This window comes from Cyprinodon tularosa, unplaced genomic scaffold (genome assembly GCF_016077235.1).
Source record: "Cyprinodon tularosa strain WSP-4 unplaced genomic scaffold, ASM1607723v1 ctg384, whole genome shotgun sequence".
Lineage (NCBI taxonomy): Eukaryota > Metazoa > Chordata > Actinopteri > Cyprinodontiformes > Cyprinodontidae > Cyprinodon > Cyprinodon tularosa.
Window position 1 is genome coordinate 502,934 of NW_024039101.1, and position 71,553 is coordinate 574,486.

Here is a 71,553-nt window from a genome sequence, read left to right on the forward strand (position 1 = left end):
GCCTCGGCACTGAGCCTGGTTCTGCTGGAGGTTTCTTTTTGTTAAAAGGGAGTATCCTCTGTCCCTAGAAACATGCTTAGTGTGATTGCTGAATAGCCAATGAGTCGATGCAATCAACTGGTTTTCCGTAGATAGAAAACTTTGAATAAATTTATATATATATATATATATATATATATATATATATATATATATATATATATATATATATATATATATATATATATATATATATATATATATATATATGCATATATTTTTTTTTTGCCTTCAACATGTATTTTGTGCAAAATATCTTTAAAAGAAACAAAACTAAGGTTGGGTTGAAGCGCATTTATTCTCCCAATCAATGGGCTTTATTACGTTTACAGCTTTCTTTCACAGTCAGAGTTCAACATTTTTTTGTTCACTGTCTGGCTGTGCAGCTGTGTCTATCGCCTTCAAGATGAAGTCAGTGATCCTTTTTAGTTGTGTTAAATTCAACAAAACTTCCACACAGAGAAACCGTTTTTTGGCACATTCACAGACACCAACAACAACACTTTGCAAATGCCATCATCAGTGAGTCTCTGTGAGCGGGGCTATGTGGGGTCCAGCCCATCTGTCAAGAAATCTTCTTTGTGTCACAGAGTAGAGCTCTATAGTCAAGAAAATAAATTCTGCAGGATGAACTTAGGTCCAATTGTTATTTGGCAGATGATACTGACTTCTCACAATGTTTGCACTTTATGCACTAAATAATGATCAAGAGATTATGGATTAACTGATAAACATTGTCATTCTAACTGTATAATATATTCGAACAGTTTTAGAATAGTTGTGGAGGAATAAAAGATTTAGAAATAAAGAACAAGTGATTTATCTATTTTTTCTTTTTTACATTTTAACCATGTGATTACTTTTCTGTTATGTGCAGATCTTAAGTTCAAACTATGACAAGTTAAAACACCCAGAATCAGTTTCAAACATTTAAAGCAAAGACGGACAAATGTCAGGAAGCGGGTACAGTACCAGCAGTACCTGAGCTCAAGTTTCTTAAGGAGACTGTTTGTTATTAAAGGTGCATGTACATTTCATCTAAGCTCTATTCTTCTCTGTGGAGCTTGTTTGTCTCTTCCACTACCTCAGCTGCTTGAGATGCTGCATTCATAGCTTTTGTCCTCAACCTCCGCCTCGGCCGGTGCTCCGAAAACCAGTTAGAGACCGACATGACGAGACGCAGGAGACTTAGGCTGATGCAATGCACTTCAGAGGTAATGGGGATGTCAGAAAAAAGAGCACGTTCCCGGCAAATGAGGGCGGTGCTGCACTCAAAATCTTTGACGACATTAAGGATCTCCTGTCGCTCTGCCTGCCGTGTCATGCCTCGAACATTCAGCACAGTAGAGACATGCTTCTTCCTGTGGGGTGGAAAGAATCATGGAGGAAGTTAGTGTAAGCGGTCACTGTTTGGTGTCGTAAATGGCGAGTAAAGGTGAGTAACGATCACAACCTGCTGACTCAAGGCATGCCTTCTGGGAAGGAACACAAGCTAAGAGGAAATGCGCCAAGTTTGGCTTGGACCCATCAAATCATGCTCAGATGTTTTCATACTGGTATTGTCGCATTTATTTTGGCCTTTCATATGATGCTTTTAAAACAATTGGTTCTTCTCAGGTATTTCCACCATAAACAAGAAAAAAAAACATGATTTGGACTCATGTGCTTTTCAGCACAATCCACAAGCTTTATTACTATCATGCCCTTTCTATTTTAGATGAAATGGATTAGTAAATCGAGGAGCAGCCCAGGAACTATCATGGATTAAGTCTGCTGTCAAGTCTTGATCACCAGAGTTCCTGTCCCCAGAGACCTGTTTATGTGCTAATAGATTTGGTCAGCAAGAAAGATGCTTCTGCTCCCCAAATCCACACCTCCAAGATCAGTTTGAGTTTTACATCTGCCCCAAATAAACCAGCCAAATTCCTACAGGTGAAAAGTTATATGATCAGAGAACATAATGATTAAGGAAATTGCTTGCATGGCCAGGAACCACATTTGAACGTGTCAAAGTCAGCACTGAAAGTTCATGAACTTTTCACTAGACCATATAGATGACCTCTAAATAATTCACTCCATAAGGACATACACTTTCCTGATCATTTTGCCCTTTGGACTATTGGACAATTTTCCAATTATTCTGGAGATGCGGCTTAACAGGGACTCTATGAAAAAAGAAAAACTTTACTATATTTAGTCCCATATCCTCAGTCATTTTTTTACTTTTTGTAAATGTTTTAACATTGTCTGCTCCTCCAGAATATTGTATATTGTTTGTAATTAATCTAGAACTAGTTCTAGCTAAATTTCAGATTCATAAATGAATTTCACAATTTTTTCGCAAAAAATCTCTGTTTAAAATATTTTTATTTGATTTGCTAAATTATGCTTAAACCATATGAAACTCATCCAACCACAAAGCTGTAAAGACTCGTGATTGACAGTTGCCTTTTGTATCTCTGATTCTTTTCTATATATTCTGTATCATTGAACCCCAGCAGGCCTCAGCAGATGGCCGCTCAAACTGAGCCTGGTTCTGCTGTAGGTTTCTTCCTGTTCAAAGGAAGTTTTTCCTCTCTACTGTCGCTACAAGCATGTTTTGTGTGAAGGATTGCCTTTGAGTCAATGAGTCGATGGAATCAACTGGTTTTCCCTAGATTTTTAATCAATTTAAATTGTCCCTGTAAAGTGCCTTGAGATGGCCCGTGTTGTGAATTGGCGCTATATAAATAACCTAAATTGCCACTTCGGCATTATCTCATTACCTTTTTGTTTCTTGACATGTTGACTCAATAAAAAAAAAAAAAATTCTCAACCTGTCAAGCATGGGGTTGGTCCAGATTATTAGGCAGAGTGGACATAGTGATAAAGAATTAGTAGGACAAACCATGGATTCATCCTCAGGTCAGACAGAGTGTCCCCCAGCAAACAAGGACCCAATTCATAATGTGTTCCCTTCTGACTGTAAGACATTCAGAGTGGCCTGGACCACAGCTTTTTTATGAACCATTCATTGTTGTGTCAGATGATTGGAGACAAGTGCAAGAAAAAGAACAAGAGGAACAAAATAAAATGATATTATACAGTAGCAGCCATTCAAAATGGCCCTTCCCAATCAAATGCCAGTCGAATGACAGCCCACTTCCCAGCAACTCCCAGCGAAATCCCCTCCAACTTCCAGCCACTGGTCGTCTCCTGGACATGCATATTTTCTTACTCTAACTCCATCCTTTCACTGAATTACAGGGTCTGACCAGGAGGAAACACTTCTCTTTAGATTTTAATGTCCACAAATCATGACAGAAAGAATATTTTAGCACAAAGATTGATGTTTAACAAGGAATTGTAGTGGACCAGCCAAGGACCCATCAAGGAAAGTGGGGACATTTTGAATGGCTACACTGTACTACTGATGTTCTGGCTTTTTCTGCTATGGTGGTGATAAACAAACTGGGCCGTTACGCTTAGAGTGAGTTATCAGACATTCACGTCTAAAGTGCCACATCTTATCCTCTTCCTCACCCCGTTCTTTTAATCCTAATTCTGGCACCGGTCTGTCTCCTGTAGGGTGGCAGAAACAGGAAGTATTCTGCAGCAGCTTCCTGTCCATTACATGGAGGCTTGTGCGTCACATGCTGATAAAGGTTGTTCAAGATCACCTGAGTCTTAATCTGTGCAAATAGCAGGGACTCTCCAGTCTCCTCCCAACCCCCCAGGGGGCTCTCTGTCTCATTTATTTTTAACACAATCTCCAAGAGTAGCTCATGTGAATGGGAAAATGTTTCCACATTGCTTTCCCTTGTTTTGATTCATTGCAACAACACAAAAAGAAGGAAGAAGGAAGAGAAAAACACACTGTTGTAGTTTGAATGTGTAGCAGTTAATGGAAGATGCTGCAGACATGTCTGGTATCATTAATGCTTCCTGGCTGCATTATCAAAAATCAAATATTATTGACATGTGACCTCACCGTATATCAGGAAACTCCTTCACTAGAACAGCAACCTCCATCTGGATGGATGGAGTGTCTTCGAGGAGGATGATGTCGGCTAGGTGGCAGATGATACTGTCCAACCAGGAGGCACCTGACTCCTAAAGCACATATAAAAAAAAAAACAATAAAATAATCAGGTCACTATTTGGATGAAATCAGTATGCTCTCAAATGGCTTCTTCCACTAAAATATTTCCTCTTCTGAAGAAGCATGCACAGTATTCCACAGAGACTGCTGTTAGAGGAAACTCAGATAAATGCCTCCTAAGGCCAGAGGCCAAACATTGTATTTATTTTATTTTACTGGTTACTAGCACATCTCCATCTTAACACATCTGCATTTTCCCAGTTTTTGTTCTTCCACTAATTCTCAGGAAAACAGATATGAATTCCTTGCTTCGACATACACTAAAAATAACAGAATCTCTTTAGAGAGCCCTTAAAAAGTCATCCTCTCCCCCTGCCCAAACCAAGCCAGTTTCCACAGAGGCCCCATCCTGCTCCTTGGCCAGAAAGGCCATCAAGGCCAAAGGCACATCAAAGTCAGCCAGCAGAAAGGAACAGGAAGTTCCTTCCAAACACAGCCACTTCCTCTTGTCAGCCGAGGTGATGGACACTTACTTGAACTCCCATCTAAAAAGGCAAATGCCACAACGTCAAGCCCAGTTGTTGCACACGTAAGCCTAGCCATCCATCTCCATCTTCGTGAGGGCAGCCATTTTTCATGACTGCCAACACCGAGACATGTTTTTCCTCTGTAAACAGTGTCTGACTTTTTACTGACCTGTAAAACTCAAAGGTCGGTCTCTATCTTCCTCACCAGAGTCAGAAACCAGAAACCTAATATGATTAAGGCAATGATTTTGACAATGCTTCTTTAGAGGCATTGTCGAAAGCATTTAAAAAATACATAAAAATAGATACATTTATAGGGAAATTTAGAAAAATATATATTTTTTTAATTCAATTCGATTTACTGTTCAATTCAATTCAATTCAGTTTATTTATATAGCGCCAAATTCACAACACATGTCATCTCAAGGCACTTTACAGTTCACCAGATCATCCAGTCAAATTGATACAAAGTTTTCTATCTAAGGAAAACCAGTTGATTGCATTGACTCATTGACTCAAATACAATCCCCCACACTAAGCATGCTTGTAGCGACAGTGGAGAGGAAAAACTCCCTTTTAACAGGAAGAAACCTCAAGCAGAACCAGGCTCAGTGTGAGCGGCCATCTGCCGAGGCCGACTGGGGTTCAAGGAGACAGAAGCAGAGATACAAAAAGCAGCTGTAAAAGGCGGCCCTGTCCAGGAAACACACAGCCAGGCAGACGAGCTCCAAGGCAGCTCCCATGCCAGAGGACGAAGAGAGCACATCCACTCAGTCACGGTCAGAGAAACAGGACCACACTGGAAAACAGGCCGATCTCCAACATCTATTAACAAGGGTGTTGATAGAAGCAGCACAGCTGATGTTTTTTTCCAGGATGACGTCACAGCCAAACAGGAACAGACGAGGCAAAGCTACTCTGAGGAAAAGCAGAGAGAGCAGAAGGTTAGAGATTGAACTAACAGATTCTGCAGAATAGGAGAACAGAGAGAGAATGAAGCAGAATGATGAAATGGGGGTCCCTATGTCCTCCAAAAGTCTAAGCCTATAGCAGCATAACTATAGAAATAGCTCAGGATAACCTGAGCCACCCTAACTATAAGCTTTATCAAAAATGAAAGTTTTAAGCCTAGCCTTAAAAGTAGACAGGGTGTCTGCCTCACGGACTAAAACTGGTAGTTGGTTCCACAGGAGAGGAGCCTGATAACTAAAAGATCTGCCTCCCATTCTACTTTTAGAAATTCTAGGAACCACTAGTAAACCTGCAGATTGAGAGCGAAGTGCTCTGTTAGGAACATAAGGAACAATCAGATCTCTGATATAAGATGGAGCTTGGCCATTTAAGGCTTTATATGTGAGAAGGAGGATTTTAAATTCTATTCTTGATTTAACAGGAAGCCAATGAAGAGAAGCCAGGATAGGAGAGATATGATCTCTCTTTTTCATTTTCATTAGAACTCTGGCTGCAGCATTTTGGATCAGCTGAAGGCTTTTAACTACAGTTTGTGGACTTCCTGATAGTAAAGAATTACAATAGTCCAGCCTTGAAGTAACAAATGCATGGACTAGTTTCTCAGCATCACCCCTGGACAGGATATTTCTAATTTTTGCAATGTTCCTCAGATGAAAGAAGGAAATTCTAGAAACCTCTTTGATATGGGATTTAAATGACAGGTCCTGATCAAAAATAACACCAAGATTTTTTACTTTATTATCTGAAATCAGTTTAATCCCATCCAAATGAAGTGACTGGCTAATCAGTTTCTTTTTCAGAGACTCTGGTCCAAAGACTATAACTTCTGTTTTGTCTGCATTCAGAAGCAGAAAATTAAGAGTCATCCAGGTTTTTATGTCTTCAAGACATGCCTGTAATCTATGTAATGGGTTAGCTTCATCTGGATTTATAGACAGATATAGCTGGGTATCATCAGCATAACAGTGGAAATTAATCCCATGCTGTCTAATAATTCTACCAATTGGGAGCATGTATAAAGTAAAGAGAATAGGTCCTAGCACTGATCCCTGTGGTACTCCACAGGTAACCTTTGAGCGTGTTGAAGATCTATCATTAACATGAACAAACTGAATTCGATCAGATAGATAAGATTTAAACCAGTCTAGTGCTGTTCCTTTAATAATAATAATTCCAACAAAATATTCAAGTCTTTCTAAAAGAATATTATGGTCAACTGTATCAAATGCAGCACTAAGATCCAACAGGACGAGCACAGATACAAGTCCATTATCTGAGGCCATGAGAATATCATTAGTGACTTTCACCAGAGCTGTTTCAGTGCTATGATGAGCTCTAAAGCCAGACTGAAACTCTTCAAAAAGTTCATTATGGTGGAAGTGATCGCAAACTTGTTTGGCAACTACTTTCTCAAGAATTTTGGATAAGAAAGGAAGATTGGATATAGGTCTATAATTGACCAAGTCATCTGGGTCAAGAGACGGTTTCTTAAGCAGAGGTTTAATTACAGCAATCTTAAAAGCTTTAGGTACATATCCCTGAAACAGAGATAGATTAATCACATCTAAAATGGAGGAGGAGATCAAAGGGAATACCTCCTTAAATAACCTGGTTGGAACTGGATCTAACATACAAGTTGAAGGCTTAGATGAAGACAATAATTTTGCTAATTCAGAGAGTTCAACTGGATCAAAGCAGTCTAAACCCGGTTCAGATTCCATGACTACCTCAGGTACAATCGCGGATAGAGGAGTGCTTATGATCTTATTTTTAATAAGATCAATCTTATTTATAAAGAATCCCATAAAATCATTGCTGCTAAGAGCAGGTGGAATGGACGGTTCAACAGAGCTATGGCTCTGGGTGAGTTTGGCAACTGTATTAAAAAGAAATCTAGGATTATTCTTATTCTCCTCTATTAATGAGGAGAAGTATGCTGCTCTTGCTTTACAAAGGGTCCTCTTATACAGCAGTAAACCATTTTTCCAGACTAGGAAGGACTCTCGCAGGCCTGTGGAGCGATATTTTCTCTCCAGTTTCCTAGCATTTTGCTTCAAAGTACGCAGCTCTGCATTAAACCAAGGAGCAAGCTTTCTATTTTTAACGGTTTTCATTTTCAAAGGAGCTGCGTTGTCTAAGGCAATAGGCAGAGAACTAGCAACCCCCTCAACAAAATCATCAACCTGTGAAGGGGAATAAGCTAAGCTTTTGCACTCTGCAGCACTGCTCAGTGACACAGAGCAGAGAGAAAGTGAAGCAGATTCTTTAAAATTTATAACTGCACTATCTGATAAAGATCTACTAAAATTGAACCTTCTTTTGGGGGAGGAGAACTCTGTTAAAGTAATCCTGAAGGTTATTAGAAAGTGGTCAGAGAGGACAGGGTTGTGAGGAAATACTGTTATTTCTTCACATTCTATGCCGTATGTCAGCACAAGATCCAAAGTATGAAGATGAGAATGCGTGGGACTATTCACATTTTGAACAAAGCCAATAGTGTCTAAGATAGCATTAAAGGCTGCTCTTAAGCTATCGCCTTCAATGTCAGCATGGATGTTAAAATCTCCCACTATGATGACCCTGTCAGTATTTAATACCAAATCAGAAAGGAACTCTGAAAACTCATCTAAAAATTCAGAGTAAGGACCTGGTGGACGATACAAAGTTACAAAAAGAAGAGGTTTTCTTGCCTTGAAATTTGGATCAGGGAAATTAAGGGTTAAATGTTCAAAAGAGTTGTAGGAATTAATTGTTTTGGGAGTAATCAGTAAGTCAGACTCGAAGATTGTTGCTACTCCTCCTCCTCGCCCAGAACTTCTGGGGATGTGAAAATTTAAATAGCTGAAGGAGTTGCCTCATTTATGCTCACATAATCCTCTTGCTGCAGCCAGGTTTCTGTAAGGCAAAACAAGTCAATGTGATTATCACAAATCAAGTCATTAACTAGTAGACTTTTAGAGGAAAGCGATCTTATGTTAAACAGACCGCATTTAATTGTTTTAACTTTTTCCCCAATTGGAGTTATTTTGATTTTAATTAGATTATCATGATTTACTCCTTTGGGAATCTTTGCTAATTTATTAGATTTTGGTCGTGGGCAAGACACTGTCTGGATGGAGTAAAGAGTGGGTAACAGTAGAGAAGCTGCAGAGATGTGTGTTAAACTACAACTCTGCTTCCTGGTCTGCACCCTGGGTGGTCAGGGTTTTGGAGGACTAATAAATGTGGCCAGATTCCTAGAAAGAAGAGCTGCACCATCCAAAGTGGGATGGATGCCGTCTCTCCGAATCAGACCAGGCTTTCCCCAAAAGGATTGCCAATTATTAATGTAGCCCACGTTGTTTTCAGGGCACCACCTAGACAACCAGCGATTGAATGACGACATGCGGCTAAACATGTCATCACTGGTCAGATCAGGGAGGGGACCAGAGAAAATTACGGAGTCCGACATTTTTTTTGCAAACTTACACACCGAAGCAACACTAATTTTAGTGACCTCCGATCGGCGTAACCGGTTGTCATTACCACCAGCGTGAATAATAATCTTACTGTATTTAACCTTATCCTTAGCCAGTAGTTTCAGGTAGGATTTGATGTCGCCCGTTCTGGCCCCCGGCAAACATTTGACTATGGTCCCTGGTGTCTCTAATGCCACGTTTCTGACTATGGAGCTGCCAATCACCAGAGTGGGCTTCTCAGTGGGTGTGTCACTGAGTGGGGAAAACCGGTTAGAAACGTGAACGGGTTGGTGGTGACCAGTGGGCAGAGATCCACGACTACGCTTTCTGCGTACAGTTACCCAATCGCCTGGCTGCTCAGGCACTTTTGGAGGACAGCTACGTGGGGGGCCTACTTCAACAGCCTGAAGCCTGGATTCTAACTCTGACACCCTCGCCTCCAAAGCTACAAAAATACTACACTTATTACACATCCCATTATCACTAAAGGAGGCAGAGGAATAACTGAACATCTGACACAGAGAGCAGGAGAGAGGAGAGGAAGAAGGAAGAGTTGGAAAAGAGTCAAGGGAGGGAGAGAGAGAAGCCATAGCAATGCTAAGCTAGCGCTAGCCTAGGCTAGCTACTTCTTGCTATCAGAAATAAAACCGTGTGAAACTGACAAGTGCTCAGTAGAAAAGTGCAGCAGAAGGTGCTATGTTTTAAAGTAGTCAGTTAGAGTTACTTAGATACAGAGATATCACAGAGAAAATAACTTAACTTCAGATGGAGATCCTCTGAACAGCTGCACACTCAGTTGCACACTCAGTTAATCCAAACAGGAAGTGCTGTTAATCCACCGCTACTCCTCCGCACGTTAAAGTTAATGATACCAAATTCCAAACTTAAACTATAAAATGTGTGTTACCCCTAAAGGTTGTTTTTGGGACCAAAAATATGCTAACTTTATTTGAAAGACATTTTTACAGAAACTATTTTTTTGAAGTTTTTTATGTTTGCTAATGATATGAATTTTTTTGTGTTTTGAAAAGAAAAAAGACAAACTGAAGCAGTTAGTAGTTAAAGATAACCTGTGTGAAAACAATGCGGGTTTGACTGTAACAACTTATTCTTAAATTAAGATACATATATACAATATTATTTGTTAACCAGATTTACAGTAAATTTGAAGTTCCAAATAAATGAACTGATATTGAGAATGTTTAGCCCCAGTCGGCCTCAGCAGATGGCTGCTCACACTGAGCCTGGTTCTGCTGGAGGTTTCTTCCTCTTAAAAGGGAGTTTTTCCTCTCCACTATCGCTACAAGCATGCTTAGTGTGAGGGATTGCCTTCGAGTCAATGAGTCGATGCAATCAACTGTTTTTCCTTAGATAGAAAACTTTGAATCAGTTTGACTGTATGATCTGGTTGAATTGTCGATGTAAAGTGCCTTGAGTTGATGTTTTGTGAATTGTCCCAATACAAATAAACTTAATTGAATTAAACCACACCTGACTCTCTGCTACATTTCCAACAGTTTGCTTGCTGCTATATGTCAAATGCCAACGACTCAAACATCGTACAAGTAAGAACCTCCTCTTTGGAAATAGGATGACAATCGTGTTTCTCTCTGCTTAGAGTATAGACCCTTTATTTGAGGCAACCGATATTGAGAGAATTGAATTGAATTAAGGAGCCTGAATTTCTAGGTGTACATTTTTGACATATATTCTGTATTGGTAAGGTTACAAAAACAAGCCATAACCAAAATCATATAGTTACTGATGTGAAATGATGGGATATGTTTATGATGATTTAAATCTATGTGTTTCTTTGCTGAGGTTAAAAAGATCCTTGAAAAATCCAATTATAAAAGCTCCAGTTAAATGTATTGTGTAATCTGTGTTGCTCTAGTTAACAAAGAAATTATTTTTTGCAAAAATAAGTTTTGCAAATTTGTGTTGAATTCAGTTTTTGTTGTAGATTTATCAAAATAAATGTATCCAGTTGGTCAAGTAAAATGTTGACTTTGAGCCAGTTATGGATGCTTTATCGTGCTAAAGTGTTTCTTCTAAGTCTAAAGATGTTTTGTGCTTGCTCAATTAACTTACCAAATCCCTAAAGAGCCCTTTCAGATGTTTTGCCTCATCTTGTAGACGAAAAGCCACCCTTTTTCTCATTTTGGAGGAGGTGCAAATGATTCGTCCTTGCATGATGGCTCGAACATACTCTACCAGGACCCGTCTGTGGACTTCACCCACCAATGTCTGCAATTCAAGAAAAGTAACATGTTCTTCAACCATTTCTATTTAAAGCTTTTGTTCCCAGTTAAAGCTAAAGTCTGGCAAGGCTTGTTACCTGATATGGAGGAGGGTCCATTCTTTTGAACTTTTTGAAGTGATGTTTAATGCTGGCTTCAATGGCTTCAAAGGCCTCAGTGTTGTTCAGCCATTTCCTCTTCATCAGTTTGTCGAAGAAGGGCTGTAAACAACAGGTCAGAAACCTTAACATCAGGTGCAGCGTAGTGCATGATTTCAGCCATCTCAAATAGATAGTCAGGTTAAAAAAAAGCTCACCCTCAATTAGTTCTAGGGTTTTATTTATTATGATAATGTGAAAAATGTAATGTGTAAACAACAGACGGACTCTAAGCACACAAAGACAAAAACTGTATTAACCGAACATCGGCAAATTAACATTTAGAAAAGCAGGAGTCTCCTCAGACCAGAGTTACCGGATCAGAGTTAACCCCGAAAACAGAGGAACCAGCTTTTTATCTCATAAAAATTCTGCCTCTCATTCTGGGAAGCCCTTTAAGTCTGTCCTGAAATAATGTCCTATTTCTCATGTTTGGAACCCAAAGAGGGAAAACTTTATTCTTATTCTTTTCAATGGTGAAAAGAGTATGATTTTCCTCAGCATAAAATAAGAACATTCAGTTATTTGAAGAGAAGTGATGGTGCTGACCCTTATGTGCTCAAACAGTCTGTCCGTCAGAACCCGCACTGACTGGCTGATGATTCTGTCCAGGGAAGAGTTGGCTCTCTGAGCTGACTCTTCACTACCCTGTGGGTCACACTGCCTGCAACGCTCCACAAAGGTCCTGCAGGTGTAAACAAAAAACAGCAAGTAAAACATTCAATTTATTGACTGGAATCCTTAGCATTAGGATTCAGGTAAGGAACATCACTCTGGTTGCAATGTACCTCAGGGGAGGGCAGCAGTTAACCAGAGCTATGGTCCTGGACACGTATCCGTCCCCTCGGTCTCCAAACTCTGCCTGCGTATCATGAAACATTTCCACCTTCCTACGAAAGCTGGACATATGAAAGGTTCATGAGAAATTTTCTTATGCAAATTCGGTGTCTTGAGTGCTTTTTTTTGCAGCAATGATTGGCTATGACAGACCTTATATTAAACATCCAAGCATTTTAACTAATCTCTGAAGCTGCTTTCCACCTAGCTTACTGACTCTCACCAGCTGTACTCTAAAGATGCCATCCTACCTGCAGAATAACTTTATCCTAGAAAAAGTTTCTCAACTTGCCAGAGAATCAACAGAGACACACTGACCACTCTGTTGCTTTGCAGTCAGAAAGGCAACAAACTGTGAGGGACTGTATATTTTAAAATATTTCTATTAGAATCCCCATAATGATATAAGCTGCATCTGCTCTTTTGCTAGAATGGACCGCACAGCCAGCATTCACTGTTTATCTGCCTTTTTAAGGTTTACTGTTTTTAAAGTCCGGTCATATTCAGAATTCAATGTTCTGAAAGTACTTTCAATATGAAATCATTATATACTGTTCAGAAATTATAAGTGTTTTTAATTAAGAGTCATTTCATTTGAATGTGCTTTACTGGAGACATCCATGTTTGTCAAAGAACACTACTGCCACCTACCAGTTTGTGATGTCAAGGTACGGTATCGGCTGTTGATCAAGTCCCAGTGCTGTATCTGGTGTTTGTCACAACGCGCTAAATCATCTTGAAAACTTCTTCTAAATGTTGGCTACATATTACGTGTTTTTTCTCTGGCCAGAGGTTTGATGGCAAATCCTCCCTCTTCAAGTTGGCCATCCAACAACGAACCTGTCCATGGAGGATCAGGAATCAGAAAGGTGGAACAATTTTCTTTTTTTCACTTTTACCCGATGTATTATAACATCCAACTGCCATGCACGTGGGCATTGTCACTTTAACTATGGCTCTCATGTATTTCCATGGTATAATCCTCTGGAAATCTTCAATAATTGTTATTGATTGCATGTGTGTCTAATAGTTTTTATTGATTTAACTTGTAAAGCAGGGAGAATGGGGCTAGGCTTACCGCACCATGACCTCACTGCCGGAAGATGTCAGAAGTGAGGTGTTACTATATTTGGGCAAAAATAGCCGGTCCCTGCCTCAGTGATCATGAAAATTTTTTTTTATTTTTTTTATTGTGATTAACGCTAAATTCATTAAAGTCCGCTGAACTGCTGCTAGTTTTACTCACATACCTGGAAGATGTCTAGTGCTACTACCACAGACGATCTCTCTAGAAATGGAATTGAATGATTTAGATTAGCTCGCGAATGAATACAAGGGGTAGAGCGTAGCCGCCTGTGGCCTGGGCTGCCTGTCACAACTCCAGTCCGCCGCGCGGATGACATCATACTAATACTAATAATCAATATAACCGCGAATGTCTGGGATACAGTGATTCGCCTACATGTTCTGAATGCTGGCGTACCATAAATAATAAATTATGAACAGTTTAGTTTGTGCCTTCAACTCGTTGCCCATAGGAAGACGTTACTTGGATATAACCTAACGGAATATCTTCAGAACGGCTCCAAATGACACAAAAACTGATATGGGTGAGAAGAACATGATGTAATAAAGTAAAATCAAGGGGACAATGTAAAAAAAAAAAAACAATGTTCCCCTTTAAATCACTGTGAAGGTATTAGTTTTTGGTATAGATAATTATCCACTGATTATTTGTTGCTGACCGGACTTTTCCTTTTACTCATTAGACCTTCTGATAGAAAGTGTCCAGAAACACCAAACAAGAACTACTATTTGGATATGTTCTGACCTAGTCTTATTGTAATTATTGTTAAGCTTTCGGAATCTTACTCAAATCCATGAGCTAGCTTTATTTTACTACTTGTCAATTCAAAGGAAACAATTATAACTTGATGCCTTAGATACCCTGAACAGTGGTAGGTGCCATGATGTAAAGCTGGCTTTTACCTAACTTGTAAGCAGTGATAATGTAATGCCTGCTTGGTTTTAATGCCAACATCCTAACATGTTTTTTGAAATCCTACTGTGTTGTTTTATGTGAATCATTGTTCTGTTAATCATGTTTCCCAGATTATATTCAGTCCTATCATTAAAAGACATCCTGTATTAATCTTATCCTTCCCAACATCAACTCACCTGAAGAGAAAGTCAGCCAGCCCAATTAGACAACAGCGAGCAACTCTTGCACCCAGAAACTGGCTCACAGATGTGGATCTATCCAAGTCTACTTTCAGCCTCTGAAAACCAGTCAGAATTGAAGTTCTTAAACATAGCATTACCAGACGTTTAGGCTAATGTTACCTGGAAGCTTCTCTGTACCTGGATCACTGAGCGTGATAGGTTAGACTGATACTCCTCTATATGTAGCGTCTGGGCCCATCGCCTCTCCTCCTCATCCAGAACCTGGATCAGTTCTGTTGTTACCTTATCCTGAAATAGAAAATGATCTATAAAAAATCTACTTGAGATCCATTTTAATTTGCATAAAAATCTTTCTCAAACTCCTCTAATTACCTGGACTATATGAATGCAGTCTTCCTCCAGCCTGTCCACTGTCTGTTGGGGAAGAATAGGCTCCAGTGCAGTGTAGAGTATGGGTGTACTGGTGCCAATGGTTCCCAGAATGTCCCTTCAAATAAATACTCAATATTAAATTATCTCTAATATAAGCAAACTGAAGCATCCTTTGAAATCGGCATTCACCAACCTGTTGTAGATATTGTAAAACCAGTCCAAAAGTGAGTAGACATCTGTAATCTGCAGCGGCCTGCTTGTGATGGTCTGAAGACGTTTGGCAACAGCTTGGTGGTAGCTTTCTACATATACCTGAAAGGCTGCAAACTCTTCTGGGTATATGGATACAGCATTCCTCCTAGCCGCATCTAGATCGTCCACCATACGGCTCCTCAAACGCTCCAGATAAGAGGCCAGTTGGCCTGCCTGAGTATCTACCTGGTGAGGCAGGCTCCAGTCTGCGGCTTCTGCCACTGCCTGCCTCCACTTCATCTTCAGCCTTCGAGGGCGCTGGCTGTTTTGAATGTGGGGGCTCACTCGCTCTGTCCTGGTCTCCTCTCTCATAGTCCAAGCTGCATCGGCATGCTCCTCCTGTTGTATCACCAGCACCACGAGACCAAGGTTAGGGCCAGCACTGGGCTGGCGCAGCGACTCTCTTACCACGTCCCACATCTCCCTCTGCAAGGCTTCATACAAGAGCTCAACATCCTTAGCCTTCCTTTTGCTTGAGTCTAGAGTTGCATTAGAGCTAAGTGCCTCATCAAATGATGAAGAAGATAGAAGATGGCCAATAGGAGGGGTGCTGCCACTTAAGGTAGACGTAGGACTGGATGCAGTTGTGGCTGGCAGCAATGATAGGAGCTCACACTCTCTCTCCAGTTCTAGGATATGCGTGTCAGCCAAGAGAAGGTCTCTGTGGTTGACCAACTGTAGAATCTCTAGAACTGTGGAAACACAAGAAATATGTAATATGCACCATTACTAGTGCAATAACGAGACTCGAGGGTGTAGAAACAGAAGGGAAAAGGCGTTCTGTTGTTGCTGTGCCCACATTCTGCTTTCTGTCTCTACATTCCTTTTCTCTATAAAAGTTGTCTGTGGAATAAGAAAAAGGTGGCTCCTCTAAACTTTTACAAGAATCTGGGAAGGGAGAACATGCTGTCATTTCCTGATCTGACAGCCAACTGATGAGGGACTCTGGGGTGGTTTCAGACTAATCAGATCATGTCTTAGACAGGAAACAGGAAGAGCGGACCTGATCCTGTTTCCTTGATTCTTACCTGACAGGGGTTCTCTGGTTTTGACCAAAGGTTCCTCCTCCACCTCCTCATCCTCAGCCTCTTGTGAAGCTTGATCGGACATTGATTCTCTCTTCAGCTTGCCAAGGCTGATCCTGAGACAAGAAGGTCGCCTGGATCCCTCTGCATAACTCTCTGTGCTCAGGTCCCCACAGGGCAGGCTTTCCCTGCGCTCTTCTTTACGCCGTCCTGTGAAGCTGCAGAGCATCCACAAAAACAATACCAGAGTGTAACGTAAAACCTCCAATGGATTGTTACATTAGATTTCAGGTACATTTTAAGACCGCATTTGCTTTTACAGTTGGTAACTCCATTACACAGTCACACACACAGATAGAGGCAGAGAAGAGCCTGTCTCCCTAAAATAGTCTTTTTCATGGAGACACAGCAAGATGAGCCAACAAGTTAGAGAAAAGCAAAAAAGGTTTTGTACATGGTGTTCAACTCCACGACGCCTTGGAGCTGAACATCAGGTGTAAATGCTCCTCTACTGCCATCAAGCCAAACCTTTTAATTCATCGTCTCCCAGGTGCCTTAGATCATTTATATCTTACATTTTAGGATTCAAAGTTAGACTTTTTTTGGAAAGAATGATTAACATATGACTGCACCAACATCATAAGGCCCTTTGTTTTAAAGTGACATAACAATAACTGAAAATTGAAACGGTTAAAAGGGTCCACCCCTTTGGAATGAGGCTGGTTTGGCTTCTATTATTAGCCTACAGTACCCTATACCTCTCTATTTCTCTGAAAGGGGGTTGTTAATGCGAACTGTTGGCCTGGCCGAAAAGGCGTTTAGGAAAAAAGAGTTAATCCCTTCACGCTATCATCGCAACCCCAATCTCTCTACATGGGAACAGAAGACACCACTTTTTTCAGCCAGCCCAACAATTTGCCTGTTGTCCATGAGAAAACTAGGCTTTGTTGGGTTACCGTATAAAGCAACTCCACGCTATTTTTAAAATTTTAATTGAAAAAGCTTCCTGGATGGGAAGTGAAATGTCTTCAAACTTGGAAATAAAGTCCAGTTTTTTTGTTTTTTTTTTCTTACTTTTTTGGAATGACTATGACACTGATGACTGAGAATCATCACCAGCAACATTAACTGAAAATTGAGCTCAGCTGAGCAGCCATTTCTCACCGAAGTAGGGTCATAATCCCCTCTGAGCCTCTCCGCAGCCCTTTTCTCCTCTCCTTCTCTGTTGGGAGTGTGTTGGAGTCTCCAGGGTGGTAGTGGGGAAAGCTGTTCCCCCACACATTTCGCCCTGATATGCGAAGACCCTTCCCTAATTTTCCAAGGGTTTTGAGCGGTGAGACTCCACAGATCCGTTCCAGAGTACCCTTGAGTGGCCTCCCTTTGAGGTTCCCTGCTCCATGCTTTTCTGCGTTCAGTTCATTCTCTTCCTCTTCTCCATCATGAGAGGACCTCAGGTGGAGGTTCCCCCCGACCTCCCCCATGAAGAGGCCTTTGTCTCCTTCATTCTTCTCGTCCTCGTCCAAGTCCACATCCTCAAAGGGGTTAAGGTTCTTTTTCAGTTCATTCAGCTCCTTCAGCTCATGGAGATCATTCAGGTCCCTCAAGTCCAAGTCAAGCCGGGGCATGATAAACTCTCCCTTCACTCGGGGGAACTCATGGCAACTCTTGGATCTGCCAGGGAGCTTTTTAAGAATAGGCATGGCTTTTGAGCTTTGAACGAACTGCAAAACAAGAACATTTCAGGTAAAGTAACCATACTCAGGAATGCAAAATCTTTGTCAAAACTGAATTTCAAGAAATTTTTTACTTTTTATTTATTTATTTGTTTAAATTTGAATAGTATAGAGTAATTTCCAACAAGATTTGCTGATCTGCCATTGAATTTTTATTGACATATTTTAACAAGGACACATTTTCTACAACAAAAGGATGCTTATGTAATGTCGTCACAGACTAAATGTGAAACATTGATGTAAATTATCAAGATCTTATTAGACAAATGGCTCTCACATATTTGTGTTGGACAGCCTGCAGCTTCAGTAGAATCTGAACGATTCTTGAGAGACACCTATGAAGAGCCTGCTTATGCATTGGTTTAAAAATAAATATTGAAATATTTTTTTATAAAGAAAGTAAAATAATCATGTTAAGTAAAAACTTAATACATTTTTCCAATTGTCCAGTGACTCATAATGACGGCTTAAAATAGTTATAAAAGCATTCCCGGTGACTACTTTCTACTTCCTCCTGAGACTGGCTGAGAAGTCTGCAGGACCATCATGGACACAAACAACTATGCACGCTCTTCCTCATACTCTGTGCCATTTCAGGATTCTTTGGAATGCCCAAGGAAGCAGGAGCAGCAGAGGAAATCCACCAAGGCTCTGGGAAAACATGTAAACTTGGATAAAAATAATTTTAATCATAGATAAATCCCCATTATTTAAGGTCTTCCCTGAAATCACAGTAGTCAAAGCAGTCAAAGCTTGAAGATAAATACTTTTTTCTCTCTGATAAGAGGAAATCCACCAAGGCTCTGGGAAAACATGTAAACTTGGATAAAAATAATTTTAATCATAGATAAATCCCCATTATTTAAGGTCTTCCCTGAAATCACAGTAGTCAAAGCAGTCAAAGCTTGAAGATAAATACTTTTTTCTCTCTGATAATGGCTCAAATGTCGTTCAGTTTCAGGTCGCAGTGTTTAGGACTGCTGTCTTGCAGCAAAAAGGTTCCTGGTTCAATTCCGGGCCCGGGGTCTTTCTGCATGGAGCTTGTGTGTTCTCCCGTGCATTTGTGGGTTTTCTGCAAGTACTCAGGCTTGCTCTCACAGTCCAAAAACATGACTGTTAGGTTCATTGGCTTCTCTAAATTCTCCTTAGGTGTGAGTGTGTATGTGAATGGTTGTTTGTCCTGTTTGCCTCTGTGTTGCCCTGCGATGTTTGCTCTTGATTGTTGTATTTTTTGTGCATGAATGTTTTCTATTTGATTATGCTTGTTTTGTTGTGAAAAATAAATCACATTGTTTTTTAAAGGCCATGTTACATGACGTGATGTGTTTAATGATCATTTAAAAATAAATTAAATGACAATAACACGGCTCTATACTTTCTCACACAAATCTTTTGTTTAACCAAACAAAAAAGTAGCAGCAAATTTTCTTATCTTCCTTATACTTTTTCTTCAGTTGAGATCTAATGTTTCTAATATGTTATTTTAATCAAAGCTATTCCCTGTTTATAGTTATGTTGTTTTACTCATAATAAAGCTTAAACTAACAGGTTGGCAAAGAAACTGCACTAAATTGACGGAGCGTCATTCGGGACCATAATGCCCACAGCATTAGATAGATAGATAGATAGATAGATTGATAGATAGATAGATAGATAGATAGATAGATAGATAGATAGATAGATAGATAGATAGATAGATAGATAGATAGATAGATAGATAGATAGATAGATAGATAGAAGTTATTCTTTACTCAATTAGATTTGACTTGGTTTACTTGGTCTAAAATAAGTAAATCAGGTGAATCTGCTTAGTTTTTTTTTTAATCAATTTATTTAATAAAGTTTAAGGTTTACACATGCAAAATAAAGTTATTAAAGGCATTAAAACCAGAATTTGCTATTGACCATGACTGGTTTGATTTTTTTTTTCTCTTTCTGTTTGCAGCATTGAGCAAAAGTCAGAACGTTTCCAGTTCCAGACATTCACTCTGCAGCCCTTTCATGGTAGTAAAATAATGTTAAGAGGAGCAAATACAACAAACCTACCTCAGATCTTTATTGAGTGAAACAACTGTAGAAATTAAAGATTCCATGAAGGGAGCAGAACCTTTTCCGTTATAAAAAGATGAAGAAGGAGAGAAACTGTCCATGACAAGTACAAACAGCAGCCTTCAAAAGCAGTTAAAAGGATTGAAAGACTGGAAAGGATTCACTGGGATCTGAGGTTTCAAATATTTAAAGCTTGACCTCAACAAGAAATAGCAAGAGGACAGACAGATGTCTCCCTGTTTACATTTTCCTTTTCTTTGAAATGAAGCATAAGACTTTTTATGAATTCTGAGAACTCTACTTCTCAGATATTTAACTCTGAATTAAATATCCAACTGTAAAGGTTTAAAACATCTAATAAACCACATGAGAGGAAGAAATTCCTCAGCGAGTCAGAAGTCTTACCTGAACACTGCTGTGCTGTGGTTCAGCTCGGTGTCATCCTGCAGATTGCTGGTGGTGCAGGTTGAGGGGTGTGTGTGCGCGCGTGTGTGTGTGAGGGACACTGATGTCTTTAAGAGCATGTCTGAAAGTGACTCAGGAGAGCACTGAGGCTGCCTCTGGCTTCCTGATGCTCTCTATTGTGGTAGAAGGTGATATGTTTTCCTGAGGAAACCCCCCCCCCCTCCGAACCTCGAGCACCTCTAGCACACCTCCCTCACCTTAACCATAGAGCCCATCCGGCACCCCACCCCCCACCCAGTGGAGGAGGGCTGCAGCTTTTCTCTCTGTGTTTGTGTGAGTGCTCATCTTAGAGCACAGAAAACAAAGCAAAAGCCTTGAGAAGAAATTCCATTCTTCCTTCATCATTAATCCCCAGAGAAAGATTTCAGTTGAAGAACTGAACTTCTTTGACGATGAGCTACTGCTGTCCTTACTTTCTGAGTCAGCAGCAAGATGCCCCTCTACTCCCACCCAGTGTTCATTCTTACTAAAAACAAGAGCGAGAGTTTAAGAGGTTGAGAAATGTTGAGTTGGACTGATGAGACTACATGGGGTGTCCACAGCTGCAACAATGCTGCAATGGTGTTCTACTTATGTCCAAAACACCTATGTGTCATCAGAAGATAAATGAAAAGAGTCAGCCATAACCAAAATTTCTACTAGAGAATTTGCCAATTTTCCTCTATCCAGCCGTTTTTATTATTTGTTTACTATGAAACTGCTTGATATCAGGGAGGCTGGTGTTCATCTTAACTGGTAAAGCATTACATTTTTCACATGGGTGGCAAGGCATAGGGCCGTTTATGACAAAAACAAGAACTGAAGAGCTAAACATGGATCTTTGTTGACGAAATCTTGAGAGTTATGGGTGTGAGTTTTAATTAACTTTTGTGAGACACTTTAGTGTAAAGTAGGGCATTAATTCAGTTAAAAAGTTTATTCGAATTCTATAAAGTTTCTTGCCCAACAGCAATGATGAACTGCATGGCAGCATTCTATACCCAGCTATTATAGTATCTAGGCAAGAACTGTCAGTCTGGTAAAGAATCTGGTTGTTATTCAAAATTGTAAAGGTTAACTTTTTTGCAACATAAAACTGACTAAAACTAGACCAAACACATTTTAAATATTAGCAAACTGAAACCGACTAAAACTATCACATATTGTAATGACTAAAATGCAACTAAGACTAATAATAGTTTTCGTCCTAAAGACTAAGATTAAATCTAAGATGGCTGTCAAAAACAAAACTCCTCAGGGTAAGTCTCCGCTAATCACAATGTACCAAATGGGAAATAAACAAGCGCAACTACCATAATTCTAAAAAGCAGCTGATTTGTTTACATTCAGCTCTGCTCCTGGCATCATTATCACTCATTCTCCCCACTGTGCAGCTCAGAGCCTCTTATTAGTGCACATGCTTACCACCTGCCTATTTAATCAGACATCAAACAAGTTAATATAAGTGATGGCAAATTGTAGCCTCGTGAACCAATTAACCAATCTGACAAAACTGGCCAAAACTCAACACAATGCTCAATACATTTTATATAGTTTTTGAATGGTGACATCGGCTGGATTGCTGTGAGAACTACCTTAGAGTGGGTATCCTAATGTTGGTATTAATTCATGGTTGAAATTGTTTGTTCCATAATAATACTATTGATAATAATAATAATATAAAGAAGTTGTTAAAAAAAAATGACTTATGAAATTATAATTTGACAAACAGCCTCAGCTGAATGTTGTATAATCATGCCTCAAACTGTAACACTGCACTTTAAGCAGTTTTTGACGAAGGGCTTTTCCCAACCTCCCCCCCACCTGCTATTCACTACATTTGCACATGCCCATAGAGGGTTGGCCATATCAATTCCCATCTGAAATCGGTTTAAGTGGTTTATAAGGCCCTCCACAGCAAGTGAGGACCTGTCGCCCTCTCAAGCAGCATTTAATTGTGGTCAGCTTGGAGGACGGGACATATAAAATGTTTGTTTGCTGATGAAGATCCTCGGTCATCCAGGTCATAGTCATTCCAAAATTTTGTTTCAAAGTTTGAAGACATTTCGCTTCCCATCCAGGAAGCTTTCTCAAAGTGTTAGGAATAGCGTTGAAATCCAGGCTATATGCAGAGCCCAAATAGGCCTTATCAACAAAGGACATTCGTTTTAGGGCAAGAACGTTCACATTTTGGAAAAGAAAATAAGTGATTGGAGAGGGGCATGAAGGAAGCCATCTATGTTAAGAAAGAAAACACAACCTTTAACAGAGGGGCCGGACTCAGATTTCAGCTTGGGGTATTGCAGGCTAACTAAAGAAGCCAAACGACCCCCATTCCAAAGAGGTGGACCCGTTCGGCCGTTTTAATTAGCATATTTTCTAAACAAAAACAAGGCCTTTTTGGGCTAAAGTAAACTCAGTGATATTTCTGAATTTTTTTATTGAAAAAGCTCCCTGGAAAAGGTTCCTATTAGATTAAGGACAGTTTTATGATGGTGTCTTCTGTGACTGTAAATTCATTACTATTTGTATTGTAATTTTGTGAAGCACTTTATGACCACTATATCTGTGAAAAGTACTATATGAATAAACAGTACTTATTTACTACTTACTTATGGCTGTTTTATTGCAGATAAAGTCCATCTATCAGGGTCGCGGTGGGGTAGGTGCCAGGGTACACCATGGAGAGGTTGACAGTCCATCGCAGAGCAACCTTGGACTACTACCATGGTGACAACAGCTCCCTGTTCCCTTAGTGTGAGGAAAGACCATCTCAAAAGCAGAGAGTGTAGTTATATCCTCTGGTGCTGTAAAGGGGACTCCTTTCAGCTGCAAGAGTCCTTCTTAGAGAGTGTAGTGTGTAGTGAATAACAGGAAGGAGTAGCTACTGATTGGGAACAGCCTAAAATGTTCAAAGGATACAGTATTTGCTTTTGCTTTGGGACCTACATATGTTACTTTTGATTCCACTATTTTTATTTAAAAAACAGAACCATTTCAATGGGGTTTGGCTTCAATCTGCTCCAGTTCTGTTTCACACTTTATCCTAGCTGGGGTCGCGAGGGGTGCTTGTGCCTATCTCCAGCTGTCTATGGGCGAGAGGTGGGGTACACCCTGGACAGTTTGCCAGTGCTTCGCAGGGTAACACAGAGACAAACAGACAAACAACGAGAAAGTTAGTTTAAAGCTGACTATTCAAGCTCTGCTGAGTTAGCGGTACCTATTTCACTGTTGATCCGATTCAGGAGCTCAATCTTCAGCCAACCGCTCTTTGTTACTCCTTCTTCTTAGTAGAGAAGAAGAGCAGAAGGGATTCAGAGACCAGTCTTCAGAGCACAGAGTCAGGCGGGTGAGCAATCCAGAGCTCAACGTGCTAAGGAAGACAGGAGACAGGTTAGAATAAGGAATCGAAAACATCAGGTTTCAGAGGACTGTTGACAGGACAGAGGCCCAGGCGTACCACATTGTTTTAACACTCTGGCGTCCTTCAGCTGACTGCAGGACCACGCCCACCTATCAATAACAACTACCTGTGGACGACAATAAGCAGAGCACAGAACATGTTGAAGGCTCAGATGTTCTCATCACCACTTTTTGTTATATCTTCTACCATCTTCCTGGTGAATAAATAATGAGGCGGTCTAGGAGAATGTGAACTTTTATTTACTCAACATAACTGCTACATCAGCCTTCTTGACGTTCTTATGTCACACGTAACTACGGTAGCTCTGTCACTACCAAATGCATAACAGTAGCATAACTATAGAGATAGCTTAGGATAACCTGAGACCCTCTAACTATACGATTTAATATTTAAAATTCTAATTAATCTAATTAATAAATGAATTTCTATTATATAAATAAAAATAACCAATTTTACACAATATTCAGCAGTCTAATGGCAGTGGGGAAGAAACTGTTACGTAATCTGCTGGACCTGCATCGGATGCTTCAAAGCCTCTTCCCAGAGGGCAGCAGGGAGAACAGTCCCTGGTGGGGGTGTGAAGGTCATTTATAATGGGACACGCAGCGCTGGGATGAAATGCCTTTATTGGAGGGAAGAGGAGCCCGGATGATCTTCTCTACTGTTCTTACTACTCTTCTCACCTTCTTCCAGTCTGAGGTGCTGCAGCCTCCACACCACACATTGAGAGCTGGCCAGAAGTATCTCTATGGTGCTTCTGTAGAAGGTGGGGAGGATGGGTGGGGCCAGGTTGGCTCTCCTCATCCTCCGCAAGAAGAACATGCACTTTTGTGCCCTTTTGATCAGTGAGGTGGCTTTTACAGTCCAGGTGAGGGTGTCTGTGATGTGCATCCCCAGGAATTTGGTGCTGCTGACCACCTCTACAGCTTAGCTGTTGATGACCAGTGGAGCGTGGTTAGACCAGTTCTTCCTGAAGTCCAAGATGATCTCCTTGGTCTTCTCTACGTTCAGATCAGACGGTTATCTCTGCACCAATCCACCAGCTGCTCCACCTCCTCTCTGTAGTTCTGGTCGTTGTCATCACTGATGAGGCCCACCACCGTGGTGTCATCTGCAAAATTCACGATGTGATTGGTGGTGAACCTGGGGACGCAGTCATGTGTCATTAGGGTGAACCGCAAAGGGGCTCAGGACGCAGCCCTGAGGGGAACCTGTGCTTAGACTGATGACATCAGAGGTGTTCTGTCCGACCCGGACTGACTGAGATCTGTTGGTGAGGAAGTCTAGCAGCCAATTTCAAAGAGTTGTATTGAAGCCCAGCTGTTCCAGTTTGCCCATCAGATGCTATGAGATGATGGTGTTGAAAGCTGAACTGAAGTCCAGGAACAGCATCCGCACATGGGTGTTCTTCTCTTTCAGGTGTGCCAGGCTCAGGTGGAGAGCAGCAGAGATGGTGTTGTAGTCCGTGGTCATCCGAATGCCTTTCTACATCCTCCTGGTGTTGCTGTCATCGTGGAAAAGATCCTGGGTTTTCTGGCTGTGGTTCTGCTTCGCTGATCTGATGGCACAGTTTAAGTTGGCACACGCTGTTCTCAGTGCCTCTTTATCACCAGACTTGAAAGCTGAGTCCTGTGCTTTTAGCGATTTTTCGAACCTCTCCATTTATCCAGAGGGGTTGGTTGGGCTGGGTGGTGATGTTCTTTTTGATGCTGGCATCCTCTATGTATTTGTTGATGTAGGCTGACACAGTCATAGCATACTCATCAATATTTAATAAGTTGCCATATGTTGCTGCAGCCTTGAAGATGTTCCAGTCAGAGCATTCAAAACAGTCTTGGAGAGTCTCCATGGCACCCTCAGACCACACACGGACCTCTTTAAATGTCGGTTTAGCCCTGATCAGCTGGGGCGTCTGTGGAGGGGGTGGGGACGTCTGGAGCCGAGGTATTGAATTGCACTCATTGCACTGATTTTGTGCAGTATTTTCTAATGCAAGGCCTTTCAGAATCTATAACGCAGGGGCATTATTATTTTTCAGTTAATGAGGTTTTAATAGGAATAGGTGGAGTGCAACTTTTCTACTTCTGTTATTTGCTGTTGTTTCTCAAAAAAATGCATAATGATATTACAGCTTTGATTGATTTATTTAAATTTGAAACATTGCCTAGCCTGTAAGGTGTTAAAAAAAAGAACCAATTAATCGAATCATATCGCGCTGTATTCTTGAGTATCAAAAATAATCGAATCGTTGGGTCAGGAAATCGATACTAAATCGAATTGCTATGATGGGTGTGATTTACACCCCTAGTTAAAAGGTAGCTTTTCCGTCTCTTCTGTCGCTACAAGTATGCTTAGTGTGAGGGTTTGTATTTGAGTCAATGCAATCCACTGGTTTTCCTAGATAGAAAACTTTGACTCAATTTGACTGTATGATCTGGTTGAACTGTAAAGTGCCTTGAGATGACTTGTGTTGTGAATTGGCGCTATATAAATAAACTGAATTGAATTGAATGTAGATAAATTTGACGTCCTTTGAATCTATTATTTTGCATATTTTAATGATACAAATAGAACATTTATAAGACAAGTTTACCCCTGCAGAATTCTATATCTTCAAAAGAAAAATAGGATAAATCCACATATAACAGACACATTTACACTATATTTGGTTAAAGATGCACAGATTTACCTACTGTTTTAGTTGCTGGTAATTTCAAATGTAAACCTTTTCAAAGCGGAAAATAGTCCTAATTCCACATTCATTCAGTGATGCTTCAAACATTGACAAACAGCATCTAGTGTGTGTGCTTAAAAAATGTGTATAAATGTAACAAGAAATACTGCTTTTCTTTTTAAATGAAATATACCCTGATTTTCACTTCAAGCATAACAAATGGAGCATGCATATTTTTGCCTAGGACAAATGACATCAGACCAATAGTGTCCCTACCAAAGTTGAAATCAAACCTATGCCCTTGGGACAATCAATATGTTATTATTGTATGGGGGGGATACAGTCCTTATAATTGTGTCAGGAGGCGCTCCTGAGTGTGAAAGCTGTGGGAAAGAAGCTGTTCCGGTACCTGGTGGTTCTGGTGCGTAGGCTTCTTCAACCCCTTTCAGACGGCTGGAGGGAGACACACCAAGCAGTGTGATATAATGCCTCATAGAGTCCTGCTGATACTGGTTAAGACCACATGCCACATTTGGCTTTGTAGCCAATTAAATAAGGTTTACAACAAGCTTTTTATTAAGCTATTATAAGCTTTCATAACAATGAAAGATACTCACCAGTCAATCATCAGATCAAAATGAAAAAAAGAAGAAAGATATATGCATAAAAAAATGTATGGCCATCAAAATGCTTCAGTGAGATTAATGGGGTAAAATTACTGTGTAAAAGCAATAAGCAGATTTGGAATGATGTGGCACATTTGGAGAGGTCTGGAGACGCTGGTGACACCAGAAGTTAAAAGTTTCATAGCTCTGGAAGTGTTATACCTAGATGGCTGAAATGCTGTGCAGTTCTGGTTTACATGATGAAGAATAAATATAATAAAACGACAAAGGCTTATTTTCAAGCATTTTTACTGCTCTTCAATAAAGAAAGAAAAAAAACATTGAGTCACTGTTGAACTGATGCAGTTTAAGCTGTGTTTTACTCACAGTTTTCCTTTATGTTTTTAGAAACTATAAGGTGTTAGCTTTAAAATTATGTATTACACCTGTAATTTGGCCGTACAGTTCCTTAGTTATTTCCTTTTCCATTTAGGTATCCAAAAACGGTGAGAATTACTTAAAATTAGGTAGAGGATAATTAAAAGAGATCATAAAGAAAGAAATCTGATCTTATTCAAGAGATTAACTTAGGTTGGGGTAACAGTTGGAGGGATTATGATCTTTAGTCATTTTTATTTCATGTCAGGAAGTGGGATTTGTCAACTCTTGAAATTCTCCAAGAAGCAGAGATGATGTAGGGGGAAAATGGGAAAAAAAATAATAGCATGAAAATCGGTTATTGTGTGTTGTAATCCTTAGTTTTTTTTTTTTTTTTTTATGCACAATAACACAATAGCATAATAGTATATTATGCTATTGTACATAACTGTAAAAACCCTTTTTATAGTAATATCCACCTGTATATTATATTCGGTCCATATCCAGCTGTAAATTTCTTTCATAACACTAGTTATCTATATATTATATTATATTAGTAAAATTCTGTTTATAATAGTATTCATCCCTATATTTATTCAGTAGAAGCCCATGTCCTGTATTTATGGAACCATTATTTATCCTGCACTTGCTGCTATTGTACTTCTGGTTAGACCTAAACCGCATTCCGTTGCCTTATAACTGTACATGTGTAATGACAATGAAGTTTAATCTAATCTAATCTAATAAATAACGCTTTTTGAAGGAAATGTAACTGAATTATTTAAGCTGTTTTGTCTCAGTCTTTAGCTGCTTCTCATAGGCCTTGCAACAAGAAAAAAGTTATTTTAATGGTTTCTAGCAGTTCTCTGCAGTTATTGATTAATAAACAGCAATGTTCTTAAATGTTTCTGATCATCCACAAGGTAACAATGTTATGAAACCAAGCAATGGTAATAAATGCAGAGAGCTGTTCCAATTTTCCATGCAAAAAATCTGCCATATTTAGGGCTTTAAAAAGTTTGGTAAGCCACAGTGAAAACCTGTATTCACAAGTTGGCAAAACAACATAAAAGAACCCAGAACCACATTATACAGGAGCAGGACTCCAGTTAAGAAAAAGGCCAACTAAAATTTGTTGCATTAAATAGTTTTTCTCTCAGTACACTGCAAAAACACTCTACAAATAAGTGCAAATTTCTTAAATTAAGCGTATTTAGCCTTAATTTGAAAAGGTAAATAAGATGATTTGCCAATGGTATGAGTATTATCACTCTTATAATTATACACTATTTATACACTATAAATATACACTTAAAAAAATACAATGCAATTGTTTTTTTCTTATTTTAATTATAAAACGGTCTTGTTCCAGTGCCGTACTTACCTCAATTCCAATATATGAAATAACTGTAAGAAAAACTTAATTACGGCATTTAAATTTTTGCAGTGTAAATAAAAAAATTTTTTGGATTTATTTAGGTTATCTTATTCTGATATTAAACTCTTCTTGATTTTCAGGAAGAAAAAAAAAGCAGAGAGGGAAAAAATCTGTAAGGGAGTATAAACTGTAAAGCAGCAAATGTGAGAAGTTTTTAGGATGTTTGTCTTTCTGAGATTACTACAGGAAAGCCTCCTCTGCCTGTCCGGGCATCGTTGGGCAGCTGGAAGATGACTTCTAATCAGACAAGCTTCTGCTTGTTTGTTTTACCACAAAGCAGGGAGAAAACATCATGCTCAAAAGGAGATCTGGTTTATGTCAGTTTTTCTCCAGGGAAACATGAGCTGGATACCCACACTACAAAAACTGAAATATAAATAAGTGGATTCTTCTTGAAAGGAATTATGCTTTTTACATGAGCAGACAATTCAGACTATTTGCCAACTAAAGAAGATAATCTATGTTTTAAAAGGGGGAGGGGGGGGGGATCAATAGGTGCAAAAACACTTATCTAAAAAAAATTTAACTTTTTTTAAACCCTTTTTTTCCAGTGTAATCTGATCAAGGACATATTAATGCTGCTGATAGCAGAACCTCTCCTCACATCAAAACAAATAAAAACATGTGAAGAGACAGATATATCAGAGTGTGCACAGCCTCTACTCTAAATACATTTCTGATCATTTACCTGGAAACAGAGGATATTCTTCCTACAGCTATTAAGGAGATTAAAACTAAAAACTCAAACAAAAGTGAAAAAGTTATATAATATATTTATTAAAGGCTAGAGTTCAGGAGCAGTTAAAAATATTTGTAACAATTTGAAAAATGTCCTATCCATATCCATGGATTGATCTAATTAGATGTTTTTGACCACAGCTCATCATCAATCAGCCATCCTGAACAAATTTCATCTAATGTTAAACACCCAACAGACATAACATCAGCAACAGGATGATGTTAGGAGTAGGAATGTTCATTTACTGTCTGGAAATCTGTACGAAATTTTGTTTTGTAGACACTCTATATACTCTGTATATAAAATGACAATAGAAGTTGTTTACATCTAAGGATATCTGTTGATGGGCCGGAAGTAGCCATTTTTTCAGCAAGCCTCCAAAGCAGCAGTTCAGGTGGGGTTCTTCTGGTCTCCAGTGGACCATGTGTCTACAAGGTCCGATGAAGGAACAGTGGAGAACAAGTTGTTGGGTCATGGGTGGCTGAGAAGCAGTGGGCTGAGACATTCAGTCTAGTCCATCAGAAACGTTATGGTAGACTAAGTCTGTGGTCTAAACAGCAGCAAGCAGTCAGACCATCCAACAGGAATCCAGACTCTCTGCTCTTCCACCTGCAAATACTTTCCCTTCTAATTTACTGATTAAAGTTATCACTTGGTGACAAGCAGCAACAAGAACAATTGGTCCATGAGGTTGGAAAATAATGGGAGCTTTTAGATCTAATATAGGAAGTCAATAGCCCTATTTACACTACCATCTGAAAACTGAGCTGTGCTGAGTACGGACCGAGCTCTGAACAGTTAAGTATGCTGAGCTTGGTTCCTTACGAATGTTTACACATCAAGCTAGCACGGTTCCTCGCCTCCTAGTGTCAATCTACAGTACTACTGCTCTCTAGTAGGAAAACTTTGTGACTTTTGCTCTGTCCAACATTCCCTGTATAGCGCTGTTTGCCCAAATTAAAATAATAGCTTCAGTCTTGTTGTAATCCCAAGTTGCACCACACTCTTTTGAAGCTATTTTACAAAATGTAGTGTTGAGAAGATTTCGATTGTTGTTTACAGTTCTGTTTTGTGGCAGGTGGCAAGCAACTTACCAATGTGCGTTACCGCCAACTACTGTAAGCTGATTGTAAATAGGAGATGACGCATTCTGCTCATACGCTTTTTGTTATCAGAGAACTGAGCCAGAACTGAGCCGCGCCAAGCCTGACTGTTGAACTAGAACTAGTGTAGTGAGGTTCAGTTGTATCTGGCACAGTCTGGTTCAGTTTTTTTTTTACATTGCCATTGCCATTTACACTCAACAGGTAGCTTGGTTACTGTGCTTGGACCGATCTCGGCACAGTTTTAAAAGGGTAGTGTAAATGGGGCTTAAAGATCAAAGGGTGAGTTTCCTCAGGTAACCACTTAGTTCCTTTAAGAAGTACAGATTCTGCTATTTTTTAGGGCATTCAATGGGGAATATATGAGTCCATTAGTGTCAGAGACAGAATGAACATTAATACAAAAGATAACACATAAGTCATAATTGCTAAATGAATTAGTCTTACTTTTTAATCATTAAAGATATTGGGTTACTGCTTAGTTGGATTACTTAGCTTAGTTTGGTTCTGTTTCCCTTCTATCTTAGGCTGGGTGGTTCTGTTTTAATGCCTTTCTACTCAGTAAGCCTGACTCAGCAGCAGAGTCATACATTGGAACTGGGTCAGTATATTTGAATCAATATTAATCCCAGAACCGCCTGGTCCAACATCTGTTTGTCTGCGAGCTGAACCTGGATGGGCTCATCAGAGACTCTGGTTGTGGCGTTGCGTGTGGTGGATGTGGGGCTGTGCGTTATGGAAGTGGTAGGGCTCATGGCGGTGGACACTGTGGCAGATGATTGGATGTTCAATGCCTTCGCTCTGCAGCTCATTCTGCTTATGAACTCCCACGAGTTTTTCCACCAGTTCCTTGATGAAGGTCTGAGAAAGAAACAGGAACCAGAGCAGGTGTCACAGAAATAAAACATATTTAATATTTTATTGCATCTGTTTTTAATTTATTTATAGAATTTCAATGTGTTATATGTGAATGACCAATGGCATGTAGCTTGAATTGAACATATAAGTGGGAGGCCCATGGTCACTCTGGAGGAGCTACAGAAGTGCACTGAAGAACATGACAGAAGTACAGGTCTGGGCTCTCATTTATAAAACATAGAATCCACAATAAAAGGGCACAGCTAACAAACACCTGAAACACACCATTATAAAACCATGGTGACAAACAAAACAGCTCTTCTGAAGCTCCACCCACATTTAACCAAATTCCTGCAATTGTGTATTTGAATGAGTGTGTATTTAAATGTTGGTGAGTAAGTTGGAAAGATAAACTTGTTAGGTAGCCACAGTAAGAAAAAGTATTAATGAAAGTCGGCGTACACAAGTTCCACACTCAATGCTGTGCCTATACGAGAGTTGAAAGCAGTGAATGAGCTGACAGTTTGTCTCTTAGCATCAAAAGACTCACAGAGCAAGACTAAAACAGGACCGTTAGTTCAACTGTCTCCTTGAACCCTGGTCGACTTTAGCTGATGGCCGCTCACACTGAGCCTGGTTCTGCTGGAGGTTTTGTTCCTGTTAAAAGGGAGTTTTTCCTCTCCACTGTCACTACAAGCGTGCTTAGTGTGAGGGATTGTCTTCGAGTCAATGAGTCGATGCAATCAACTCGTTTTCCTTAGAGAAAAAACTTTTAATCAGTTTGACTGTATGATCTGTGAACTGTAATGTGCCTTCAGATGACATGTGTTGTGAATTGGTGCTATATAAATAAACTGAATTGAATTGTTTTCTGGTACTGTAGTATGTCAGGGCAACAGATAGGATGTATAACCACCTTCAGAGAAATAAATGACCCACATGTGTTCTGTTGTAGCAACAATCAAAACGGAGCAGGAAAAAAGCAGCCCAGTCATTATAAACAATGGACAGCCCACATTACGCTGTCCCAACAAGCACATTTACTGGTTTACTTAGCCTGTAAGAAGCAGAATACAAAACGCACCGACCGTTTAACATCAGACCAGAATTAGAATCATTACTCAGAGGTGTCAAAAGGTGATGTAGAGAACAAACAGGACAGAGGTGTCATGTTTATTACTCAAGTAGAAGTATAAATCCCACTTAAGAAAACTATTGTAGAAGTTAGCGTATCAACTTAAGCTCTTTACTCAAGTAAAAGTCTACAGGTAACATTTTTAAAACTACTTAAAGTTTAAAAGAAAAAATAATGCATGTTAAGGACAAAAGCTTTATTTAAGGAAAAATTTTCTACAATTCTGGATGATAACTTCCTTATATTTAATTTTCTTAGTTTTAAACCTAATTGCAGTGCCAAATTTAAATTTGCATCATCTTGAAAAAACATTTATTTTAGTCTGTGGTGAAAGAAAAGTTGGAGCAGCAAAAAGAAATTAATTGTCTGGATGGAACAAATTATTGTGATGGTTCTAATTTTTTTAATAGCAACAAGCCATAACAAAAATGAACTTAAATGAAACAAAAGGAGCATATCTATTTTTAAAACGTAAGGAGTAGAAGGTAGAGATAATAACAAAAAATGTCAGGAATGAAAGTAAATAGTTGTCTAATAGATAATTACTCTAGTAAAGTATAGATAGCCAAAGTGTCTACTTAAGTAAAGTAACAAAGTATTTGTACTTTGTTACTTGACACCTCTGTCATTAGTCAGTTATTCTGTTTGCTCTATCCAGAGTTCGCACTTTCAGCAGAATCGGATCATTAAACTGTAGCTTTGAAAACTGATTTTTGGACCAAACAGGATTTCTTTCTGGAGAGAAGTCACCTTTTGTCCATCTTTCTCAGGACATGAAACTATTTCTATCAACAGAAGCGACGGAAGGAATTATAGCCCTTTGGTTTGTTTATAGACATGATAAAATAAAGCTGCTCTCAGTTGAAGCTGCAGCTTTTCTCTGGACACTATCCAGGAACCGGGCCTACAACTGGACCAGTGAAAGAACAATGTTTGACTCCAGAAAGAATTGTTGTTTCTGTGTTCAAACTGAGGGAAGGGAGAACAGCAAGCCACTGTTTAGGAAGCAGCAGGATGAGAAATGTTGGGCTGGGAGAGAATGATCAGAACCAAAAAAATTTCTAATCCTACCTCTGTGTTGTTACTGCAGTTATGGAGAAGTTCCTGTTAAAACAGAAAAAACACATTATAGACTCAGACAGATTTACACACCTATGATGCTAATAGAGTAACACCTTCTTGGATCTACTGACGCCACTGGTTCAGCATGAAACATACATACAAACACAGACCTGTGGACAAGTTACCTTCAGCTTGTGGACTCGCTCGTCATCAGTCTGCAGGTCGATCAGGTCGTCAATGTTCACCTCCTCTGGCATGTCGCTCTCCTTAAGTCAACAAAGCAAAATAAACAGGAGAAGAAAAATGTCAGTCACTGTAAAAAATAACTAAATGTAGAAATGAGATACAGAAAAATACCATGACCTTCTGATTTCTGTGGGTCATAATAAACATTCATTCAGCACCAGAAGCTCTGCAACCAATTGGAAACATTCAAATAAAAGATCAGTCCCTGGGAGGACTGGTAGTGTTCAAGTGTTGTGCATTTTTTTTTGTGTGCTCTTGACCAGTTTCTGGATCTTTTATGAAAGAAAAGAGGTCAGAATATTTTGGCTGATGAAATAAGATGTCTTCCTGCAGAGTAACAGAAACTTTGACCTTTCCTCACCCCACTGAGAAAAGTCACAAACTGCAGACATCTGGAGGGTGTTTCACACTGTAACACAGCCTGCTTATCTTTAAACAATCAGCCATTGTACTGTTTGTGTGGAGAAACCAGCCATCCACACCAGTCGTCTGAGCTCCTAGTTTGTGTGACTGGATCTAGGCACAAACAGGACTGGAGTCCTGGAGGACGCCATGTCTCTTCTAGTTCTGTCCTCTGTGGGGACATATTCTTAAAGGAAAAGTCCGGTCAGCAAAGAATAATGAATGGATAATCATTTATACCTAAAACTAACATGTTCACTGTTATTTAATTAATTTAGCATTAATCAGTAAATAAATAAAAACAATATTTTTCGTTGCGATCACTGAGGCTGGGAGCGGCCATTTTTGCCCAAATATAGTAACGCCTCCCTCCTGTCATCTTCCAGCAGTGACGTCACGGTGCGGTAAGCCTAGAGCCATTCTCCCCGCTTTACAAGCAAAATTAATGGGAACTACTAGACACTTCTGCAATCAACAACAATTATTGAAGATTTCCAGAGGACTTCACCATTGAAATTCACCAGAGCTATAGTGAAACTGACAATGCCCATGTGCATGGCAGTTGGATGTTGGAATACATCCGGTAAAAGTGAAAAAAAAAGAGTTATTCCACCTTTACTATTCCTGATCCTCCATGGACGGGTTTGTCGTTGGATCGCCAACTTGAAGAGGAGGATTTGCCACCGAACTTCATGCCAGAGAAAAATCACGTAATATGTAGCCAACATTTGGAAAAAGAATGTTTTCAAGATGATTTGGATAATAGGGCGTTGTGACAAACACCAGATACAGCACTGGGACTTGATCAACAGCCGATACCGCACCGTGACGTCACAAACCAGTAGGTGGCAGTAGTGCTCTTCACAAACATGGACCCCTCCAGTAAAGCACATTCAAATTATAATTACTCTTAATTAAAAACATTGATCATTTATTGAACAGGATGTTATAATTTCCTTTTTATTTCTATTTTCTGAATATGACTTATCCTTTAAGTCTTGGTTTTATCTGAGGCACTGCTTGCTGGCAGGAAATGTTTCAGCTGTGATGATAAGGACTCCAGTGTGTCCTGTTTTTTCTTATCACTGGAATCCGACTTCTGAAAACCATCCAGTCTGATTTCACAAAGCAAACTGGTAAGATGGATTCAAAAACACATTTTCCCTGATGCTTACTCCCCGTCAGCCTTTATGTCCCATCATGTCCATTTAAGGACAGGAAGAGCCGATCTATGAGAGGAACCCGGCTTATTGTGGAAAGAATGCCTTGTAAGGAGATGACCCCCCACCCCAACACCCCAAAGATCACTGGGACCCTTTTAATGACAGCTCTCTCCAATAACTGCTGAGGAGGAGCAGCTGTGGACCCACCTGACCCCGGTACAGCCGGTCCAAACTCTCATCGATCCACTTCTCCACGTCCAGCCGCCGCTGCAGCTCCTTCCTGTTGTACTTCACGGTGACCCGGGCATGCCTCTTCGGGATGTGACCTCCCAGCTCCGGCTCTGATGGGAGCAGCTGATCGCTGTCTTCTAGCGGCGTCCCGCTGCGCTCGGTGGCCATCCTGCTGTCCTGATGACTTCTGCTCTGATTTTTTCCTCACCTGAAGTTTGACTGCAGCCGAGCGCTGGGAGGCGACAGCAGCTGTTTATGTGGGGGTTGGGATAGTTATTGATGCGGTTCCAGGTCAGCCCCTCCGCCAGTTGGTTTGCCGGTTTCATGTCTCAGTTCCCTCCTACTTTCATCACAGAGCTGCAGGCAGGGGCGATTCAAGGACCAGATGTTTCGGGGTGCTGAGCACATCTGGCCAGAGAAGATTTCACTGTTTTCTACACATATTTTAAAAACTTGTTCAGTGCGTTTTGCTAAAGACTGACTCCATCATTCACTAATTCATGGTATCTGAGACGTGAGCCAAAACCCTGACAAGCAAAGCAAAAAGCAGCAGAACAATATTCTAACAAATTAAAGCTTTTAAAACAACTAATTTCATGAAAATCTTTGAATCAGTTTTCATGAAATGAGTTTTCTCTTTTGTGTGCCAAAAATTACCTCCCTGATATATGAAAAATAGTCAAGTTAATGAAATGTTTTTATTTGCCACTTTAACTTTCGCTACTCTGTTTGTTTTGTTACGTGTTTTTTTCTGACCTTTCACTTTTCACACACCTTGCTCTGTTCTCCCTTCTCCCTCTTTAGACAGGCAATCATAAAATGAATTATAAATATAAAAAAAACTAGTTACAGAAATAAATGATAGCAATTTACTAATGTTTCAATAAATATAAATATTGAGCAAATCAATAAAGACTAGCACTCCTGCCTTACAGCAAGAAGGTTCCGGGTTCGAATCCTGGTCTGGGATCTTTCTGCATAGAGTTTGCAGGTTCTCCCTGAGCATGCAATGGTTCTCTCCGGGTACTCTCCTGCTTCCCAGTCCAAAAAACATGTTTATTGGCTTCTCTAAATTCTCCTTAGGTGTGAGTGAATGATTGTTTGTCCTGTTTGTCTCTGTGTTGCCTGTGATGGACTGGAGACCTGTCCAGGGTAACAGACTCACAGTACAAACAAATCACTTCCTCTTGGTGATACTAAAATTATGTGTTTTTGGAGAAAAGTCTATTTTTGGTGAAATTTTAATCAATAAATAACTAATGAAGTAACCAATAACTACTTTATTACACATTGCAGTGCAACCAAACTCACAGTACAAATAAACAATCTTCTTTTGATCATACCACAACTGTAACTTGGGGAAATGTGTTAAAATATATTTTTTGGAGATCTATATTTAATATGTTAAATATATTAAATATGTCCTCAGCCACCAGCTAAAACAGTCAGCAGCTGCTGGTATGATAGTGGAGATAGAGGATAACCTTGTCATGTTGGGACCAAGGTTTCTAACCCACATGCAGAACACACGGACTCAGAGGGAAAAGTACAACAGTTTATTGAAACACAATGATAGTAAAGAACTGATTCTTGGGAAACAGATCCAGGACTGGTCACAACTGGGTTCTCTGCAGAGAGGGACAGTTCGGTTAGCTGAGATCCAAATACTGTTGCTTGTTGAGTAATGCAGGTCTGTACCTGTTCAGTGATTTAGGCTGAGCGGCAGAGGGAGGGAACCAGGAGGGTCCAGAGGCAGAAGGTAGGCAGAGGGCTAGGCAGAGGCAGGGCTTGACTTCAGACTTTGCAGTGTTCAGATCAGAGTTACTTTCCAGTTCTCTTCTTGAGAGCGGGCAGGCAGGTTTAGACAGTTTGACTTTCCAAGGTTCTTCTGAGATCAGACAGCTGGTTTCAGCTGAGAAACTCTTCCAGAGTTCCAGGGTTCAGTCAGGTTCTTCCGTAACTGGCTTAACACTCTGGCACTGGAGTGTAGCTCTGCCACTGCTTAAATGCTGGTCTCCTGATGAGCAAACGAGCCGCAGGTGTGGTAGTCAGCTTCAGCTCCAGGAGACCTAGGGCGCCCTCTGCTGGAGAAAGGTGGACAGACCTCCAGATCCCAACAAACCTGGGGAATAAGATTATAGATCAGAAAGGTATCAACAACCAATTTAAGTCTTTTTTATAAGGATCTTTATACCTCTGAAATAAATGATAAGGAGAAAATAAAAAAGATTTAAAAAAATATGGAAATGCCAACCCTAGAAACGATAGATAAAGAGAGATTAGAGGGACCCTGACTGCAATAGAGATAGAGAAAGTGATTAATAACATGAAGACAGGCAAGGCACCAGGCCCGGATGGGTTCCCGAGTGAATTTTATAAAACATTTGCCTGTAAATTGATACCCCTGCTCGTACGAGTATATCAGGAAGTCCTTGAAAAAAAAACCTTACCCCAAACAATGTCACAGGCTATGATCTCAGTCATTCTTAAGAAAAATAAAGATCCACTTAAACGTGAATCATATTGCCCAGTGAGTCTACTAGGATGTGATTATAAGATATTGACTAAAGTACTAGCAGCGAGGATTGAGCCTGTTATAGGTAAGATAATACATCCTGACCAGACAGGATTTGTTGCTTGTAGACAACTTTCTAGTAATATCCGTCGACTCTCAATGTGATATACACTGGGGAAGGTAACATCGATCCCGAAATTGTAATATCCTTGGATGCCCATAAAGCTTTTGACAGAATAGAGTATCCTTATTTATTTACGATCCTGGAGAGATTTGGATTCAGTCCAAAATTTTGCGCATGGATTAAATTACTATACGCAAATCCTCAAGCTATGGTAAGTACGAATAATATAATATCTGACCCATTCCCTCTGTTTCGAGGAACAAGACAAGGGTGTCCTTTGTCGCCCCTGCTCTTTGATTTGACAATCGAGCTCCTTGCAATAAAGCTAAGAAATGCTGCTGAGCTCGGCGGAATACACAGAGGGATAAAAAAAAACATAAACTCTCGCTGTACGCTGACGATCTGCTTCTTTTTCTGTCAAATCCTGCCACAAGCATTCCGGTGGCTCTCGGTATTGTTGAAGACTTTGGGGGGCTTCGGGTTATAAAATTAATCTAGACAAAAGCATTTTGTTTCCAATTAATGAACAGGCGAGGAAATTATCATTCCAGGCCTATCCTTTTACAACAAAGAAAGACAAATTTCAATATCTAGGTGTTACGGTAACAAGCAAATATAAAGATAGTAAAATTTATAGTAACAGCAGATAAGGCTAAATCAGATATGGAAAGATGGTCCACCCTCCCAATTTCATTAGCAGGTAAGATAAATTCTGTAAAGATGATCATAATGCCAAGATTCCTGTTTTTATTTCAGACAATACCAATTTTTATTCCGAAATCTTTTTTTAAAGAATTAAATAAATGTACATCCAGCTTTATATGAAAAAAAAAAAACAGTCCCCCGGATTAGAAGACAGTTTTTGGAGAGACAGAGAGAGGAGGGGGGCCTAGCTCTACCAAATTATATGCATTACTACTGGGCAGCTAATTTACATAAATTGTTGTTTTGGGTCTCACAGTTAGATGAAGAGAAAACTCCAATATGGGTGCATATGGAAAGGTATGCGTCTAGCCCAATATCCCTGCATTCCCTGATGTGTGCACCTCTGCCCTTAAGTAAGCACTTTTATATAAATAACCCTGTGGTAAGAAATTCTATTAAAATCTAGGTCCAATTCAGACCCCATTTTAGAAACAGAAATGCCCTCCTGTCTGCTCCTGTTTATAGTAATCACCTATTCTCTCCAGCTTTAGGGGGAACAGCATTTAAAGAATGGCATAGAGCTGGGGTGAAATCTGTCAAAAATCTGTTTAAGGATGGAGTACTTATGTCTGCGGCTCAGTTGGAAAAAGAATATGGAATCCCCTTAAAAACCAACTATTTCAGATACTTTCAGATTCGAGACTTTGTGAAAAAGACATTCTCCTCATCTTTGGAATCATTGCAGAGTGAGTGGATAGATGAACTATTAGATATGAATCCGACTATTAAGGGGACAATTTCTATGCTCTACATCACAGGTGTCAAAGTGGTTCCAGAAAGGGCCGTGTGGCTGCAGGTTTTCTTTCCAGCCCAGTAATAGCACACCAGACTCCAGTGTTCTAATCAAGTGAGTCCAATCTGAACATGATAACTTGATGAGATGACTGGAGTCTGGTGTGTTATTGCTAGGTTGGAAAGAAAACCTGCAGCCACACGGCCCTTTCTGGAACCACTTTGACACCCCTGCTCTACATTAATATTCAAAGGATGACTTCCCCATCCCTTGACTATATAAACAGAAAATGGGAAGAAGAACTAGAGCTAAACATTTCAAATAACGAATAGAGGTGGGCTGTAGAATACATACATTCTTCATCAGTGTGTGTTAGACATGGATTAACACAATTTAAAGTGCTACATAGACTTAATTTCACCAGAGACAAACTGACGAGAATGTTTCAGGGAGCCGAACTGACTTGCCCTAGATGTAAACAGGTGCCAACCAACACATACCATATGCTTTGGTCCTGCCCCAAACTCAAAGAATTCTGGATTGAAATCTTTAAAACTTTCTCATCTGTCTACAGGAAAGATATTGAACCGGCCCCTCAGGTAGCCATTTTTGGTGTGGCACCGGGGGGGATAGAATGAACGACAGCTCAAAGGAAGGCAATAGCATTTTCTTCACTGTTGGCCAGGAGATTGATTTTATTTAATTAGGTAAAGGCAGTTCCACCAACTCATAAATGATGGATAGAGGAGGTAATGGCACACCTAAAGCTAGAACATCTTCCATTTACGTCACAGGGTACCATTAAGAGATATTTCAAGATTTGGCAACCATTGATTTCCTATTTTGAATCCGAGGTTCAATTTGCTTCAGCATAATCAGCAGTTTTTTTTTTGTTTTTTTTTTTTGGCGGAATTATTATCATTATGATTGTTATTCATACTTATGTTTTTGGTTTTCAATCCATGGACATCTGGAACATGGGTTGTATGTGCGGGTGTAGTAATTGTCTTGTTGATAGTTTTTTTTTTGTGATGTCGTTGTGATGTAATTATGGAGTCTTTTTGTTTTGTTTTGTTTTGTATGCCCTGGACGGGGTGTTTGTTGGTTTAATATGAAAAACTAATAAAAACAATTTGATTATTAAATATGTTTCATAATAAATATTTTAGAGCAAATATTTTATAAAAATAAATACTCATTTCTTAGTTATGTGTTCCCACAGAACTAAGGAATGAAACAAAAAAAGGTAAACAGTTCAATGTGCTGATGAAGGTTCTCAGTCTTCCAGGTCATAGTCATTCCGTAAAAATTCAAAAAATATCCACTGGACTTGGTTTCCAAGATTTGAAGACGTTTCGCCACCTCTCCAGGAAGCTTTCTGAATTCAAATGTCTGGATCCGCAGTGAGTTTGAGTCTTATATAGACAAAGCCTTGTATCGCTTGGAAACATGCAAATGGTAACCGATGAATGGGTCGTTTGGTTCCATTGTTAGCCTGTAATATCTGAAACCTGTCTATGATTGTTAAGAGTCAGTTGTTAAGGAGGTGTTGTTCAACGGCTGGAGCGGGTAGGTCCCTCGTTCCTCTGTGATGGGGTGGGTTTTTTTTTTTTATATCTGGAAGGGATCATGTCTATGATTGAATTGTATGTTTTTGAAAGCTGGAATCTGAGTCCACCACCTCTGTTTAAAGTTGGTTTTTCTCTCTTAACATAGATGGCTTCCTTCACGCCCCTCTCAAACAACCTATTTTCTTTATCTAGAATGTGAACATTCTGGTCCTCAAAAGAATGTTCTTTGTCCACAAGGTGTAGATGTACTGCGGAGTCTTGTCCAGAGGAGGCCGCTCTTTTGTGTTGGGCCATGCATCTGTGGAGAGGTTGTTTGGTTTCTCCAATATAAAGATCAGAGCATTCCTCGCTGCACTGAACAGCATATACCACTCCGCTCATATTCGGTCTGGGGGTTTTATCTTTAGGATGCACTAGCCTCTGTTTAAGGGGTTTGTAGGAGACATAAATGGTTATGTGGTGTATGATGTGTCTTGGAGGTGGAGACTCAAAGGGAGGTGGGTGTGCAGAAAAGGAAGTAGGTGTATAAGTGCGCACTCACCTGTCTCACTGATGAGAAGAGGAACGGTGGGGCTGCCGTAATGTTGTTTGACCGCTTCATTTCACTACATTTCATATTATTTTGTTTCAGTATTCATTCGTTTCCTATATTAATTAATGGATCTGACTTTGTTTGCCACAATCATCCCTGCTGCGCTGTCATTAACTCATGCTGGTGACAATAAACAAACAAAAGCATCCTGGACTCCAGCGTATCTGTAACAATATAAACATTTAAGCGCACCACAAATAGGGCAAGAAAGGAGGACCCGACCCGAACTCTCAGCGGCCTAAAGGTGAGTGGGCACTTATACACCTACTTCCTTGGTGCATTGAAGCCGCTATAGGTTTGGTTTGGCTTGAAATGTACTGGTATCTTGTGTTTGGAGAAAATCTTGAGCTTTTCAGACACTCCAGCAACACATAACATATGTGATGTTTTTGCGTTTAATTTTCCCATCGCTGTCTTCTGTTGCGTGTCGTTTGGATTTACTTGCTGATTTGATAAAAGCCCAGTTTGGATATCCACAGTTTTGGAGAGCATCTTTGATGTGTTTCTGTTCTTTTTCCTTCCCTTCTGTTTTAGTAGGGACATGTTCTGCCCGGCGTTGTAAGGTTCTGATGACTGAGAGTTTGTGTTCCAGGGGGTGGTGTGAGTCAAAAAGAAGATACTGGTCTATGTGAGTAGGTTTCCTATACACTTCAATGTTTAGGCTTCCATCTCCTTCCATGCTTACCAGACAGTCCAGAAAGGGTAGTTTGTTGTCCTTGGCATCCTCTCTGGTGAATTTGATGTTATGGTCAACAGAGTTGATGTGTTTTGTGAAAGCTTCCACTTTCTCTAGCTGGATTTTGACGAAAGTGTCATCCACGTATCTAAACCAGTGGCTTGGTGGTGTTCCATTGAAAGTGTCTAAAGCTCTCTTTTCCATTTCTTCCATGTAAAGATTGGCTGCAATTGGTGACACGGGAGATCCCATTGCGCAACCATGCTTCTGTCTGTAAAAATTACCTCTGAATTTGAAATAGGTTGTGGAAAGACAAAGGCCCAGTGGTGTGCAGATCTTGTCCGGAGTGAAATTAGTCCTGTTGTTTAAATCACTATCTTGTTCAAGACGTGTCCTGACTGTTTCCACTGCCTCTGTTATAGGTATAAATGCAAAAAGTGAAGTAACATCAAACGATACCAGGGTTTCTCCTGGTGTCATCCTTAAATGTTTGACTTTGTTGGCAAAGTCTTTGGAGTTTTCTATGTGATGTGGTGTGTTCCCCACCAAGGGAGCTAAGATATTAGCAAGCTGTTTAGCAATGTTATATGTTACTGAGTTAATGCTGCTGACAATGGGCCTGAGTGGTGCCCCTTCTTTGTGAATTTTTGGGAGTCCATATAAGCATGGAATTTCCTCCCCTGGATATAATCTGAAATAGACGGTGCTGTTAATTACCTTGTCTTTTTCAAGTTGTTTGAGTTAGTCTATTATTTTCTTTTTGCAGCCGCTGGTTGGATCTCTTTTCAAGGATTCATACGTATTAGTGTCGTTCAGTAGAGTGATAATTTTGTCCTGGTAGTCTGAGGTGTTGAGGACTATGGTTCATCTTCCTTTGTCTGCTGGTAATATGGTGATGCTTTGGTACTGGCTCAGGGATGTTATGGCTTTCATTTCCTGGGGTGTGAGGTTGGAAGGAGGTGGTTTGGTGCTGGACAGGGTAGCTGTTACCTTCAGTCTGAGTTGCTCTGCCTCCGTTTCAGCCAGGTTGTTGTTCCTGATGGCCGATTCAGTGGCAGTGATCAGTTCCACAATGGGTGCTTCTTGTGGAGAAATGGCAAAATTCAGGCCTTTACTCAGTACATCCATCTCTGGTTTTGTCAGTGGTCTGCTAGATAGGTTTTTGACCCACTTGTCTTCGACCTTGATGTTGATGTTTTCCTCCTGAGTCATGTTGCTCTCTTGTTTAAATGCTGCTTTCTGTTGTAATCTTTTGAATTTGGCTTTTTGTCTTTCGTTTGCTTTTTGATGTTGTGAAAGCTTGACTTTATTGACAAACATGGCAAGTTTGGATAGCTTCTGCCTTGTCCGATCTATTTTGTGTGAGAGAGCTTCAATTGTGAAGTGAGTCTGTCTATAAGCAGCTTTTTGTGCGCATTCCTAAGAATCTCTTCTGCCCTGTGCCCTTTGATAGTAGACTTCAGTCTTAGACTGTTGGGAATGAGAGCTTGCTGTCTACATCTTAAATTGAACCATAGATGGTTCCTATAATCTGCAAGTTTCCTAAGCAATTTCTCATATTCACGCGTTATTCCGAGGGTGTCTTTCCCAAAATGGAGTGCAATATGCTGATGAAGGTTCCCAGTCATCCAGGTTATAGTCAGTCCGTAAAAATTAAAAAAAATATCCACTGGACTTGGTTTCCAAGATTTGAAGAAGTTTCGCCACTTCTCCAGGAAGCTTTCTCAATTCAAATGTCAAAAGTAAACAGTTCAATGTTTTCATATATTAAAGGTGAATATTCATGTTGTATGCTGTAAAAAAAAAAAAAAAAGCACCATCAGTTTTGATGATGCTTAGTGACGGATCAATCAACTCTGCAGCCACATCGAAACACAACAAGCAATTTTAGCTCCTACCTCAGTGGACCTCAAAATTAATTTGGTATTCTTAGCGCGGTTCCACTCTTAATCATCTTGAAAACATACTTTTTTCTGCTTTTTTTCCACACTGAGTCTTGGAGTTCTTGTAATTATTTTCAAAACTTTCCTGGAGAGATACTAACTAGCTTAGCCTATTTCATCCATTTTTACCCCCTGCACACATGTATTTGTTGTAAATACAGACACTCCTAGACAAACCTAAATTAAACTCAGAACAAAATCTGGCTTCAGAAGCTGACACTGAAGATAACCAAACACAAATCCCGACAAGTCGTATCAGGCAGAACCTTTAGATCATGTGTGCAAAACTCTGAAAGCTCTAGATCACCTCTAAAAATAAAAAGAAGAAAACTATGACATCACCGTCGGTCAGAGGAGAGTTTTCAGATTTTTAAAGGAGGATTCTATGAAGAAAATACCAGCTGCATGAATTAATCATTAGAACAAATATTTAATTTCCAAAATTTTACCTAGACTCTGTTTACTCATCAGATTATAACCCCTGTAATCTCATGGTGCAGGTAGCCAAGGACAGGACAGCTTCATCACACGTTTTATTCCCAAACACACAAAAGATTAACTTAAATAACATGAATGAAAACATGTAAAAGAACACAAACTTTGGCATGAACATAAAATGGCACATGAGTGTAAAACCACCACTAAAACATCATACTGTAGATATCATCAGAAGAAATGGCTCCTTATATCTGCACTTTTATCTTTGGGATATTTCATATATCCAGATACAACATCAAATGTCACAGTCTGCGCTTAGCATCATATAAATATATCTCTACATCTGTGATAATCAAGGTGAAGCTTCCAAATAAATAAATAATATAAAGAATAAAAAATGATGGTTCACACAACAAGGAAAAAATTGTCAAAGGAAGATTGAAATGCAAAAAAAAAAAATTTTTTAACAAAAGAAAGTGAATGTACTGAAAATATAATTCTTCATCCTGCATTTGGTTTGTGTTGTAGGTCCTATCATCAAAAGGTCACATTATTTGTCTCTTTGGGTCTTAACATTGAAGAGCACAGGCCCATAAAAGTTTTCAAATATCCTTATAACTTCATGTCCTTCATGTCAGACCTGAAATGTTTACACTGACATCTCTATCTGTTACTGCTTTGCTCTTCTTTTGACAAAGATAAAGGCAACAAGTGCTAAAATGTTTTTTTTTTTCCTGTATCAAAATGTGTGTTTTGTTCTGCTTCATCTCAGTCCTGCTGTAGAGCTAAGCATGGCCTCGTCCATCCATACGAAGTCCTGATGCTCCACTCTGGCTAGGCTGCTCTCCACTGGGTTGTGCCTGTATCCCGGTCGGCCATCGGGGCAGAGGCTGAGGCGAGCAGTGCTGTTGCTGATCTTGAAGAGGCCATTTGGACTGAGGAAAGCATCCCTCTCACTGCCTCCCAGGTTGTTGACCGTCTCCAAGTCATTGTAAACTGCAATGTCTCTTAGATGCTTCCTTCCCTCCATCCTCCTTCTTCTTCGCCGCAGGAAAAGGATGCTCGCAACTAGAACCAGCACCAGGACTGCCAGGAGGCAGGATATGGTGACGGTGGTAGTCGAGGAGGCCTGGGAGGTCTGCCGCAAAGCTGGCTTGAAACTAGGTTGAAGTGTGAACTCACAGCTCGGACCCATGAAGCCCTTAGGACACTGACAGACGGGCCCTGTAAAGTGGGTGAAGCAGGTGCCACCGTTTTGGCAGGGACGGGCCCCGCAGGCATCTGAACGCACGCTGCAGTTCTTCCCAGTGAATCCCAAGGTACAGGAACAAGTGTAGTCATTCAGACCATCCTGGCATGTTCCAGCATTTTGGCAGGGATTCAAGGCACAGTCGTCGATGTTGATCTGGCAATTGGCCCCTGTGAAACCAAGCTGGCAACGGCACAGGATACTCTGGCCAAGGTCCAGGCAGTCACCACCTGAAAACGGAAGAAATTCAAAGTTCAGGAAATGGTGCAGTCTTCAAACTCTTGACTTGATAAATCCTAATAGAACAGAGCTTGTTTGTTTAAACTTCAGCCACAAGATGTCACCAGAGATAAGACTTCTGTCAGAACTCACCATTCAAACAGGGCCTGTTGCTGCAGCGATCCAGCTTCTTTTCACAGTTGGAGCCGGTGTAACTGGGAGGGCAGCGGCACGTGTAGCCCCCAGTCATCGTCTCCATGCAGGTTCCGCCATTAAAACAGGGACCATCTGCACAGGTCATGGCAATGATCTCACAGTTCTTTCCATAGAATCCCTGTGGGCAAGTGCAGGAGTAGTCGTTCTCCAGGTCCTGGAGACAGATCACAGATATAAAACCTTACTTACTTGATATATTTTGTAGTCAATCCAGTAAAAGATTAATAGATATCCGCTGGACAAAGTCAACCGGTAGACCTACCCAAACTTAGTTGGATTAGGGTCAATACTTACATTGCAGCTGCCTCCATTCTTGCAGGGGTTGCTGTCACACTCATTGGTCTCCAGCTCACAGTTGGTTCCTCCGAAGCCGGGCCTACATGTGCAGGTGTAGCTGCCTTGACCTGTGTTGGTGCAGGTTGCCCCATTTGCACATGGCTTGTGGTTGGTGCAGTAATTGAGGTCCTGGTCGCAAAAGAGCCCCCCCCAGCCTTCCTGACAGTTACACTGCCATGGCTGGCTGCATGTCCCATGGAGACAACCTGGGTATTGCACACATTCATTGCAGGAGGGGCCCTGCCAGCCCATGCGGCATGTACAGCCCCCTGGGGCCTCACAGTAGCCATGCTTCTCACTGCAGTCCGCCGAGCAGATGGCTAGAAAAGAAAGGGAGGGGAGGAGTAGTGATTACAATGGACACACCTTCTCAAACACACAGTCCCCCCACCCGTGTCTGAGCCCAGCCTCGTCTCAGACGTCGCTGTTGGTTAAGTATTAATCCAAGCAGCTGGCAGGCACACAGCCCAAGAATGAGGCTTTCTTTCATTTCCATTACACACACTGTATCACATAAACACACCCCACACACACTCACAGCCCCACACACACACATTCCTACTCAGAACACCCTGAAAAGTGTGCATTAAAGGGCCCACAACACTTTCTCTTATAGTAAGAGAACAAAAGGCAGATGGGACATCACAGATGTCCAATGAATGGAAAAGAAAAAACACATCACTCAGATAAAACCTTACAGCTCTAAAAGCTCTGGCCAGTTTTTCCAGCAATAGCTCTTTCTTCAACAAATTTTGACACAGAAAGTAGGTTTTTCCGGTTTTCAATATTTTTGGACAACATGAGAACTGTAAGCAGGTTTAAAGTCATTTTGAGAGAGAGTCATAAAGGCTGTTGGCTCATATGGACTTTTTGGGGAGTAAAAATATAACTGAACATCTACCACCATGTTCCTCCCGGGGTCAGAGCCAGCCCAAGTTATGTCCTGAGTTGCTGCCAGGGGCCAGTAGAGAAACACATGCAGCAGCTTTATCACACAAAGCATGGATCACAGAGCTTTTGGGTAGAATAGGTAAAATAAAGGCTGAACTTTCAAATGAGCTTCAAAAGTACAGTTTCAAGTTCTACAAAATGTAACAGGGTTTAGTGTTTAGAAGAGAAGATGTTTTAGTTTTAAAAGTGTAGATGCAAATTATTATAGTTTGATTACAATAATTCGACAATTTCTCTGTCCCTTTGGAGTCTGCTTCACAAGCTTGGGTTCATTTATATCTAGAGCTGTTCTTTAGTAAATCCCATGGAAAAAAATTTGGTCCCCTAAATTTGCTTAGGGCCTCATAAAATTCTCATTTGTGAACTCCACTCACGCTCAGAGCAGTAGTTCCCTTTCCATCCCTCCAGGCAGATGCGGTTGCCCTCCTCATCGCAGGTGTAGTGGCCCAGCGTGTCGTCCCTAGGCCTGCAGTAGTCTGCACAGCCGTCCCCAAAGTAGTACTCGTCGCAGTAGACGTGGTAGGAGTAGCGCAGCTCACTCTGCTCGCCGAAGTGGACGTCCTGGGACCAGTCCTCTCCGATGGCAAGCCTCCTCCTGGTTGCCAAACGGCTCACAAGGTTGTTCTGGTTATCTAAGAAGGAGAGAAGAAAGTGGTTATGCTGTATAGAAGTAAAGACCAAAAACTCAAACCTTAATTTATTTCTTGTGTTTTTTGGGAACAACCTACCAGTGTACTCTGTGGGAGATTCTGCATTCCAGGCTTCAATTATCAATGAAAACGTTCCCTGAAACACATGAAGAGACCTTTCATTTATATTCCGCTAATGATGGGGTTGCACATTATCATTCAGAGCAGTATGATATTTGATGCACCTGCTCCTATGGCGACCAATTAAATCAGGCAGGATGTATCAAGTCATCCTACTAGAGGAAGGTTTTACAGCTCTTTGGCAGCAAGAAATTAAAAGCAATTTTCTGCTCAGATGTTGGTAATGAAATATTATATCTACATTAAATATACCCACCAACAGGTCTATCAGGGTTTGGTCAGGCACCATGACCTACCAGCGGCCATCTAGGATCTCATGCTGTTAGCCAAATATTCAATAAAATGTAATAATGTGTAAAATCTGAGAACTGTTGCTATCTGTTAATTTAAGTGTTTTCAGAAGAGTATTGCGGGTCTTGGATAGTTTATGCCTGGGTAGAAAGGACGAAATTGATAGGCGTGATGGTTGGACTTACCGGCCATTTGAAGTGGAAAGGAACCCTGATAGGAGCGCTGCTGGAGATAGACGTGTGGTCCGCGCGGATGACGTTCGTGTGGCCGGTGCCAAATGTGCAAGGTGGCTCCGCTGAGATCACATCCTCCGGGTGCTTGAGGCAGATTCTGAAGAAGATGTGACAGTCTCTGTGTCTTCTGCAAATGCGCTGCGCCGTGTGGAAAGAGTGGATCTTCAACTCGAAAACACCAGAGGACCAAACCTGCAGCCGCGTAAAGAAGCATCATGAAAAAGGTGCGTAAATACATCGGAAGGGCGTTAACAAGTTAAAGCAATATAAACCAACTCACCACGTGCACTAAAACCAGGGCCAAAAGGCATCTCAGATGTAAATGTGCCATTGTGTTCGTAAAAATCAGGTTTCTGTTTAAATGGAAGTTCGCATGTGTCGCGCGGAATAATACCCAAATAGCAGGAGTCCTCGGAAGGTTTCAGTCTATAACTAAGCTAAAATCTCTTCAAGTTTAATCACTAAAAAGAGTGAGATCCGTTCAATGCTTCCCAGTTCCCTCTGATCGCCTCCCTCTGTCCTATTAGGATGTTAGTGCTCACTTCTTTTGGCTCTGATGCATAAAGGCGCAAATGAGTTTTATACACTCAAGTCCTGCGCGTCACGCAGGAGAGGTGGGGCGTGCACAGACCTCATGGGAGCTTATTGACAAACTGGAGCTGCTTGGGGAATTAGGAAACCCACATTACATCTGGCCTGGAAATCTGAGAAATATTCATAAGAAGCTGGCGTGTAGCAGATAGGCTTTTTAAGTATAAAGGGGAAAGCCGTTTTTTTTTTTACATTTGTCCCTTGATTTTACGATATTTCATCATGTTCTACTCACCCATATGAGTTTTGTGTCATTTGGAGCCGTTCTACAGAGGCGTAGCCAGAAAATTTTAATAAGGGTGGCCATGCAATAACCAATGAACGCTGAGGGGTGGCCGAAAGCGGATAGGCACCAAAACCTCACGGTCAATCTGTACTGTTCCAACAGGAAAATTAACAAGCAAAACTTCCATATTTTCTAAATAAAGACAAACTATACTTTCCCGCAGCCTTTGCTGACAAATAGTGGAATATATTCGAATATTTGTTCTTTCTACATAAAAGGTATAGTGGATAAAATGCTTTCAGGTTTGAGTTTTGGGTGAACATCTTTTCCATTGTCATTATTTACCAACTTTTATCAGTCATTATTCTGCATTAAATTGATATTTACAAATACTAATATCTAAATAAATTACTCATTTAATACGTTTTTATTAAAATTGTTTTAAAATTTATCTAGGATTTCACTGAAGACTCCTAGATGACTTGCAGAGACACATCATTTTTTCTTTAACCCATAAAACCCAAAATCTAGTTCTGAAAAGAACATAAATTCTGTATTTATCATCTTTAATGTTAGTATATTGATATGCAGAATTAACCACAGTGTTTTTGTTATCAAGTAATTGTTAATATTGAAAAATTAAAATGTTTTGACACTATCTGTGTTAGAGGGAAATGGTACGGGTGGCCACAGGGGTGGCCAGTGATTGCCTAAAGGTGGCCATGGCCACCCCTGTCCCCCCATCTAGCTCCGCCCCTGGTTCTGAAGATATTCCGTTGGGTTCCAAGTAACGTCTTCCTGGGCAATGACTTGAAGGCACAAACTAAACTGTTTATAATTTATTCTTTATGGTACGCCAGCATTCAGAACAAGTAGGTGAATCACTGTCCCCCAGACATCCAGGGTTATATTTTTTATATTTCAAATTTTTAAAACAAAGCGGAGTGTATATGACGTCATCCATGCACGCCGGCTACCATCCATTCATCCTGTCCGATGAACTGCTGCTAGTTTTACTCACATGCTTGAAAGATGTCTACCACAGATGATCTTGCTCTCCAAATGGAACTGAATGATTCAGATTAGCTAGCCGAATGAATAGAAGGAGTAGAGCGTAGCCACCTGGTTTAATGTACATTGGTTAAATACAGTTTTTTTTTTTGAAAAAACAAAACTCCAATCCGGCATGTGGATGACGTCATACAGATAAAAGATATAAATATAAAAAATATAACCGCGGATGTCTGGGGGGCAGTGATTTGCCTACATGTTCTGAATGCTGGCGTACCATATAAAGAATAAATTATGAACAGTTTAGTTTGTGCCTTCAACTCATTGTCCATAGTAAGACGTTACTTGGATATAACCTAAAGGAATGTCTTCAGAACGGCTCCAAATGACAAAAAACTCGTATGGGTGAGTAGAACATGATGTAAAAACGTAAAATTAAGGTCCCAATGTAAAAAAAAAAAAAAAAAAATATGAAATTCCCCTTTAAGAAACCATACTTCTAGAAATATGGGAGGGACTTAAAAAGAAACAGATTTTAACATCATGTATCTACGGAAGAGGATTAGGGTCACTGAAAAAAAAAAAAAGTTAACTGATTTTTTTTTAAAAAAATTCAGTTTAGTACGGAAAAAAGTCAGAATTCTGACTTTAATCTCAGAATTCTGACTTTTTTCTCAGAATTCTGACTTTTTTCTCAGAATTCTGACTTTAATCTCAGAATTCTGACTTTTTTCTCAGAATTCTGACTTTAAACTCAGAATTCTGACTTTTTTCTCAGAATTCTGACTAATCTCAGAATTCTGAATTTTTTTCTCAGAATTCTGACTTTTTTCTCAGAATTCTGACTTTTTTTATTGTCAGAATTCTGAGATTAAAGTCAGAATTCTGAGATTAAATTCAGAATTCTGTGATTAAAGTCAGAATTCTGAGATTAAAGTCAGAATTCTGTGATTAAAGTCAGAATTCTGTGATTAAAGTCAGAATTCTGAGAACAAAGTCAGAATTCTGAGAAAAAAGTCAGAATTCTGACTTTAATCTCAGAATTCTGAGAAAAAAGTCAGAATTCTGACTTTTTTCCCATACTATACTGAAAAAAAAATAAAATAAAAATCAGTTACTTTTTTTTTTTTCAGTGGCCCTAATCCTCTTCCGTATGTATCGTCTATAACAATAGATGTTGCAATTTATGCAGATGGATTCCTCTGATTTACAGAATCGCCTCAACTTTCAGATCTCTGCTTGCGTAAAAACAAGAAAACAGACACATCATTCTGTAAACTGAGACTTCTAAAACATTTTATTAGCTGGGGATCATTTAAAACACAAAGTTCTTTCTTTCTTTCTTTCTTTCTTTCTTTCTTTCTTTCTTTCTTTCTTTCTTTCTTTCTTTCTTTCTTTCTTTCTTTCTTTCTTTCTTTCTTTCTTTCTTTCTTCCTTCCTTCCTTCCTTCCTTCCTTCCTTCCTTCCTTCCTTCCTTCCTTCCTTCCTTCCTTCCTTCCTTCCTTCCTTCCTTCCTTCCTTCCTTCCTTCCTTCTATATTGCTTTGACGCGTGCGGTAACAAAGGGCTGGCCGGTCCAGAATCAGCCGTTATTGAGCTCCTACTGTTATGTGTCAATGTGTGTGTGTGTGTGAAGGGGGGGGGGGGGTTGGAGTTGGGGGTGGGGGGGATTGGGGGGGGTGGCTCTTTGTCTGTAGCTCAAGCGAACAGCTGTATGTTAATCAACGGCACATGCCCCAGGCTGAGGGGCCCGTCCCCGTGGCTATTGTCCAGAGGATCAGTGCAAAGAAGCCAATGAGGAGCAGCATTCTGGGTCGCTATTGATGGAGAAGGATCTGCGGTGGACTGCGGGGTCCAGCACCTGTCGCAGGGTTGGTGGAGTAAATACACCTGAACTATTTGTCAACAAACAGTGTCCTGAATCTCCACCATCATTAATGAAGGACGCAGCTGATAAAGACAAAAATCCTCTTGTATGACATGAACACCTTGATGTTATCAGCAGCGTTTGGCAACCTGGAAGAAAAATCTGATCCCCAGAAGGAACACCAGTTTTCAGCACATCTATAAATCATGTTTTTAGACTCTAGCTAGATTTCTGACCTCATAAATTTTATGAACTTTATTTTATTTTCCAGTGTTTTCACCCTTCTGCTCTGAGGCTTTGTGTGGCGCCTGGATGGGGGTGTATGGGGTGTGGTTAGAGCTGGGCTATTCATGTTACAATGAGTCAAAGGGGACGCGTGTCTCAAGACCTCCCACCCACCAAACAGCTTGGCACACTTCTCTGCAGAACAATAAAACTCCACCATGTAGAAAATAATTGTTGAGGATGTCATAAGAGAGACACTTGAAACACTTTCTGAAATGTTCTGGCTCTGGATGGAGCAAAACTATGGAGAGAAAGAGGGAATAAAGGAAATAAAGGAATTTTCCTGGAAATCCTCAACAGTGAAGGATGCTCCAGGCTGGCTGTTTAATGTCTATACAGGAAGGGGAAAACTTTGGCAGATTTTGGTTACACAAGTGAAAAAAAGGAGTGGTAAATGTACACAATTATACACAGGGGAACAAAGGGGTTAACAAATAAAACAGCAACAACAAAACAACAACAAAAAAAAGAATAAAATCAAATTACAACAAGGACTGAATTAGAGCTCAAGGTGAAAAATTGCACTGAGCAAAAAAAATCTCCTTACAGAGAGATCCACAGTTAGTTTGGTAAAACATCTATCTTTAATCTTGGAGACTGGTTCTAAGATATTTATTTGTGTGTTTGGTACAATGTTCAGTTCAAGTGAACAGTTTATATAATTTATTTTTCGCAGTTTTTTGTTTGTTTTTGTAATGACTGTCTAAAAGAATGCTGAGACCTTTCTCACTGACTCTGTCATTTGCTTTTATGCTGTTACTCCAGCAGGTGATGGCAACAGAGATGACATTCTTCACAAAAGACTTAGAGACTCATAGTAGCTTTGCCTCGTCTGTTCCCGTTTGGCTGTGACACCATAGAGGAGAGAAATATGGATGGATGTGCTCTCTTCATCCTCTGACATGGGGCCCGGCTCGGAGCTCATCAGCCTGGCTGTGTGCTTCCTGGACGGGGCCGTCTTTTAGAGCTGCTTTTTGTGTCTCTGCTTCGGTCTCCTTTAACCCCAGTTGGCCTCGGCAGATGGCCACTCACACTGAGCCTGGTTCTGCTGGAGGTTTATTCCTGATAAAAGGGAGTTTTTCCTCTCCACTGTCGCTACAAGCATGCTTAGTGTTAGGGGTTGCATTTGAGTCAATGCAATCAACTGGTTTTCCTTAGATAGAAAATTTTGAATCATTTGACTGTATGTTCTGGTTGAACTGTAAAGTGCCTTGAGATGACTTGTGTTGTGAATTGGTGCTATATAAATAAACTGAATTGAATTGAACATTGAATTGAATAGAAGAATTTTAAGAATAATGAATGTTTAAAAACCTTCATAATTTAGCTCAAAATTTCTCTTGCAGGTTAAACTCATCATCGGGGGTGATAAAATACCAGAATGGCCTTTAACGTGAAAGCAGAATGAAATGACGACCAGACAGGGAGGAAAAGCTTTCTCAGCCCTAAAATTCTTCCACATTTGGTTCTGTTCCAGGCTGATTCTATCATGAAGAAGTGGAAAATGTCTGACACATCATAGAAAGTGTATGGCGAATAGAAAACTAAGAAATTACATCGACATGAAGGTCCACATAGAGCTGAGGTTCATGCCTTGTGATTTTCCACAGCTTAGATGGATCCAGATGTGACTGATCCAGCTGATAAAGCTTGATCATCAAAGGCTAAAACTGACTAAGAACGTTTCACAGTAGACCGTGTTGTCAGAGAGGACCCACCAAGCAGGAAGTCAGAGAAAACATCTGTAGACCTTAAAGACCCCATGGTCTGAGGATGAATTTGGGGAAGTATCCAGATATATCTCTGCCACTCTAAAGGGCCCCAATCAACTCAGTGGCTTCCATCATTTGTAGATGGAAAGACTCTTCCTAGAAATTAACAAAGAGGAGAGAGAGACTAGACCTAGACAACTTTTATCTTGTTTTGTATACACAGAGTGTATACAAAACAAAATCTGTTTTGCAGAAGTGATGTAAACAGTGGGAGAAAATACACGGTACTAAAACACATTGATATGGAATTTCAGAGCATTAAATATAAATGGTGTCCTCCATAAATAAGGAAATGCTTCCTTTTAATTGGCCTACAGGGAATCTGCTGAATCTTTTTGGAGGAGACTTTCATGCCTTTGTGTGACAGATGGACACTGCTGCTGTTGTCTGTATAAGTTGTCGGAGAGTGACACACGCGTGCCACAGGGCATGGGAACCTAAGAAGAACCTAAGCATCCCCCGCTCTCCGGACCTCCCTTCACTTTGACTGGCCAGCATCTGCCTCACCCAGAGCCGCACAGCAGCTTTGAGATTGTTCCCCTGGGATAAAGAGATGGGCTGCGCCTCCAGCCCCAGCCTGCTGTCAGCCTGTGGGACAAAAGGAGGTGCGAAGGGGGTGTGGGTCTGGTGGGTTGTGCTACCGTGTGTGGATATAAGTAAAGAACTTATTCATGTAATTTGGTTTATTTCATTAACATTCTAGATGCTTACACCGACACTGAGAACATATATGAGCTAACTCAAAGGTTGATGACATCAAAACCTCAATCACTTACAAACACCACAAGAACCTTTTACCTTGCACCCTCAAGTGGGTCATTAGTTCATGAGTTAAAGACTCCAGTGGCTCAAGTTATATGAAAACTATTTGAACCCTTACATTTGCTTTGTTTTTTGATATTACACTGCAAAAACGATCTAGAAATAAGTAAAGATGTTTTAAATTATGTGTATTTACCCATAGACCTTTGTAGGGATAGTTGGAATTTTTGATCACTCGCATACCCCTTGCAAATGGAGTCCTTCCAGTTCCTTTGTGAGGTCTAGAAGCACAAGATTTATATCCAGCCATTCAGCAAAGATACTGCTACATGGTTGTGCATCTTTTTATTTTGGCATTTGACCATTTAGATGATACCTTGAATGATATATTACTTTATTAATGTATCACTATATTATTAATATAGTGATATCTATATTATAATATATATATTATAATATATTACTATATTATATTATTATAAGTTTAAAAAAAGTAATGTCAAGAAAAAAGGTATACATCCAATTGAAAAGTGAAAAAGTGAATGATCCTAGTTAACAGTAATATTTAGGTTTATAAACTAAAAAATTTAAGTGCCAGTTTCAGCATTAATGCCTCTTAAGGTTATGTTGTACCAAAAAAAAAAAAAAAAAATGTTATTTTTACCCTCAGATTGTTTTTCATGAATTTTTTATAGAAGCACTTTTGTTATTTTCTTAATATATTCATGCAAGTTGGCATTTCTTGTCATTACATTGACATTAATTTTGCCATCAAAACTTCCATATTTTTTGAATGTCACAAAGGTAGTAAGTTCTTGTCCTACTTTGCAATAACACGCTTGGCTTGAAATGTAGATTTTCAAAGTATTTCAGTGAGTTTCCTGTAAAGGGTTAATCTAAGTAGGTAAATAAGATTATTTGCCAATCCAACGAGTATATTTACTCTTAAAATAAAATAATAATAAATAATATGCACTTGAAATGAGACAATACAACAGTTTATTTTTATTTTCAATGTAAATGGTCTTGTTCCGTCGGCAGTTGTTCCCTTACCTCCTCAATTAAAAAACTTATCAACATTTTTTTTTTTTTTTAATGTCAACGTTCTGCAGTGTAAAATATTTGTGATCATTAAACAAGTTGTACCACATTTTAAATCTCAAAAGAGGAGGTTAAGGTAAAAAACACCAGCTTAGCCAGTTCATATCAGATGTTAGTGGAGTCCAATCTGCAAAAATTCCCTGTAGACTTTGATATCACTATGTTTGTCGGGAGACAGGGCTTTTCATACTGTGTTTCCTTTGTGGTTGATTGCTCACAGTGTTTCACTGGCCTGATTATCCTCTTGTTAATGATAAATGTCTTTGTTTCTCATTTCAGGAAGTATATATAGTTTAAGTTCCATATTTGTAGGGCTCTGTGGGCTCATACCGGCTTGACAGATGTTTTCTTGTTAGTTTATGATTTTGTGCTGAGCTTTCTTTTTTGTTGTAGTATTGTTGTGCCTTTAGAGCGGGTTCCCGCTGCTTCTTGCTGCTTCCCGGGTCATTTGCTTCATGCCTGTTCTTCATGTGAATGACCAGTTGTTCATGTCTAATTAAAACCATAGCTAGAAGAAGTTTGACACTGTCGTGGGAAAAAAATATTCAACTATTCATCCTAGTTAAATAAACGGAGATCGATGGATTTCACTCAGTCAGAACATTTATTCATATCTTTGCAAAGAGAGAACAGTCATCATACAGCCCTTATGGCACAGCATTCTGCCTTGTTCTGCATGAGCAGCGTTCGTTCCTCCTTACTTACAACAATGGAAAAGTAGTCAGTCAAAACAAATTACAGACACTTTGGTTAACAGTAACATGTTATGAATAAACCTTGAGAAAGAATTTGATTTGTTATGGGAAGAAGCAATGTCTGGTCTACAAACACCATCCTGCAGAGAATGGTGTGGCCTTCACGGTGAAACAGACCCAGTGAAAACTTTTAAAGTGAGTAAATAGGATAAATAATATATAATAGAAGAGAAATCAAAATTTTCCGACAACAACACAAAGTTTGGTGGTTAAACAGAAGTGGCTATAGACATTTTGTTTTCTTCATGGTACACGGGTAATGTGGGTCAGCAACTCATTATGATTTAAAGCGTCATGACTGTTTTTATTGTTGTTTATTTAAACCAGGGTGCTCAAGTCCAGTCCTTAAGAGCTATTATACTGCAACTTTATGATGCAACCCATTTTAACACACCTGAATGAAATGAGTGGCTCATTACCACGCCTCTCCTGAGCTAAATTATGGAATTTAGCCTTTTAATTCAGGTGTGTTGGAGAAGAGACGCATCAAAAGGCTTTTGAGGACTGGACTTGAGCAGCCCTGATCTAAACTATATTCAATCAAAATATTAGATTTGTCACACAATAAACTTATGTATGTAACATTAGAAATAGCATTTAGATTTTAGTTTAATGTTAAAATCTATAAGAACAAAGAAAAAATAAAGAGGTGATAATTTATGGTTTTTGCAGTAGCACTTTAACTTTGCAGCAAGAAGGTTATGGATTTGATTACCGGCATGGTGTTGGCACTTTTTTCCTGTGCATGCATGCAGTTCTCTCCGGGTACTCCGGCTTCCTCTCACAGTCCAAAAACATGACTGCTAAATAGCATCTCTAAAATTGTTTTTATGTGTGTGCTTGGTTATATGTTTCTGTGTTGTTTTGTGACAGACATGGCGACCTGTCCAGACTGTACCCCGCCCCTGCCAGAGATAGGCACAGTGACCCCGACAGATAAAGCATGGGAATAAATGAGGTCATCACTGAGATGATTTGCTGATTGTATTTCTGTCATTTTCTATTCTAAATGCTAGTAATACCAGGTCAGATAAAGCTGTGAGTCATTACATAGGTCTACTCATAAATGAGAAAGTTAATAACCCAACAGCACTTTATTGCTTATTCTGTAAAGGTTCATTAACCATTTAAAGCATTTAGGATCAGTGGCTGTCTAATGGTTAGGGCATAGAGCTTGGACTCCTGAGGTTGTGAGTTCGAAACCCACTCCCACAGTCTTTCACTCTGGGTCTCTGAGAAAGACCCTTTAAGCTGGGCATACACTATACGATTTTCTCAATCTTTGCATGCAGCTACAGCTCACAATGTACGATGAAACCGCAGGATTTAAAAGTTCACAGCTCATGATGTATGTTCTCACACCGTGCGACCCGGCGCTCTGATGCGATCTACCTGCTCACATTGTACGTCTAAAACCCATGTCAGACTCAGCTCCTGGCACTACTCAGACTCGTCTATCCAGACGCCAAACGAGTAGAAGAGGAATATGTAGCTCACTAGAAACGCACTGCCACAGTGGCTGGTGACCGAAAATAAATAAATTTCAGGGCCTTAATCCGGGCACTTAGATCCCGTCACCAGGTTAGGTTAGGTGGTGCTTCAAGTAGGGGATTAAATATATAATAATGTAAAAAAAATATCACAATTTTACAAGAAATTTAGGGTTTTCTGTAAATCTAATGCAATTGAAATAAAAACATACATCTTAATTCCTCTTGAGGCCCCCTAGATGCCTGGTGTCCTTAGCTGCCACTTAGTTTGATTATGCCCTGTGTGCAGTCCAACACTGAGGACATGTCTAATCTATCTAAGCAAAGTCTCAAAGGCATCTTAAATCAGAAATATATATATATTGAGGTCAATAAATCTCAACTGCTTGCAGTAAGCACATTCCAACTCCTTTGCTTGGACACAAAGGACCTTTAACAAAAACTGCATCCAACCCAGTAGACTGCCTCTCCTATAGCCCCCCTTTCCAGGCCTGTACTGCAACGCCAGAGGCAGATGGGGGCATGAAAGAGAGAGAAGGGAGCAATGATTGGGATTGGAACAGGTGGAGGTGAAAACTAAAGAAATTAATGGCCAGGAGGTCATGGGGCAGCAGGAAGGGGGAGTAAACAACATACAGACTTGTTGAGGGAAAATACATGGATACCCTATATTGTGTTTCTTAAACCATTCTCTGTCATCAGATATCTGTCAGTGCTAAAAGAACATAAAGTATATATGACACTGCAGAGGAATAGCATCTTTACCCAGCTAGTTCCATTTTCCCTTTATCTCGGTTAGACTGAGGTTTGTCTTTCACAGTCAGTCTGTTAGAATAGAAAAACTCTGTCCTTTATAGGTCCACACAAACCACATCATCTCAGCACATAAAGGCAATTAAATCTCAGTAAATTGGGATAAAAAAAAGTTTATTTTAATTCTAACAGTGAACCAGGGCTTGAATACAGCAGAATACAGTTTGATAGGTAGTCACAGTGAATAGGGCCCCTCCAGGAAGGCTTCAGGCTCATGTTTGAAGGCTTGATAAAAAAATTGAAGGTAAAGACCTGCTCACAATGTGAATACAGCTGGCTTTTTAGGCCCCCATCCCCCAGCCACACAATAACGTGAGGAAACCCCAGCAGATTGGCAGATTGTTGAACTTCTACCCCCCACGGCACGCCGCCCCAACCCTGACAGCTGTTTAACTAACGACCTTCAGCCCCACTATGCAATTACATTTAGCTAACCCTGTTGTGTATGTGCTGTGTGTGTGTGTGTGTGTGCATGCGTTTTTTTTCTGGGGGGGGCAGTGGCTGGATATGGTATAGTACGGTAATAGTCGTATGTTGATCTCTGTTTTCTATCATATTTATATGAACAAAAACAATTGTAACAACACTTCTGCTCTAAATAGGAACTATGGGGTTTATTTTTCGGAGTTTAACATCTTTTCAGAAAGTTTAAACGCAGGACATGTTTTGAAGGTTCATCATTGTGCATCTGATCCTCTGAATTAAGCTTGTTCATTGAGCAGTTTAGAAAAACAGTCACACAGGTGTCTAATGAAGTAAGGAAGTACAGCTTTTCTGCGGTACAGAAGCCCTGAAAGGCAAGAGAAAAAAAAAATCAAAGGCACATTTTCTGCCTGGTTTTCAAGAATCACTTCAATTCCATTTATTTATATAGCGCCAATTCAGAACACATATATTCTCAAGGCACTTTACAGTTCAACCATGGTCAAATTAATTCAAAGTTTTCTATCTAAGCAAAACCAGGTGATTGCATCGACTCATTGACTCAAAGGCAATCCCTCACACTAAGCATGTTTGTAGTGACAGTGGAGAGGAAAAACTCCCTTTTAACAGGAAGAAACCTCCAGCAGAACGGGGCTCAGTGTGATCGGTCATCTGCCAAGGCCGACTTGGGTTCAAGGAGACAGAGATACAATACAGAGATACAAAAGGCAACTGTAAAAGGTGGCCCTGTCCAGGAAACACACAGCTAGGCAGATGAGCACCGAGCCAGCTCCCATGTCAGATGATGAAGAGAGCACATCAGAGCTAGTCAAACTCAGAGAACCAGGACTACACTAAAAAACAGGCTTATCTCAAACATCTATATACAAAGGTGTTGATGGCAGCAGCACAGCTGATATTTCTCTCCAGGATGGTGTCACCGCCATATAGGAACAGATGAGGTGAAGCTACTATGAGAAAAAGAAGAGAGAGCAGAACGTTAGAGATTTAACAACAGATTCTGCAGAGTGGGAGAATAGATACAGAATGAAGCAGAATGATGAAAAAGGGGTCCCTTTGTCCTCCAGCAGTCTAAGCCTATAGCAGCATAACTACAGTATAGAGCAGGGGTGCCCAACCAGTCGATCGCGATCTACCAGTCGATCGCAGGCGGAGTTTCAGTCGATCGCGAGAAGTTTTACAATGTAGACCTATTTATGGCTATGACAAAAAAAAAAAAGTTTTAAAAAACACTAATAAAATCATTGATCACGAGAGGGCAACGTCTATTTTCATAATAATAAAATGAAAAGTAAAAAGTATGCAGGGAACCTTTTTTATGCATGCTGTTTGCTTGGCATGGTTTGCCACGGTTGCTAGGTTGTTACCAGGGACGCTAAAGCGCTAAGAGGACTCTGAAGAGATAATGAGATAATGACATCTATCACAACTGATGGATTTCCTGGATTTTTGTACCTACCACTGCATCATTCATCAACAACAGCTGTGCAGCAGTATTTTAAATATGAAGCATGTCATGGACGTTGTGATGAAGATTGGTTGCTCTGTTCGGGCCGGGAGTTTTCAGAGGCGTTTATTCCGTGCCCAGGTAGATCGACGTCAGGTGGCTGAGCCTTGGCAGATTCTTCCAAAGATTTATGGAACTGTGTTGTTCTTTGATTCTATATAGAACAGATGAGGCGTGTAAACTTGTTCTGTATATTTATTTCCAAACTTCCACATAACCTTTCAATAGCAAGCTACATTCAGAACTGCCCTCTCGCACTAGCCTCCAACCCGTCATATCCACATAGTTTGTACTAAGGTATTTTCCTTTTTTTATCTGCTTCCTGTTGAATTTTAATCCATCTGCCAGTATCTCTGCCAATGCCAATGCCCAGTAAAGTTTATCATTCTGGAATAGTGGACTTCCCTTCTCCTTCTTCCTGCTTTGAAGTCATCTTAGACTTAGACAGATTTTATTTGTCACTTTGTTTACACAAGTGTAAAAATAAAAAAAATTTTGTTTGGAACAGCTCTCTGGACAATTTCCTCTTTTTTAAAGTGCAGCCTTGAAAAGTAGTAAAAAAAAAAAATGATATATATATATATATATATATATATATATATATATATATATATATATATATATATATATATATATATATATATATATACAAACAGTGATATAAACATATGACTGTAAATTTACAGTTCTAACATTATTTTGTTTTCTCTCTACTGGACTGTGTGTGTGGGTATCAATTGGTGTATTTTTTTGACTGACCTTTGTCTGGAAATCTTGACTGCTCTTTTCTATAGTTTTGGTAAGTCTGATGAGTGAGTGAGTGAGTGAGTGAGTGAGTGAGTGAGTGAGTGAGTGAGTGAGTGAGTGAGTGAGTGAGTGAGTGAGTGAGTGAGTGAGTGAGTGAGTGAGTGATATGGTGTGAAGTTCTTATGAGATTGTTAAGTTCTGTTTTTGCAACCTTTTTTTTGACACAATTGATCATTTCCCCGTTTGTTGGGCTTACTGTTTATTCTACACCTGTGCAAATAAAAAACAAATACTGCCCATCCCTTGTGTTTGGCTTGGTAGATCTCGCCATGCCATCAACTTCAAAAGTAGATCTTGGTTTAAAAAAGGTTGGGCACCCCTGCTATAGAGATAGCTCAAGATAACCTGAGTGCCTCAAAATATAAGCTTTGGCCTTGGTGACTTTTTTTTGCCCGAAGGACCAAAAATTTTTACATATTGACAGTCATTAAAAGTTCTACATGCGCAGTAGCTGCTCTGCAATACAAACGTTTAGAACGGTACAGGGGCACAGCTTAGCGTTGACCTGAGGTGACACAAAGTTTATTTGCTCAGCACCTCCCGCCACAGGGAAGACATTTTGGAAGTGATTGACAGGTCGAGTGGCAGGAGTTGGAGATGAATACGAGAGATAATGAGAGAAAAACCACAAGAAAAAAAAATTTAAGTGAAGTCCCTTAAAGAAACACCTTTTGAGCAGAGAACATTCCAAGAGAAGCTGGAGGTGTAAGCTCTTGACCCTGATAAACCGAACATCAATATTAATACAGGTATGCAGTCCAGAGACAGAGGGAGACTGTACACTCACACACTTTGCTAACTACATGCAGTGAGGCTAATGCTGTATTGTGCTTTCCCTACATCCTTTTTAAAATGTCAGGATCTGACCCAGCATGGATAAAGACAGGTAGGACTAATTTAAAGCACTTTTTAGAAAAGGCAAAGAGGCATGGACAACCTGGGATGCACATGTAAGATTAAATCATATTGAATAGTTTTTCTAGGTGTTTGTTAATTTGCATAGTTGCAATTTCATTCTCAGAGAAGTTTTTATATACCGGTATAAGAAAAATGTAACGCTGACTAATAGCTTCTCCATTTATAAACTGCTACATCAATTTTTTAAGGTTTGTGGCAAAACACATATTTACCTTCACAAACCCTTAGAAAGGCAAGATTAATCTACAATAGATAAAGATTTATCTACATGTTTCATGAAACTTAGTATACGTTTGGTATAGTACACATTTGGTTTTTGGTATACGTCTATTTTGAATATATAGCAAAGGGTTATCTTATACAGCAGTAAACCATTTATACAGACTAGGTAGGATTCCCGTAGGCCCGTGGACTCCCATTTTTCTCTGGTTTCCTAACGTTTTGCTTCAGAGTGCACAGCTCTGCATTAAACCAGAGAGCCAGCTTTCTGTTTTTAAAGTTTTGCTTTTTCCAAATCGGCTGCATTGTCTAAGGCAATATGCAGAGAAATAACAATCCCATCAACAAAATCATCAACTTGTGAAGCTAAACTTTTGCCCTCTGCAGCACTGCTCAGTGACACAGAAGACAGTGAATCAGATTCTTTAAAATTTATTAAATATATAACTGCACTATCTAATAATGATCTGCTTCTTTTGATAGAGAGTTCTGTTAAAGTAATCCTGAAGGTTATTAAAAAGTGGTCAGAGAGGACAGAGGAAATACTTTTATTTCTTCACATTCAATCCCATATGTCAGCACAAGGTCCAAAGTATGAAGATGAGAATGTTTGGGACTATTCACATTTTAAACAAAGCTAATACAGTCTAACATTAAAGGTTGCTCTTAAGCTATCACCTTCACTGTCAGCATGGATGTTAAATTTCCCACACTATGATGACCCTTTCAGTGTTCAACTCCAAATCAGATAGGAACTTTGAAAGCTCATCTAAAAGTTCAGTGTAAGGACCTGGTGGACAACAAAGTAACAAAAAGAAGTTTTCTGGCTTTGCAATATGGATGTTCGAAACTAAGGGTTAAATGTTCAAAAGAGTTGCAATAATTAACTGCCTTTGGAGTAATCAGAAAGTCAGACTGAAAGATTGTTTCTACTCGTCCTCGCCCAGAACTTCTGGGGATGTGAAAATGTAAATAACTAGAAGGAGTTGCCTCATTTATGCTCACATAATCCTCTTGCTGCAGCCAAGTTTCTGTGAGGCAACAAATCAATTTCATTATCACAAATCAAGTCATTAACATTGTCATTAACATCAGTCATTAACATAGTTGATAACTGCTGTTCTAGCAGCAGTTATCAACAAGCATTAGGACAGAGGCAAGGTCCTAGGGAATTGTCAACTGCCCAAGGAGAGATTTTGATTAAATAAGAAAATCAGGTTCTTTCAATGTTGCAATACAAAATATTGAAGATAAGATAAACCATGAGGAGAAGTTAGAGGCAACAAAGAAGGTAAGGTAAGAAGATTTACAGATTTTGAAAATAAAACCCCCCAAAAATAACAGTTTAAAATGATGGATGGATGAGAGGAGTTTCAAGAAATCACCTCAGCTCCAGAAAGGGATTAAACTTAGTATGGTGTAAGTGTAAAATATAATACAGCTTAGATATGTTTAGTATCAGGTTTAAACACTACCTTTTGCCTTCTAAGTAATAATAATGAATTTTAATTTCAAAGGTGCTTTTATAGAAACAAAACTCTAAACTCTTACAGGAAATTAATAACTCATAGCTAAAAACACTATTAAATTATTACAGAATTAAAGTACGTAGGGCATAAAATAAGGTGTATTTTAAACTTGTAAAATGGAGATATTAACCTAAAATTAAATTAAGAAAATTAAATAGGCAAAACTGTGTTGAGAAAAGCAAATGAGAAAATTAGATGAGAAAAGTTTTTGGTAAGAGGGTAGGTGACTTAAAGTGGCTGAAGGATGGAAGTGGGGCGACTAACGAGACGAGATTTCATTCCTGAAAAAGGCTTCTTCTTTTATATGGTAAAGATGAAAACTCCACAAGGCTAGAAAATGACCATGGTTCAGCTAAAAGTGGTAAAAACTGAGAGTCTGCTAGGGGATAAATACTTCGACCTCAACGCGTCGATGGAGAAGATAAGCTGATAGCTTAACCATCATTAAGAGTGACGAGACATACACTAGGAAATTCAATACATCTACGCAGTGAAATGAAGAGTAGTTGAATGTAAGTGATAAGCCATACCTAAAGAAGGATGAGATAGATATATATATAAATAACAGACACACTGACGTAAATATTTACCCAGTTGACGATTTCAGAAGATCATGTTTAGCCTGGTGAAATTAAATTAGTTAACAGATTGAACAGATATTGAGTTCGATTGAGGAATTTGGGTTCCAGTAACTTCAGATTTATTCATCTACAGTGATGGGAGTAACGCCGTTACTAACGCCGTTACTGCGCGTTACTCAGGTCGCACAATTAACCATTTTTTCACTGGGTTGGGTGGTGAGGGTTACGGAGGTGAGAAACGCAAAAGTAACGCAATAGTTACTTTTACTAATAACTAGTTACTTTTATTGTGGAGTAACTCAGTTAGTAACTCAGTTACTTTTTGGGAGAAGTAACTAGTAACTATAACTACCGTAAATTCTCTAATATAGGCCCGGGCCTTTATTTCACTCAAGTGCATCGCGGTCCAGGCCTTTATTGGATAGAGGCAAGAATTAGAGACAGGCCTCTATTGCTATTTGAGCAAAACAGACTACCAGTGGAATGAATAAAAATGAGATTTTGTGTCTATTTGAACCTATAAAACACTAGGTTTATTTATTGAAAAAGTACAGTTACCATGTCTCGCTTGGTTTGAAGTAAAAAAAAAAAAAAAAAATCCTCCAATTCTGTTTAATTCTCCTCCTCTTCATCACTCCCTTTAATCTCCTCATCACTCGCGCTCCTCCTGTTCTGCTGCGTGTCTATTCTCTTCCTCGCGCAGACGGGCAGCCTGGCCTGTCGTCCAGCTGCGCAGGGCTGTGGTACTTGTATGTTACTTACTACCACAAGTATAATGTTGAGGTATGCCCAGAAAAAACGTTTATAGCCCCGGCCTGTATTAGAGACCGGCCATTATTTACCTCCTCTGACAGCGAGACCGGCCATTATTAGAGACCCGGCCGCTATTGGAATACAGGCCAATATTAGAGAATTTACGGTAATTACTTTTTCAAAGTAACGTGCCCAACACTGTTCATCTAATATATGAATAATGCAAGATTAACTAGTGTTGCTGATGACTTGCAGCAGTTTTTATGTGGCTAGACCAAAGAGTGTGCTGATATGCAGAATGTATTCAATAGTAGTTCTATGGAGAGATATTTGTGCCATCGGTTTGAGCGCGCAGGAACCAATCCGAGCGCGCAGTGAGACAACACGCGCGCGCGCAAAACCGGTCTGGCGCGCGCTCAACTCTGAAAAACCCTCTCAACACACTGTTCTCGCGCTCAGTTTCATCTCTGCGCGTGCTCGAATCCGTCTCTGCTCGCTTGCTCTCCTGCTCTCTCTCTGCGCTCAACACCAGCTGTGCGCTCGGCTGTTTCTCCGCTCGCTCGACTCTCTGCGCTCGCAACTTCAGCAATGTATGTAAATGAACCATACCATCAGCCAATCACACCCAGCTTCTTTTCATCCAATGAAAGCATTCCTTCCTTCTTCTTCTTTTCTATCATGGCGGTTCGCAAGCAACTTCAAGGTGCATACCGCCACCTACTGTTCATGAGTGTGTAGCAACATTGTTTTACATCTATTAAATTCTATTTTTTAATTTTGCATTCTGAAGATAACTAAATAATGCTTTCCTTAATCTATAAACATCCTTTATATTTCCTTTATTTCCCAATAATCCTTTAAGACTCCATTCTTGGCCTGTCATTTCAACTACTCTTCTCAATTTTTCCCTTTCAGGTTCATATGTTTTACAGTTCATTAATATGTAAGCATTCGTTCCAAATACTACATCCGGTTAAATGAAAAAAAAATAAATAAATAAATAAAAACACAATCAGGAAAATCAAACTACTCTTACAGTTATTTTGTCAACATTCCTAAGATAGTACTATAAAATATCTTGAATTATCTCAAATAAACTTCAGTAAAACAGTTATTAGATCATTGCCTCATCCATCTCTTTTACCTGCTATTGACATGGATTTAAATTTGATGTTTTAAAAGAAAAATAAGGAGGATATTTCAGGTTCCAGTATGGTTCAACAGTATATAGATAATGTTTTGGATCATATTGGCCTTACTCTTAGCTTTTGTGGCGGGTGTTTCTTCTTTTTGTTGTTTTTTATGGAGGTTGGCAAACAACAATTACCGCCACCAACTGAAAAATCCTGTTTATCAAATTATTCTTTTTAATATATATAATAAAGAATAACCCTCTTATTTAGAGTCCATCTGTAAAAGGTCTTCTAAATAATAATTGTTAAATTTCAGATCAGGTCTGCTGTCTGAATAATTGCGTTTAAATTAATATAACGGTCGCTGATCTAAAATCAGAGCAAACTAAACTTCTTAATGGAACGATTTCTTCAATCCATTGTAAGGCCAATATGATCCAAAACATTTCTCCTTTGTAGGCTGAATTCCATCACTGATTCTTTTACCCGATTTAAAAATAAATTATGAAACTAAAACAAAACACCATTCCTAATATTGGAATATTTTGAAGCATCCATAAAAAATTTAACATATCCATAATATTTTTTATCTATATATTGTTGAACCATACTGGAACCTGAAATATCCTCCTTATTTTTCTTTTAAAACATCAAATTTAAATCCATGTCAATAGCAGGTAAAAGAGATGGATGAGGCAATGATCTAATAACTGTTTTACTGAAGTTTATTTGAGATAATTCAAGATATTTTATAGTACTATCTTAGGAATGTTGACAAAATAACTGTAAGAGTAGTTTGATTTTCCTGATTGTGTTTTTATTTATTTATTTATTTTTTTTTCATCTAACCGGATGTAGTATTTGGAACGAATGCTTACATATTAATGAACTGTAAAACATATGAACCTGAAAGGGAAAAATTGAGAAGAGTAGTTGAAATGACAGGCCAAGAATGGAGTCTTAAAGGATTATTGGGAAATAAAGGAAATATAAAGGATGTTTATAGATTAAGGAAAGCATTATTTAGTTATCTTCAGAATGCAAAATTAAAAAATAGAATTTAATAGATGTAAAACAATGTTGCTACACACTCATGAACAGTAGGTGGCGGTATGCACCTTGAAGTTGCTTGCGAACCGCCATGATAGAAAAGAAGAAGAAGGAAGGAATGCTTTCATTGGATGAAAAGAAGCTGGGTGTGATTGGCTGATGGTATGGTTCATTTACATACATTGCTGAAGTTGCGAGCGCAGAGAGTCGAGCGAGCGGAGAAACAGCCGAGCGCACAGCTGGTGTTGAGCGCAGAGAGAGAGCAGGAGAGCAAGCGAGCAGAGACGGATTCGAGCACGCGCAGAGATGAAACTGAGCGCGAGAACAGTGTGTTGAGAGGGTTTTTCAGAGTTGAGCGCGCGCCAGACCGGTTTTGCGCGCGCGCGTGTTGTCTCACTGCGCGCTCGGATTGGTTCCTGCGCGCTCAAACCGATGGCACAAATATCTCTCCATAGAGTTCCAGATATGCCCACTACATGGTTCTATTGAGTTATGAACACAAGGTCAACTACTAGAGCAGAGCAGTAGAACAAGAGATGTAAATAAAGCAAGACTGTTGTTAATGCTGGTGAACAAGTTAATAAAAGTTGAGCACATGCTCACTGTGGATTCTACTCTGTTTAATGACTGAGTTCATAAACAACACAAAGCGTTATTAAGATATTTTAAATATTAGGTTCAAATGATTTAATTGAAATCAGTCAACTACTTTCCACAAAGCTTTGGCTTCAAAATTCCGACTTCCTTAAAATTGAAATCTGTGAGAAGCATGAGTTGAAATGAAACAGACTGAAAGAAACGCAGGAACGACATGATTTATCCATCAAAAGCAGCTCAAAATCAATCTGCAGATTAAAACACCATGACATAATTGACAGAGAAAATTGTATAAAAAACCAGCCTGGGACCTTGAAAGGCAAAGATCACAGGACTGATGTTAACTAACGAAGAGCAGCTGTGAGCTGGAGAAGCATGATCATTCGATATTTTTTAATAGAGAAAAGAGCTGAAAGTATGAATGAGGAAACACTAGAGCCTTGGAGAAAATAGGTGTCACCTGAAGAGAATCAGTGTCAGGGAGCTGAGAGCAGAGCGAGCCAGCTGACTGCTGATGGCTAAAACAGAAAAATGTTTGGAGACAGGGGAACACGGCGTGGCGGAACTGCGAATCTCTGCAGCATAGCGTGGAACAGCAGGTGTGTCATAGAATCCGAACAGCAGCCGGAGCGGAGGATCCAAAGCTCACTTCTAGTTGAAACGGTGTCATCTGAATGAAGTCACAGCACACCCCCCGCCTTCGCACAGCAGCAGACAGGATGGCTTTTAAGATGAGCTTTGGATGCCGATTGACTTTCGTGGAGGTTTGGTTCGAAGCTGATTGGCTGTGACGCAGGTGGATTTATAAAAAAAAAGATTTTCTTCAGTTGAATTTCCAACTTGGCTCCATATGGTGTTTCAATGACTCAATTGGAAATAATAATAATATCATTAATAAGTGTTGACGTTTCCTGCTCATTACTCATATTTCCAATAAACCACACTTCTTTTGTTAGATAGCTGTGTTCATTTTTATTGCTAACTTTCCAGTTATCCAAAACCTTCTTCTGTTACAACAGTGGTGCTCACACAGACAAGAACTCGCTCTCATTGCCCCCCAGTGGACAGCAGCAGTACAACTTTTACATAAACAGAAAGCGACAGGGAATAGAACTTGCAGAAGTACTTTACGATGTAAATTAGAGACATGAACACATAACATAAAATAACTCAGACGAGTGAAGATGAGGACATATTCTAAAACCCTCCCTTGTTCTCATCTTCTTTACCTTCAAATATTTATTAATGTACAAAAAAAACATCCTTTAAATCTCAGAAATTTTGCTTTTGGTGCAGGTTTGGTTAAGATGTCAGCAAACATATTTTCGGAAGGGCAGTACACCACATTGATTCTTCCTTCTCTCAGTGCATCACGTAAAAAATGATACTTCACATCGATGTGTTTGAATCTCTGTCTGTTCACAGGGTTCTTAGACAATGCAATGGCTCCTTGGTTATCACCATGAGGCATTGTACAGCTGTACTTTTTGTTATCAATACAATTTAAGAGTTGACTTTAGTATAGACTTTCTTGTGTAGCAGCTGTTAACCCAATGTGCTCAGCCTCACATGTGGAAAGAGCCAGAGTTGGTTGTTTCTTGGATTTCCAGGAGATGGCTGGACCTTTTGGTGTTAAGCTGAAACAATAACCTGTGGTGCTGCGTCTGTCCTCTACTGAGGATGCCCAGTCAGAGTGACTGTAGGCTATGGGGTTCAAGCCTTCATTGTTTTTCTTGAAACTTAGTTCATAGTTACAAGTACCTTTAAGATATCTCAAAACATGTTGTGCATTTACTAGATCCTCTGTCCTAGGTTTAGATAATGTCAGGAAAAGTTTGCTCACTATCCAACAGATGGTCTGGTGCATGTCATGGCATAAATTAGACTACCTACTATCTCGCAATAGTTTGTTGTATTCATTATTTTTGTTTCATCGCACTCACAATTTTGTT

The 71,553-nt window shown here is 39.7% G+C and overlaps 3 protein-coding genes across 5 annotated transcripts; all 3 read right to left on the reverse strand.

Annotated features, from left to right (window-relative positions):
* Window positions 1-318: 318 nt before the first annotated feature.
* On the reverse strand, window positions 319-23,891 carry LOC119791210 (exocyst complex component 3-like). 3 transcript variants are annotated; one of them, XM_038297183.1, is made up of 14 exons: window positions 23,832-23,891; window positions 23,592-23,744; window positions 17,310-17,866; window positions 16,149-16,363; window positions 15,062-15,812; window positions 14,869-14,983; window positions 14,674-14,784; window positions 14,491-14,591; window positions 12,264-12,374; window positions 12,025-12,160; window positions 11,416-11,538; window positions 11,169-11,324; window positions 4,010-4,131; window positions 319-1,400 (listed from the first exon to the last, which is right to left on the reverse strand). In XM_038297183.1, exons 3-14 carry the CDS (start codon window positions 17,843-17,845, stop codon window positions 1,085-1,087), a joined length of 2,793 nt encoding a protein of 930 aa, XP_038153111.1. In that variant the 5' UTR covers window positions 17,846-17,866; window positions 23,592-23,744; window positions 23,832-23,891; the 3' UTR covers window positions 319-1,084. The 3 variants fall into 3 exon arrangements, with proteins under 3 accessions (XP_038153111.1, XP_038153110.1, XP_038153112.1); XM_038297182.1 differs by lacking the exons at window positions 23,592-23,744; window positions 23,832-23,891 and adding an exon at window positions 20,333-20,517; XM_038297184.1 differs by lacking the exons at window positions 23,592-23,744; window positions 23,832-23,891 and adding an exon at window positions 19,925-20,031.
* A 5,752-nt stretch (window positions 23,892-29,643) lies between these two features.
* On the reverse strand, window positions 29,644-36,139 carry ppp1r14aa (protein phosphatase 1, regulatory (inhibitor) subunit 14Aa). Its single transcript, XM_038297181.1, has 4 exons — window positions 35,806-36,139; window positions 33,973-34,053; window positions 33,797-33,829; window positions 29,644-31,593 (listed from the first exon to the last, which is right to left on the reverse strand). The coding sequence occupies exons 1-4, from the start codon at window positions 35,995-35,997 to the stop codon at window positions 31,417-31,419; spliced, it is 483 nt and encodes a 160-aa protein (XP_038153109.1). The 5' UTR covers window positions 35,998-36,139; the 3' UTR covers window positions 29,644-31,416.
* A 9,069-nt stretch (window positions 36,140-45,208) lies between these two features.
* dlb (deltaB) lies at window positions 45,209-49,958 on the reverse strand. The gene is made up of 7 exons (XM_038297174.1): window positions 49,672-49,958; window positions 49,344-49,583; window positions 48,826-48,883; window positions 48,472-48,729; window positions 47,105-47,466; window positions 46,748-46,964; window positions 45,209-46,605 (listed from the first exon to the last, which is right to left on the reverse strand). The coding sequence occupies exons 1-7, from the start codon at window positions 49,720-49,722 to the stop codon at window positions 45,890-45,892; spliced, it is 1,902 nt and encodes a 633-aa protein (XP_038153102.1). The 5' UTR covers window positions 49,723-49,958; the 3' UTR covers window positions 45,209-45,889.
* Between the last annotated feature and the right edge of the window lie 21,595 nt (window positions 49,959-71,553).

Bases quoted from the DNA above. Each gene is read 5' to 3' on its own strand.
- ppp1r14aa (XM_038297181.1), bottom strand. From the start codon at position 35,997: ATGGCCACCGAGCGCAGCGGGACGCCGCTAGAAGACAGCGATCAGCTG. The intron at 34,054-35,805 runs GTGGGTCCACAG...TGTTGACTTAAG, and splicing joins ACCGGCTGTACCGGGGTCAG to GAGAGCGACATGCCAGAGGA. The intron at 33,830-33,972 runs GTAACTTGTCCA...CTGTTTTAACAG, and splicing joins AGCGAGTCCACAAGCTGAAG to GAACTTCTCCATAACTGCAG.
- dlb (XM_038297174.1), bottom strand. From the start codon at position 49,722: ATGGCACATTTACATCTGAGATGCCTTTTGGCCCTGGTTTTAGTGCAC. The intron at 48,730-48,825 runs GTAGGTTGTTCC...TCTCCTTCTTAG, and splicing joins ATCTCCCACAGAGTACACTG to ATAACCAGAACAACCTTGTG. The intron at 47,467-48,471 runs GTGAGTGGAGTT...TTTCTTTTCTAG, and splicing joins AGGGAACTACTGCTCTGAGC to CCATCTGCTCGGCGGACTGC.
- LOC119791210 (XM_038297183.1), bottom strand. From the start codon at position 17,845: ATGCCTATTCTTAAAAAGCTCCCTGGCAGATCCAAGAGTTGCCATGAG. The intron at 12,375-14,490 runs GTGAGTTGATGT...TCATATGTCCAG, and splicing joins CTGGCTGACTTTCTCTTCAG to CTTTCGTAGGAAGGTGGAAA. The intron at 12,161-12,263 runs GTACATTGCAAC...TTACACCTGCAG, and splicing joins AACTGCTGCCCTCCCCTGAG to GACCTTTGTGGAGCGTTGCA.